General features: G+C 45.8%; 13 non-coding genes across 13 annotated transcripts; 5 read left to right on the forward strand and 8 right to left on the reverse strand.

Moving 5' to 3' along the window:
* Nucleotides 1-12,149: 12,149 nt before the first annotated feature.
* Nucleotides 12,150-12,221, reverse strand: Trnac-gca (transfer RNA cysteine (anticodon GCA)). Its single transcript has one exon. It is a non-coding gene; the product is annotated as a tRNA-Cys (tRNA).
* Nucleotides 12,222-18,850: 6,629 nt separating this feature from the next.
* On the forward strand, nucleotides 18,851-18,922 carry Trnaa-cgc (transfer RNA alanine (anticodon CGC)). The gene has a single exon. It is a non-coding gene; the product is annotated as a tRNA-Ala (tRNA).
* Nucleotides 18,923-25,387: 6,465 nt separating this feature from the next.
* On the reverse strand, nucleotides 25,388-25,459 carry Trnaw-cca (transfer RNA tryptophan (anticodon CCA)). Its single transcript has one exon. It is a non-coding gene; the product is annotated as a tRNA-Trp (tRNA).
* Nucleotides 25,460-25,577: 118 nt separating this feature from the next.
* Trnaa-cgc (transfer RNA alanine (anticodon CGC)) lies at nucleotides 25,578-25,649 on the forward strand. The gene has a single exon. It is a non-coding gene; the product is annotated as a tRNA-Ala (tRNA).
* Nucleotides 25,650-31,458: 5,809 nt separating this feature from the next.
* On the reverse strand, nucleotides 31,459-31,530 carry Trnaw-cca (transfer RNA tryptophan (anticodon CCA)). The gene has a single exon. It is a non-coding gene; the product is annotated as a tRNA-Trp (tRNA).
* A 26,031-nt stretch (nucleotides 31,531-57,561) lies between these two features.
* On the forward strand, nucleotides 57,562-57,633 carry Trnaa-cgc (transfer RNA alanine (anticodon CGC)). Its single transcript has one exon. It is a non-coding gene; the product is annotated as a tRNA-Ala (tRNA).
* A 275-nt stretch (nucleotides 57,634-57,908) lies between these two features.
* Nucleotides 57,909-57,980, reverse strand: Trnac-gca (transfer RNA cysteine (anticodon GCA)). Its single transcript has one exon. It is a non-coding gene; the product is annotated as a tRNA-Cys (tRNA).
* A 318-nt stretch (nucleotides 57,981-58,298) lies between these two features.
* Trnaw-cca (transfer RNA tryptophan (anticodon CCA)) lies at nucleotides 58,299-58,370 on the reverse strand. The gene has a single exon. It is a non-coding gene; the product is annotated as a tRNA-Trp (tRNA).
* Nucleotides 58,371-64,132: 5,762 nt separating this feature from the next.
* On the reverse strand, nucleotides 64,133-64,204 carry Trnay-gua (transfer RNA tyrosine (anticodon GUA)). Its single transcript has one exon. It is a non-coding gene; the product is annotated as a tRNA-Tyr (tRNA).
* Nucleotides 64,205-64,522: 318 nt separating this feature from the next.
* On the reverse strand, nucleotides 64,523-64,594 carry Trnaw-cca (transfer RNA tryptophan (anticodon CCA)). Its single transcript has one exon. It is a non-coding gene; the product is annotated as a tRNA-Trp (tRNA).
* Nucleotides 64,595-64,712: 118 nt separating this feature from the next.
* Nucleotides 64,713-64,784, forward strand: Trnaa-cgc (transfer RNA alanine (anticodon CGC)). Its single transcript has one exon. It is a non-coding gene; the product is annotated as a tRNA-Ala (tRNA).
* Nucleotides 64,785-68,362: 3,578 nt separating this feature from the next.
* Nucleotides 68,363-68,434, reverse strand: Trnaw-cca (transfer RNA tryptophan (anticodon CCA)). Its single transcript has one exon. It is a non-coding gene; the product is annotated as a tRNA-Trp (tRNA).
* A 118-nt stretch (nucleotides 68,435-68,552) lies between these two features.
* Trnaa-cgc (transfer RNA alanine (anticodon CGC)) lies at nucleotides 68,553-68,624 on the forward strand. The gene has a single exon. It is a non-coding gene; the product is annotated as a tRNA-Ala (tRNA).
* The last annotated feature ends 3,209 nt before the right edge of the window (nucleotides 68,625-71,833 follow it).

Genomic DNA, 71,833 nt, shown 5'->3' on the forward strand with positions numbered 1-71,833 from the left:
CCCCGCCTCCTCTCTGTGTTAACTGCGGAGAACACCATTCCCCCTGCTCGCCGGACTGTAGGATATTGCAGAAAGAACGGAAGATAATGGAATATAAGACCTTGGACCGGCTGACCTACCCCGAGGCTAGACGGAAATATGAGAGGCTCCATCCTGTGGCAATGCCGTCAACCTACGCCGCTGCTGCAACGACGGTTCTCCCGTCATCACGAATCGGCTCTAAGATCGGTCAGCATCCACCGGCCCCCTTGCTCGTGGGGGGCACTTCACCCCCTGTTGCTCCTGCTCCATCTTCTTCAGGAGCAACACCCTCCCAAACTTCGGGGACATCAGCTCCCCCTTCCCAGCCGGAGAAGCGTAAGACTTCTTCGGCTGCTCTCGCCAGGAAGGGATCCCTTGGGGCTCTCCCTTCACCAGTTCCGACCAGTGGAAAAGCGGACGCCCGCAAGTGGTTGAAACAACCGCCAGTCCCTGGTCGTCGGGCCTCGCGGTCGTCGTCTGTCCCTGAGACTGACCCAGTGAAGCCCATGCCGCCTGAACCGCCGAAGGCGCAGCGTGACAAGCCGACAAAGAAGAAAGTCCCCAAGACCAACGGTATTGCGGTGGCACCGATCCCACCACTTCCTACAAGCTCTGCCTCTGAGGACGAGGTGGAGATTCTGGCGTCCGCTGAGGACCTCGCTCTTGCCGGTCCCTCGGACGCAATGGATGGCATTTGTACGGATGCTCCATCGGAGGCAGCAGGTGACCCAGTGGCGTAATCTGCCTTCCCAGTCTCGTCACGCCTTTCCCAGCCATGGACAACACCATCCTCCAGTGGAACTGCAGCGGTTTCTTCCAACATCTCGCCGAGCTCCGTCACCTTATCAGCCTTCACCCTTTCTTCTGCATTGCTCTCCAGGAAACTTGGTTTCCAGCAATGCGAACCCCCGCCCTCCGTGGCTATCGGGGTTATTTTAAGAACCGAGCAGCTTATGAAAGGGTGTCTGGTGGCGTCTGCATATATGTCCTTCACACTCTGCACAGCGAGTCTGTTCCTCTCCAGACGCCTTTAGAGGATGTCGCTGTACGCGTGTGGACGCCACAGGCTGTTACCATCTGCAGTCTTTACATTCCACCGGATGGTGATGTCTCGCAGCATGTCCTGGCTGCACTGGTCGCCCAATTGCCGCCACCTTTCTTGCTATTGGGCGACTTCAACGCCCATAACCCTCTGTGGGGTGGGTCAGTGGCAACAGGTCGAGGCACCATCGTTGAGCATTTATTGTCGCAGCTCGATCTCTCGCTGTTAAATGATGGTGCCTTCACACACTTCAGTGTGGCGCATGGCACCTACTCCGCCATTGACCTTTCCATCTGTAGCCATAGCCTCTTACCGTCTGCCAATGGAGTGTGCATGACGACCTGTGTGGTAGTGACCATTTTCCGATCTTTTTGTCACTACCACAGCGCCACTCTTCTGGGCGCCCTAGCAGATGGGCTCTGAATAAGGCTGACTGGGACTTGTTCTCCTCCACTGCCGCTTTTGAGCCTCTCTCTACCGATGACATTGATGCGGTGGTTCAATCGGTCACCACCGGCATCGTTACTGCCGCCGAATCTGCCATTCCCCATTCCTGTGGGTCCCCTCGGCGGAAGGCTGTGCCTTGGTGGTCGCCTGAGATCGCTGAAGCGATTAAAGATCGCCGGCGGGCGCTCCAGCGTCACAACCGACATCCCTCCCTCGACCACCTTATTGCCTTCAAACGGCTGCGTGCGCGGGCCCGCCTCCTTATCCGCCAAGGCAAGAAGGAGTGCTGGGAGCGGTATGTGTCCACAATTGGCCTCCATGTCACTCCATCGCAGGTGTGGGCCAAGATTCGACGCGTCTACGGCTATCGGCCACCTGTCAGCGTCCCTGCGCTCTCACTGAATGGAGCAGTTTGTACTGCCTCCGACGTCATTGCAAATCGCTTAGCGGAGCATTTTGCTATGAGTTCCGCTTCTGCGAATTACCCCCAGGCCTTCCGCTCCATTAAAGAGCGGATGGAACGTCGGAGCCTTTCGTTTCGCACCACCCACCCGGAATCTTACAATGCTCCATTTAGTGAGTGGGAATTTCGCAGTGCCCTCGCTGCTTGCCCTGATACCGCTCCTGGGCCAGATGGCATCCACTGTCAGATGCTGAAACACCTTTCAGTGGACTGCCAGCGGCGCCTTCTCGATCTTTACAACCGTCTTTGGGTCGAGGGGGAGTTTCCGTCGCAATGGCGGGAAGGCATTGTCATCCCCGTTTTGAAGCCTGGAAAGAACCCTCTGGAGGTGGACAGCTACCGTCCCATTAGCCTCACCAACGTTCTTTGCAAGTTGCTTGAACGGATGGTGAGCCGGCGCTTGAATTGGGTACTGGAGTCTCGGGGCCTTCTGGCTCCATCTCAGGGTGGGTTCCGTAAAGGCCGCTCCGCCGCCGACAATCTGGTGAGCCTGGAGTCGGCCATCCGTACTGCCTTTTCCCGCCGTCAGCACCTGGTCGCTGTCTTTTTCGACATGCGGAAGGCGTACGATACGACGTGGCGTCATCACATTCTTTCTACGCTTCATGGATGGGGTCTTCGGGGTCCTCTGCCGATTTTTATCCGCAATTTTCTGTCGTGTCGTACCTTCCGCGTGCAAGTCGCGGCCTCGTATAGTTCCTCCCACGTCCAGGAGAACGGTGTGCCACAGGGCTCTGTTTTAAGTGTCTGTCTGTTTTTAATAGCCATTAACGGGCTTGCTGCGGCCGTGGGTAATTCTGTCTCTGCTTCCCTGTATGCTGACGACTTCTGCCTTTACTACAGCTCTACTGGCATTGCAGCTGTTGAACGTCAGCTACAGGGCGCTATCCGTAGGGCGCAGTCTTGGGCTGTAGCCCATGGGTTTCAGTTTTCGGCAGCCAAGACCCGCGTTATGCATTTCTGCCGGCGCCGAACAGTCCATCCTGAGCCGCGGCTTTATCTTGCCGACGAACTCCTTGCTGTGGTGGAGACCCACAGGTTTTTGGGGGTGGTTTTGGATGCCCGGTTGACTTGGCTGCCTCATATCCGGCAGCTCAAACAGACGTGTTGGCGGCATCTCAATGCACTCCGGTGTTTGAGCCACACCCGCTGGGGAGCCGACCGCTCTATCCTGCTACGGCTCTACCAGGCGTTAATCCAGTCCCGTCTGGATTATGGGTGCCTGGCATATGGTTCAGCATCCCCGTCTGCGTTGCGGGTGCTGGACCCAATTCTCCACAGCGGGATACGCCTTGCCACTGGTGCTTTCCGCACCAGTCCTGTGGACAGCTTACTCGTGGAGGCAGGTGTCCCTCCCCTGCGGTTCCGACGCCAACGTTTGCTGGCCGCTTATGCTGCCCATGTTCTCAGCTCGCCCGGGCATCCAAATTATCGTCTCCTGTTCCCGCGATCGGTCGTCCATCTGCCAGATGGTCGGCCCCGGTCTGGTTGTACAATAGCGGTCCGCGTCAAGGAGCTTCTCTCTGGGCTTCAGGTTTTCACTGTTCCACCTACTTTCCGGGCTACTTTGCATACACCCCCATGGTGTGTTCGTCGCCCTTGCCTTCGGCTGGACCTGGCACAGGGCCCGAAGGACTCAGTCCCTCCAGAGGCCTTCCGCCGCCGCTTTTATTCTCTCCTGGCCACGTATCAGGGCTCTGGTATTGTCTACACTGACGGTTCGATGGTTGCTGGTCGTGTCGGGTATGCGCTCACTCTAGGGGACCGTTCCGAACAACGTTCCTTGCAGGATGGCTGCAGCGTTTACACTGCTGAATTGGTCGCCATCTTTCGTGCCCTAGAGTATATCCGCTCCTGCTCAGGTGAGTCCTTCGTTATCTGTAGCGATTCCCTGAGCGGTTTACGAGCTCTCGACCAGTGTTTCCCTCGTTCTCGTCTGGTGATGGCTATCCACGAGTCTCTGCATACTCTTGCCTGTTGCGGCCGCTCTGTGGTCTTTGTGTGGACCCCCGGTCATGTCGGTATCCCGGGTAACGAACATGTTGACCGCCTGGCGAAAGAGGCCACCAGCAAGCCATCTCTGGACCTTGGCCTCCCAGAGACTGATTTGCGGGCAGTCTTCCGCCGCAAAATCTTGGCGCTATGGGACGAGGAATGGCGCGAACTGCCATTGTCCAATAAACTCCGTGCTGTCAAGGAGACGACGGCTGTGTGGCGGTCATCCCTGCGAGCCACTCGCAGGGAATCGGTAGTTCTTTGCCGGCTCCGCATTGGCCACTCCCGGCTGACACACAGTTATTTACTGCGCCGGGAGGACCCTCCTGTATGTCGCTGCGGGGCGGCTTTGACAGTGGCCCACATTCTGTTGGCCTGCCCCCTTTTAGCTGTGGTCAGGCAGACATTTGCGCTGCCTGATACGCTCCCTGCCCTTTTAACAGACGACTCCACTATGGCTGACTTAGTTTTACGTTTTATTCGGGCAGGGGGATTTTATCATTTAATCTGAGTGTTTCTGTTTTATTTTTGTTTTGTGTCGACTCTGGCCTTTGGCCTATGATTTTACACTGATTTTTTAATGTGTTTCTAAGTGGTTGGCTTTTCCTTTTTTATTTGTATGGTCGGCCAACCACCGTTTATCTCTATGTGGTTTTCGTTCGTTTCGTTTTGTCTTGTCTTTGTCTCAGTCTCTCCTGTTCTGTATCGTCTGTGATCTCTTCTGTTCCTCGTTTTTGTTCTCTGTGGGTGTTCTATGTTTTTGGAAAAAGGGACCGATGACCATGGCAGTCTGGTCCCTTTAATCCCCCAAACCAACCAACCAACCAACAAAACTAGAACGCTCAATCGGATACAGAGAGCTCTATTGATTAACAGCTATGCGCTAAGCAAAATATATCACATCGCAGCAGTGTTACCAGTACCCAAGGATACAGCGCAAAAGCTTTTAGCTGCAGCGAATTGGTTCATATGGAGCGGAAACATCTTTAAAGTCGCCATGCCAACCATAGTGTTAACCTGCAGCGCTGGTGGTTTGGGCGTCAAAGACATCAAGAACCGCCCCCAGGGGCTCAGCATTCATTTGCTGGGTACGGGCTTGGCGACCCCGGGGTTCCTGAGCTGGGGACTGGTAAGCGCCACCTGTCCCCCGTCACCGTAAGCTCTGAGTACACTTCAGCGACCACCGTGCGGCGCGGCGGTGGAATGTTGTGTGTCTCAGGGAATGGGGATCTTGGCTTGGCCGCCCGGATCGCGAGGATGGAACAAACCTCTATAAAAAACCCCTCAATCTTCCGGTGTGCTCCGCGCCTATGAGATGCATGGCTGTTGAGGTGGAACAGTCGCAAGCGGGCAACCTCTGGGGCACCTGCCGCACCCCAGTTGTATAGGGCTTACTCAGGCACGCGGGGCTCTGTCTGAGCGGACCTTTAGTTCCCTAGCTGCTCGTGGGATCGAGATGGAACCCTCGAACTTTTCTTTTCCTCCCAGCGGAAAGGGTGGGCCGCTGGTAGGTTCTAACACCCAATCTCACAAGAGGGCTCGTGTCGCCAGTCCTCCTGATTCAGGTAGTAGTAGTAGTAACAGAACGCATGCTGCTTCGCAGAATGTGTTTCTTATAATTAAAAGAAAAGATGGGAGTTTCGACAAAGTTTCGCCATTTTACATCCAGAAAGGCTTAGAAGGTATTGCTGGTACATTAAAATCTGTAAAGCGCTTGCGAAATGGCACCTTGTTGGTTGAAACATCTAGCTTCCAGCAAGTCCAGAACCTTCAGAAGGCACAATTTCTTGGGGAGTTTGCGATTGAGACTGAATTTCACCACACCTTGAACTACAGCAAGGGTGTTGTGACTTGCCGAGATCTCGTTGATATTCCCCTAGACGAACTGAAGGCTGAATGGTCCCGGGAAGGAATTGTCGACGTGCAACACGTTATGAAACGGGTGGATGGTGCTCTCCTGAAATCTGACTCGTTCATCCTTACGTTTAACAGCACCAAATTGCCCGAGCATGTGAAAGCAGGTTTCCTACGTCTCAGTGTACGGCCTTATTACCCCAACCCCATGCGGTGTTTTAAATGCCAACACTTTGGCCACACTACTCTCGGCTGTAAAGGGGAAGCCACTTGCGGGAACTGTGGTAACGCCGCCCATGAGGGAGTTGGTTGCTCCTCTCCTCCCAAGTGTGTCAACTGCTCTGGGGATCACCCTGTGTGGAGTAGGGAATGTAGAGTTTTCCTTGAGGAACGGAAGATCCAGGAACTTAAAACCACCAAACGCATCCCGTACGGTGAGGCAAAGAAAATTTACAAGTCCCTGCAGCCGCCCACGTTCGCTGCTTCCTTTTCTTCCGTTCTGAAACAGCCAGTCTTGAAAACTGATGCCGCTACACAAACGGAGGTTGCTACTGTCAGCACTAGCACCTGCGTTTGTCAATGCACGTGTGCTGCTGCTGTTCCTGTGAAGCCTGCTGCTCCTCCCCGGCCCTCTGACCAGGCCGTGGTAGCTGACGTCATGGAACTTCCTGCCCCTTCCCAGGTCCAGTCTTGTGCAATGCCCAGCGCTGCTACACCCCCTACTGCTTCTGAGGTTTTGGCTCCACTGCCACCTCTGGCCAGAAAATCGAAGCCCAAACCAAAGGTGAAGACTCGACCGCTCAAGGAGACTGAAGTTCTACAGTCTGCTGATGTTGATGTCATTCTTTCTGACGTCTCTCTCGACTCCTCTTCAGAGGCGATGGAGGTTGATGTCAGACTGGGGCAATCATCTCGCCCCAAAACTGAGCCTCCCCCTGTTGTGGGCTCTCCTCCCCGACAGAAAGTGAGACTGAAGGTCCTCCCACCCTGATCGATGGCTCCCATTATACAGTGGAACATGAATGGATTCCGGGCACATGTGGAGGAACTGCACCTCCTAGCACGGCAACGCCCCCTGTGCTTGTGTTTACAGGAAACACATCTCAAACCCTCTGATGCTCCTGTACTCAGGGGCTATACGTTGTATCGCAAAGATGACCTGACTGGAGACAGAGCCAAAGGCGGAGTCGCCGTGTTTGTCAATAATGACCACCACTCCTCTGCTCTCCCCCTGGATACTGACCTGCAAGCAGTTGCAGTTGCAATTCATTCCCGTCGAAGGCTTACTGTTTGCTCCCTTTATTTACCCCCTCTGGATGCAATGACCTTAGACGCTCTCACAGATCTTATCGACCAACTCCCCCGCCCCTTTCTCCTCCTGGGAGACTTCAATGCCCATCATGTCCTGTGGGGCTCCACTTCTCTTTGCACTCGCGGTCGCATTTTGGAGAGCCTCCTCACATCTCAAGTGTTGTGCATCCTTAACACAGGTACTCCAACTCATTTCTCTGCCGCTACTGGGTCATTCTCAGCCATTGACCTATCTTTCTGCTCTCCCGCCCTCACCGACTCTGTTCACTGGGAGGTCATTGACGACCTTCATTCCAGCGATCACTTCCCCATCCTCATTCATCTCCAGGATGGTGTATTGCTGGAGCAGAGGCCGCCATCGTGGATGGTTGGCAGGGCTAACTGGCCTCTGTTCACTCGATTGGCTGTCTTTGAACGCCACAACAGCGTACAGGAATGGGTGGATCACATCACACTTGTGATCCATCATGCTGCTGACCTGTCCATGCCACAGTCTTCTGGCCCTCCTAAGCGGCGCCTTGTGCCTTGGTGGACGGATGAGTGCCGTTCAGCCATCCGGGACAGGCGTGCGGCTCTTCGCCGATTTAAATGCCGCCCAACAGCAGTCAATCTTACCGCCTTTCGCATCGCGAGAGCCAGGGCACGCCGTGTCATTAAAGAGAGCAAGAAAAGGTCATGGCAGGAGTTCCTGGACTCCATCACCCGTTCCACTTGTTCCACAAAAGTATGGGAAGCCATCCGGAGGATTTCCGGTAAACGCAGCCGTCTACCAATAGCTGCAGTCCTGAACCAGGGATGCCTCCAAACAACACCCAGAGCCATTGCTCAGACGCTGGCAGAGCATTTTGCACAAAGTACTGCCACTGCAACCCAGGATCCAGCATTTCGTCGCTACCGTGCGACTGTCGAACGAGCGAAGCTGGACTTTCGGTCGAACAATTCTGAGGCCTACAACTCCCCTTTCTCCATGTGGGAACTTGAATCGGCACTTACTGCGGCTTCTGACACCGCACCAGGTTACGACCGCATCCGGTACTCCATGCTTCGCCATCTGCCAGCGGCGTCAAAGGAAATCCTCCTCGAATGTTTTAATCTCATATGGCACACGGGAGTGTTCCCAACCTCGTGGAGGGAGGCAATCCTCATCCCTCTCCTCAAACCAGGAAAGGACCGCACATGTCCCAGTAGTTATCGTAGTATCGCCTTGACAAGCTGTGTCGGAAAGACCCTGGAACGGATGGTTAACCGTCGTCTGGTCTGGCTGCTAGAGACCAAACAGCTCCTTAGCCGCTTTCAGTGTGGATTCCGAAAATTTCGATCCACAGTCGACAACCTGACCCTCCTCGAGGCGGCTATTCAGCAGGCTTTCCTCCGTCAGCATCACTGTATCGGTATCTTCTTTGATATCAGTAAGGCATATGATACTACTTGGAGACACTGTATTCTTGCACAACTGCATCAATGGGGCTTTCGTGGCCGCCTCCCTATTTTCATTCGGTCTTTCCTGTCTCAGCGGTTTTTTCGGACCCGCGTTGGTAACACACTGTCTGATCGCTTTGAGCAAGAGAACGGTGTCCCCCAGGGCAGTGTTTTAAGCGTTACCCTCTTTGCCATAGCAATCAACAGTATAACGTCAACAGTGCGGAGTCCAGTACAGTGCTCCTTGTTTGTGGACGACTTTGCTGTTTTCTGTTCCTCCTCTAGTGTTGCATCCGCGAGCCGTCAATTGCAACTAACGGTGCGGCGGTTAGAGGAGTGGGCTGCAAAGACGGGTTTTAGGTTTTCTGCCGATAAGTGTGTTTGTGTTCATTTTAATCGTTCTCGTCGTCTTTTTACGTTGCCTGCCTTGCATATGGGGGATACTGTCCTACAGTTTGGAGACACAGTGCGGTTTCTAGGCCTCATTTTTGACTCCAGGTTGTCCTGGTTGCCACACCTACGTGACTTGAAAGCCAGAACGCTGAAGGCACTGAACATCCTCAAGTGCCTCAGCCACAGGTCTTGGGGAGCGGACAGGGCGCGTCTCCTTCAGTTTTATCGAGCTTTCGTGCGCTCCCGGCTGGACTATGGCTGCACAGTATATGGGTCAGCAAGGCCGTCTTATTTGCGGATCCTTGACGCTGTTCACCATGCTGGGATTCGACTGGCTACGGGTGCTTATCGGACCAGTCCCGTACCCAGCCTCTGTGCTGAGGCTGGCGAACCGCCACTTACCATCCGGCGGCAGCTCCTGCTGGTGCGCCAAGCTTGTAAGTTTCTTGCAGCTCCCAGCTCGCCTGCTCACCATCTTGTTGCCCATCCACCTCTGGATCGCCTTTTTTCCCGCCGTCCCCGGGCTACGTTGCCGTTTGGGATCAGAGTGCACCGTGCGCTTGAGTCCCTCGGTGTGGAGTCTGTACAACCCCAAATCCTGGGTTTTAACCGCCTGCCACCCTGGTTACTGAAGAGGCCACGTGTGATTTTAGATTTATTGCAGTACAAGAGAGATTGCACTCCTGCCACCGTTTTTAATGCAGCATTTTCTGCTATTTTATCTGAGCACCACGACTATGTAGCTGTTTTTACGGATGGGTCGAAACAAGGGGATTCTGTTGGTTGCTCAGTTGTTTTTCCCGATCATGTCCTCAAGGTCCGACTGCCTCAGACTTTTACTGTCTTTGATGCAGAATTGTCTGCGATCTTGCGGGCACTGGAGCCGATGAGACTTTCTTCCTCTCTTAAATTTCTTGTCTGTTCCGATTCACTCAGTGCCCTTCAATCCTTGCACCGTTTGTATCCGGCAGATAAAGTAGTCCAGACCATCCAGGATGCTCTCCTCCGGCTACAGCGACTAGGGAAGGTTGTAGCTTTCTGCTGGGTTCCGGGGCATGTCGGCATTGCTGGGAATGAAAGGGCAGATCTCACAGCCAAGGAGGCGTGTCTCGCCCCACAAGTATCTCAGTGTGCTATCCCCTTGCACGCACTCACCTCGCTGTTGAGCTCACGGGTCATGCGTCGGTGGGAGGATGAGTGGCTGGAAGTGACTGACAATAAGCTCCGTCTAGTCAAGCCCACAACGCGTGTGTGGTGTACTTCCTTTCAGCCCCATCGACGGGACGAGGTTCTCCTCACTCGGCTTCGAATAGGCCACAGCCCTATGACGCACGGCTTCCTGCTCCGGCGAGAAGACCCTCCATTGTGTGGTGCTTGCGGCGTCCAGGTCACTGTGGCCCACATTTTACTGGATTGTGTTTTATTTTCTGACCAGCGGGCCTCGGCTGATTTGCCAGCGGACCTGCCAACTCTTTTAGGCAACACTCGGACGAATGTGGTTAAAGTTTTAAAGTTCTGTGCCTTGTCAAATGTTTTTACAAAGATTTTAGGGAGCGGATTTTAATTTGCTCACTGTGTGACAAGCTCGCCCATCTTTTCTGTAAGTGGCCAGCCAATGACACATTCCTGTGTCATTCTTGTTGCTATGTTTTCCCTTCCCTTCGGTTATACTTTCTTATGTAGTAATTTCCCTCTTTTCCTGTTTTCTTTGAATGTGTTTTTCAGTTTTATTAGGTCTCTCCACATTCGTTCCTTTTAATGTGTGTCAGGGCGCTGATGACCTCGATGTTGAGCGCCCATAAACCCCAACACACACACACACGACATCAAGAACCGATGCACTGCCGTATATATGGACCGAATCCGCAAAATACTGCAGTCACCCCATCCGACAATTACAAAAACGTTATTCAACAGGTTAGCCCCAACGAACAAAAAGGCCCCAGCCGATGTTGGTCGCATCAGCGCTCAACTCGATCACGTCCGGACTTATTACCTGGAAATGAGCTATATTCAAGATACTTCACAGCTGCTTAACACCAGAAGGACCTATTACCAACCCACGAGACACCATAGGCAAAACCCAATTGAAGCGAAATATCCAGCGGTCAACTGGAGTACGTCTGGAAAAACATTAACAATACCATCCTCCACTCCAAAGTAGTGTCCACGTGGTATGACATTGTGAACGAGAAGGTCCCCACAGGTGAAAAGTTGCACAATATCAAAATGATGCAGAGTCCGTACTGCGATCATTGCCATACTGTAGATACCTTGGCACACATTCTCATCTGCCACGACCAATACCACATATGGAACTGGACTAGAAAAAAACTCGCAATAATTACTAGAACCACAGACTCTGCTATAACACTTAAAGATGTACTTCAACCAGACTGGCATTTCTTTCCTGCAACAAAGCACAATAGCTATGCTTGGATTATCGGCCAGTTTGCATATTTTGCAGTTACGAATACACATGCGAGTATAGACGAGTACATACAGTATATAATGGAAGAGCACCACAACCTTAAAACGAGTCGGAAATACAAAGTTTTGTTTCAAAATTTCTTACTTCACACTTTGCCATAATGAAGCGGTTTTTTTTTTGGTTGGTGCACAACACTACAGCGAGTCGATACTAATTGTGCTTCTTTATAATTAAGTTGGAATTTATTTATTTATTTACTTTTATAGTACAGCAGGTGGAAGTGCCTCAGGAAAACTAATTTTGCCAGAAGCCGTAACATAAAACATATGAGAAGTGCTTGATTGATTTCGTGTTCTTCTGTTTCACGGGTATTGGACAGATTGTCACGGCAAGAAGATTTATTCAGTTCCTTTATATATTATTAAAAAAAAAAAAAAAAAGTGGTAGAGTGTCTGCTTCGCATGCAGAAAGTCCTGGGTTCAAGTCCTAGCTCCTCCAATTTTTGTTTCTCCGTGCAGCAGTGCATGAAAACTTTTGCCTATCACCATATTCTACAAAATTCAGTGGACAAGATTCTTCCCCCAAGCAAGTGGATTTCGTACAGTTCGACCTCATGGCGGGAGGACGATGACCTGCAAGACCCTGGGCTGCGATCCCCCCCATTGAAATGTTGCTCCAAAGCCTTCGGTATGGCGTGCAGGGTGCATCTCAAACATGCATTTGCAACTCACCGCGACAATCGTCATTTGTTTTTTCGAGATACTGAAAAATGAAGGGGGCACCCGGGATTGAACCGGGGACCTCTCGATCTGCAGTCGAATGCTCTACGACTGAGCTATACCCCCTTTCACGATCTTTCTGTTCCCATAACTTAAGGAAAAGTATTATACTCTGCCTGGCTAAAGACGTCTAATCGAGCAAAATATTGCGTAATCATTATCTCTCAGTTATATATTAGCGTTAAACGATATAAATATCAAAAATACTAGACACTTCGCGCCTGGAGAAAGTGCGTGTCGGCGCCTTCACCTTAATGTCAGAACGCGAAATTTGCACTAGTAGCTTTTTTCAAGCAAGTTCTGTTCGTCCGTTCTCCGTAATCGTTTGGCATCTGATTAAACTGACATACTCGCCTATGGCTTTCGTAAACGAAAATTTCACTGTGACCCCGACGTGATTTGAACACGCAACCTTCTGATCTGGAGTCGGACGCGCTACCGTTTTTTTTTTATTATTTTTATTTTTTTTTAGCGTCCCGATGCTTCCATAGTCAGCTGCTACGAAATAAAAGTATGTCCCAGGTGAGGCTCGAACACACAACCCCGCCATTGCTCACGGCTACTGCCTTATAAGTACCTTGCGCTAACCAATTGCGCCACTTTTTTTTGAAGTCCGACGCCTTATCCATTTTTTAATTTTTTTTTTGTTTTCTTTCTATGGTCGTCGTGTGTCTGCTTCCCTAGTCTATATTCTGCTGACGGTCACGAAACAGTAGCTATATTGCGAGCAGGACGGGAAACGGCCGCTCGCACAGCTCAAACATGTCACGATTCGTGTGGAAAAAATTCCGTTCCGGTACCGGGAATCGAACCCGGGCCTCCTGGGTGAAAGCCACGTATCCTAGCCACTTTTTTTTTTTTTTTGTTTTTTTACAGTGCCCGCGTGGCAGGCAAGCATTCTACAATTTCTTTTTTCAACGCCTTAACCACTTTTTTTTTTGTATAGCGGGAATCGAACCCGGGCCTCCTGGGTGAAAGCCAGGTATCCTAGCCACTTTTTTTTATTTTTTTATTTTTTTAGATTTCAGTGTCAGATAAGCGTCGGCAAGGAGGGCAGGGGTCAAAAAATGCTGAGGCCTGGCCTCAATGCCGCCTCTCATCTGTCACCCAGTGACGGTATTTCCATTTATTGCGTGCTTTGAATTTTGTATTATTAATTGTCGATCTTGGCTAGGCTTCATAATTGCAAAAATTGAATTGAATGGCTGGTTGAGGATAATCATAAAATAAATGACTTTCTTCTCTTAATAAATGCGTGAAATAAATTGCAGGACTCCCTTCATTTGTTCTACTTAAATATGATACTTAAAATTTAAGATGAGCTGAATCATATACGGTTCTTTGCTGCTCCAATTATTGTTGTATAAAACGGAGTCTTTTGTTTGCTCGTCTCTGTTATCCGATGCCCAGTCGCTCAAAGACAATTTTGAGCATGTTGCCGAACGTCTGTTTATGGCCTGGATATTTAACTATTCTATCATATTCATTTTTCAGGTGCATATGAAAATCAATGAGATTGTCGGTTCCTAAGTTATTAATGACATAGCTAACGTATGTTCCTATTAACCAATGAATTGAGTTGTTTTTGGTTGCAGGGAAATACTGTACCTGTGGCCGGAGAAGTATCAGAGGCTGAAAATTGTCCGTGGACAATCGTGTCAGAAAAGCCAATTGGTCTCTCAACCATTGCCAGTTCTTCATATGCCCAGCACACGTGAATCTGTGTACTGTTGTATCGACAAGATTACATTTGAGACAAAGGTTTGTTTGGCTAATCCCGATTGAGTGCTACCGTTCGTTGGTACTAACTATATTGTTGACCGATTTGTACCATGATGTTTTTGCGTCGGAGGAGAGAACACGCAGGTTAATATTCTTCCATATAGTTGTCCAATCGTAATGCGGATATTTTTCCTCTATTTTATTCTTCCCTTCATTTTTCTTTTTGAGACACAGAATTGCTCGGGCCGTTAACTGCCGCGAATTAGCTATTTCGCTATTAATATAACTCAGATCGATGAAAAATGTACGCACATGACGAAAGCGGGGATTGATTTTTTGCACATCAACTGGCGCGTGGAGACTTGCAGGTGTAAGAATTTCAAATAACTTAGTTGTAATGCTGGTAGCATTTTCGTTGAGAAGACTAGTGGTCCGTTTGAGGAAAAGAGCAGAGGCCTTATTCTTAATGTCCGTTAATCCCAGTCCTCCATTGCTGGGATCTAGGGTAGCTGTTCTCCCAGTCACTCTAAACACTTCACCTCGCCATAGGTAGTTAGTGACGATTGACATTATCTTTCCAGCGATCATGGTGGGGAGTGGAAAGAGTTGCGCCGTATAATAAGCTTTTGATAAAAGGCAATCATTAATTAAACGAATTCTTTGAAACTGATTTAAAGGTCGGAGCAGGTTTTCTCTGGTGGCTCCTTGAATGCACCCGGATGTTGTTTTCCAATTAATGGCCGCCATTTTGATTGGACACATAGTCAGAGTCGTCCCAAGTGATTTGCACTGAGTGACCTGTGTTGCCCAAGTGACAGTTACGTGTTGAAAACCCCGCAGGTTTAGCAATCTGCTCTTATTAGCATTGGTGGTAGCTCCCGACACGCTGCAGTACTTTTTAATGAGCAATTCTAATTTGGTAATGTCTCGACGTTCCGTAATACGACGCCTACATCATCAGCGTATGCATTTGTGACTGTTTTGTGACATGCTAACGTAATACCTGTTAGATTGACGTGAAGACTGCGGAGTAACGGCTCCAAGGAAAAGACGAATAGAAGCATGGAAAGCGGGCTGCCTTGAGGAACGCTACGCCGTATCGGGATCTGCTTAGTTCTTTGGCAGTTGACAGAGATACTTGCGCTGATTCCCAATGCAACGTTCGTGATCACACTGAGAACTCGTTCGTCAAAGCCTATTTTTCTCATTGTTGTAAGAAGGAACCTGTGATCCACACGGTCGAAGGCTTTGTGAAAATCGATAAAACAAATGGCACATTTGATGTTCGTCACAGAGGTGATGGCAATTAAATCCCTGTATTCCGCAATACTTTTGAAAATAGTTCTGCCAGGTACACATGACTGATGTGCACTTACTATTTTTTTGGCTAAAAGTGAAAGTCTGTTATTTAACAGTCTAGCTATGATTTTGTAGTCGGAGTTAAGCAACGAAATAGGGCGAAAGTTGTGTAGATTGCGCTTCGATGTAGTCTTAGGAACTAATACTATTGTGCATTCTTTCATAGGAGCAGGTAGTGGTTTTCCTTGGATAATCTCGTTTGCCATTTGAGTAAACTTTTCTCCGATGAGTGGCCAGTATCGTAGATAAAATTCAACGGGCAACCCATCCGGCCCCGGTGACTTGTTTAAAGGAGACTTGCGGACGGTTTCGTGGAGATCCTCTTCAGTGAAATCAGTAAGAAGTCCTTCATTTTCCTCTTCTGACAGCTGAGGAACTATGCCGCCAAGAAATTCTTCGAAGGATTCTTCGCATAACTGACTGGCTGAATAGAGATTGTGGTAATACTTGAAAACCTCGTTGACGATCTCTTTCTGAGAAGTAATGGTCAGACCGGTCGGAGTCTGGATCTCTTTAAGAAAGGTTCGTCTCCTATGTTTTGCGTGTCTCAATAGGTGATATAAGGAAGCAGTTTCGTCCTCTGATAATGTCTTGGCTTTTGACCTTACTTTTAGTCCTTCCAGCTGTTGTTGTTTAATGCGGAGTAATTTGGCCTTAGTTTTTTTAATGTCTTCCAAACGAATGCCGGAAGTGCTCGCCTGTTCATACAAGTTCCGTAACATTGCGTAATAAAATTCTACGGTGTTCTTGAGTTCTCGGGATCGTTGAAGACTGTACTGAATTAAAACGTTCCTCAGTTTTGGTTTGGCCCTGTTGCACCACCAGTCCGTAACAGTCACATAGCGACCTATCGAGCGCAAGCACATGTTCCACGTTTCGTTGACAACATCTGCTAACTCATTGTCCTGTAGCAAAGATACATTCAGCTTCCACTGACTTCTTAAACGGCGAGTTGGTTGTGCCCTTAAATTGATGGAAGCCAGCATACTGCAATGGTCGGAGAAATATACAGGATTTGTCTGGACTTTAACTAAGGATCTTTCCATACCTTGTGACACATATATCCTATCAATCCTGCTACAGGACTGTGTAGCTATATACGTATATGCAACAACAGTGGGATATTTAATTTCCCAAGCATCTCTGAGTTTTAGATCCGTTACTAACCGCTTGAATCCGTTACGGCAATTAAAATTGGGAGTCTGATCTTTTTTATTTAGTACACAGTTAAAATCGCCGCCAATTAAAAGTTCTGGCGGGTTTTTCCGTAATAAATATATTATTTCTTCTCTAAAAAAATTTGCCCTTTCCGGTCTATTGGAGGTCCCTGACGGGGCATACAGGTTAATAATAGTAACGTCAAAAACTTTAATTCCTATTGCTCTGCCCGAGTCCAGTCTCTCATCAGTTACAGGGATCCCTTCCCGGATTAAAATTGCTGTCCCCACCTTTGTTTCGAGTGAGATATTTAGTATTGCTACATAGCCGGCAACTTTAAGGTCGGGCATCGCGACTTCTTGCAGCAAAGCAATGTCAGTTCCTGAATCGTAAAGGAAATCCTTGAGAGCAGCAATCTTCGTTTCTGACTTAATCCTGTTAATGTTTATAGTTGTTATTGTGTATTCCTGGCACATGTAGGTTCCTCGTGAAAATAAGGAAAAAAATCCCTACTGTCAGAGAAAAGTAACAATTACTCCTGGAGGTAATAGAAAAAAAAGAAGAAAATGAAAAAAAAACTATATTAAAAACAGTCAACTACGAATTTGGCAGATTGGTAATTCCGTTGTCACCGAAATTGTGCAGGAACCTGGTGGCACTTAGCAGTATCATTTCTCGAATTAGACTTGGCTGTGTCAGTTCAATGATGGAGTCTTTACCGGGTCAGACTTATCTTTACAGTGGGGATTTGCACCATCAAGGTTCTGTGAGTTATTCTCAGGGGATACTGCAGTAATTATTTCATATGATACGTTTTTGGCTTTCACATCATCTTTTCCTAGTTTTTGTTTATCGGCGTGACGAGATGCTTTGAGGTTCGGTTGAACTTTTAGCCTGCGTCGTTGAACCTCTGCAGTGGCAGTGTGTGGCCGCGAGTGATCCGCATCTTGCGCCGATTGTTCGGAGGTGGCCTCTACACAGTCCTGTTTGCTAAGTCTAGTTCCAGTTTCCGTTCCTTCCGCGACTTCTATTTGTGCATCGGGGAGGGAGTGCTGTGTGTCTGTAGATTCGCAAGGCTGAGTCCGATCCATCACTTGCTGTTCCTCAGAACTCGATTTCCGTGTTACCGTGGTCGGAGCCAGTGTATTCGCGTCCATGTTTCCGAACACTGTGACAACAGCAGCTGACGGCGGGAGGGCCTCTGCTGCTGGCGTCACTGCCGCATGTTTACTGTCTACGTCCTCACCCGCACCCTCGCTGCATTGCTTCTGTTTACGGTTGGACTGTGATGTATCATCGTCTGAACAGTCTTCAGTTGTGTCTAAAGGTCTCTTTTTAGTTTGCAGATCGCATTCGTGGGTAGAAGAACTGCGATCGGTAATTACATGCAAGGGAGGGAAATCAGCGACATTTACGGCAGTTACTTCAGAAGTACTGGCTCCATCATTACCGGCTGGGGGAGGTTGATGATTGTTAGGCAGAACATCATTAAGCGTAAGTCGCTGACGCTGCGTAAGGCTATTTTTAAGGACATAGACACGGCGGGGACAGTCTTGACGGAAATGACCCGTTGCATTGCAAATATTACATGTCTGCACCTGCCCTGAATATACGATATGCGCTTTATGACCAGCAATAGAAATAAAAGATGGGATATTGGTTTTAACTTCCATTTCTACTGATCGTATGCCATTGAAACACTGCAATTTATACAATTTCGACCACCTTTCGTTGACAACGGACTGGATCTCCCCGTATTTCGAAAGCGCCTCTTTAATCAGCTGATTATCTAATTCAATAGGAACGTGATATCCGCTTTGCTAATTGAAACACTACTTTTAGACCCATCTCTGTGCACAAATTCAGCAACACTACCGCACCTCAATAACAGCTTCTCAACATCAACAGGATTAAAAAATTTTACAAAGACACAGTATTTGTCAGCATCTAACTGGGTGGTATGTACGGAATCAGAACATACTCCAATTACGTCGGTCAGCCAGTCATGGATTTCCAAAGCCGTAGGTTGCACTGCACGCGTTTCCTTCTCAAAAGAGAAAACCAGGGTATTCTTCCGTACAATTCCAGCCATTTTTCTTCAGTCGGGAGGAAATTCCGCTAATAAACCGAAATTCCACCAAAACACAACCGTTATAACGGACGAAAATACACAGAAACTTAGCACAATGACACCAGACACGTAGAAACACAGAAATTCACAAACAGCAACAAACTAAACTCAGGACGCGGCGTCACCACTAACGTACACGGAGCAGCAGCGGACACGTCCTAACGCGCTGACAGCTAGAGCCGGAATGCGCCGTTGCGCCACGGAGTCGACGCTGCTTAGGTCTTGTCATGAATAGATTCCTCGAACACTTACTGTACCGTTCAAACCTAAGAAATAATGACAGTAGGATCCACGAGACACTCGTCCCAGATGTACTTGCTCTGGCGGGGGTGTAACTCAGTGGTAGAGTCTCCGCTTCGCATGCAGAAAGTCCTGGGTTCAAATCCCAGCTCCTCCAATTTTTGTTTCTCCGTGCAGCAGTACATGAAAACTTTTGCCTATCACCATATTCTACAAAATTCAGTGTACAAGATTCTTCCCCCAAGCAAGTGGATTTCGTACAGTTCGACCTCATGGCGGGAGGACGATGACCTGCAAGACCCTGGGCTGCGATCCCCCCCATTGAAATGTTGCTCCAAAGCCTTCGGTATGGCGTGCAGGGTGCAAATCAAACATGTATTTGCAACTCACCGCGACAATCGTCATTTGTTTTTTCGAGATACTGAAAAATGAAGGGGGCACCCGGGATTGAACCGGGGACCTCTCGATCTGCAGTCGAATGCTCTACGACTTTTTTTTATTTTTTTTTGTTAACCACTTTTTTTTTCTTAGTCAGACTCCTTAACCCCTTTTTTTTCTACCAACTTTTTTTTGAGACGCCTTAACCACTTTTTTAATTTTTTTTATTTTTTTTTTAAATTGCTGTGGCCATGAATAAGAAAACGGGCCGTCCACGTCGAAAGCGAGCATTCTTCTACCCTTTTTTTATCATTATTATAATTTTTATTTTGTGTTTTATTGTATTTAGTTATTTAGTTATCTAGTTTTTTTATTTCTTTTATTTTTTTTTTAATTTGAAATGAAAGAAGGAAATTAATTTGAAGATCCACTTCGGGAGAAGCATGAACTGGGATTCTAAATGCAGCTGCTATTAGTGATACCGCCGTAAGCATAGCTGTTTCGGGGTTCTGATGAGGCCTTCACGGATACCGTAGCGGCCACGGGGCACACGAAGTCCCCAGCGTACTTCACCCTCACCAGCAGTCCCCTACTTTAGCTCGCTTCTTCCTGGGGATGATTGATACTGGGACATCTTAACCTACTCCCTGTTTGTGGAAAAGGATTCTTAACATATTTCCAAAATTCTTTTTGTGATCTTGTTTGTGGAGTATTTTGAAGTATTGCTCATGGAGATATGTCCGGTATTCCACGATATTATCGTCACCTTTCGAATTGACAATGTAACTTACGTAGTTCCGAAGAAGCCATAATATTGTATTATGTTTTGGTGTAGGAAAAAAGACCTTTTCTGGGAAGAAAATTAGATTCAAATTTAGCTCTCTCCCATCGGTGCGGGTCAGAAAGGCGACCTGCTGCTTTACCTCTTCCCAAATATCTTTACACCCTTTGCAGACAAAGCGGTGATCCAAAGTGTCAGTCTCGTTGGATTTCTGACAAGTGTTTGTGTCACTGAGACCTATGGAATGGAGTTTCTCGTTAGTACTAATGACGTTATTCACCACTCTGTACCATGCCACCTGAACTTCCGTTGGTAGTAACTTGTTGTTAATGTTGTTCCATATAGTTTTCCAGTCGCGGTTTGGGTTCTTGCCCTGTGTCTTATTGCAATTTGCCGCCGTTCGTAAACTATCGAATATATAGCGATAGTTTCTCTTGCGTTTATCCCGTACTATACAGCGCATGTAGCTTAATTCAAAGTAGAAGAACCTAATATGTTTTAATTTATAATTAATCAGACTTATATCTATCGGCGGTTGGAAGCTTTGTGGTTTGAAAAAGTTTAATAATTTAGCTGTCAGACCGTCTGGTTGACTTTCGATAACTTGCAAAGACCGCTTAAGGAATAAGGCAGTAGATCTTTTGTGGACATCTGTGAGACCGAGGCCTCCCTCTTCCGGTGGTAAAGTCAACGTGTCCACAGCAACTCGAAAGATATTCCCGTGCCAAATGTGTCTACATATGGTGGACATTATCGCTTTAGCTATTCCTTTGGGTATTGGCAAAATCTGTCCGATGTAAGTTGCTCTGGATAAAACTGCTAAGTTTATCAACTTAATTTTTTGCTTGATATTGAAGTCCCTCATATGATTTAAAATGAGCGCGCCACGGATCTTGTCGAGTACAGTTCTCCAGTTAGATGCTATTATCCGAAGAGGGCAGCTGTAGAGGGTAACTCCCAGGGCAGTATGCCGGTCCACACTCCTCGCCCCAAGTGATGGTGACGTCAGATAGTCCGTGCAGATTTAGAAAAACGCTCTTCGTGTCATTGATTCTCGCACCAGATGCGGTGCAGTACGACTGCAAGTTATCTGTTAACCTTGCGATGTCTGCGGCGCTGCGAATTATCACTCCTACGTCATCTGCGAATGCATTCGTCACCTGTTTCATGCCTGACACTAGCATGCCCTCTAATACGTCGTCTAACCTCCTTAAAAGTGGTTCCAAGGCAACTACGTATAACATCATTGATAATGGACTCCCCTGAGGTACTCCACTGGCTATGGGAATATCTTTAGTGCGATGACCATTAATAGTTACTTTCGTTGTGAAACCATTTAAGATGTTGGCTAAAACGTTCACATTACCATCATTAAAACCCATGTAGGTCATGGTTTTCAGAAGATAGTCATGATTGACCCTGTCAAATGCCTTGCTAAAGTCTATAAAAGCCAGACCACCATTTGCTGTTGTATTTGCAAAAATGGAAACTATGTCCCTGTACGCACTTACAGTTGTAAAGATACTGCACCCTGGAAGACAAGTCTAATGACTACCGATGATCTTTCCTAAAATCGGTTGCAGTCTTACTTTAAGAACCCTAGCTACGATTTTGTAGTCAGAATTCAATAGGCTTATGGGCCGTGTCTTTGTGATATCCTTTAAACCTGTGGTCCTGCCCTTTGGAAGTAACACTGTTATGCTCTGTTTGAAGGCCACTGGGACATCCACCCCATGAAGAATTTCGTAATCATGTCCGTGAATGCATTGCCTATAATGTGCCAATACGTTCGGTAAAACTCCAGTGGCAGCCCATCTGGACCTGGTGACTTCTTGGAAGGTGAGCACCTAATTACGTCAAAAACGTCATCCGTGGTGAGGTCAGCATAGAAGTTGCGGTTGTCCTCTTCCGTTATAGTGTTCTCTAGGCCTGTTGATGATAAAAGGTCTCGTAGAGCATTGTCGTCTATCTGATTGACACTATATAGGGTATTGTAAAATCGATACGCCTCGTCGATCATGTCCTTCTGGTTGGTGAGGACTCTCTGATCTTCGGCTCTGAGGGACCCTATAAAATTTCGTCGCCTTTGTTTGGCGTGTTGTATGAGGTGATATATTGAGGCATTTTCGTCGTCCACGATACTATGTGAGTGCGATCTGATTTTTAATCCTTCTAGCTGTGATCTCTTAATATTGAGTAGCGCTGCTTTTGTTTTGTTGATCTGTATTAAGATGTCCTGGGACATTGGCTCCTCGTAAAGATCGCGTAAGCAGGCGTAGTGGAACTCTGTTGTGTGTCTTATCCACCTCATCCTCTCCTTGCTAAACGCTATCAGAGTCGCCCTTAATTTTTTCTTCGCCACAGCGGTCCACCATTCAACGTTGGACCGATGTTTGTGGCGCACTCGTAAGGCGGCCCGCCAAGTCTCTTGTATTTCTGCAGCTAAGGCGTCCTCCAATAACATGCCTATATTCAGTTTCCATAAGGGCCTGCCCCAGTAAGCCGACTGTTTTCTTAACCGTATGCTGCACTTTACGCCTAGGTGGTCGGAAATAAAGGTAGGTATTACTTCAACGCCAGCAACATCATTTTCTAAAGTAGATGAGACATAGAATCGGTCAATCCTACTTTGCGACCTGCTACTAAAGTAAGTAAATTGGACCAATGTAGGAAATTTCAGTTCCCAAGCATCTGACCATTTCATGTGCGACACCAGAGACTGTAACTCCTCGGACTTATTAAAATTTGGCCGTTGGTCCTTGTCATTGAGTACGCAATTCCAGTCACCTCCAAGCAAAACATCAGCAGGATTGTCCTGAAGTAAAATTAAGATATCACGTTTGTAAAACGTGGCCCTTTCTTCTCGTGCATTGTTGCCTGATGGTGCATAAACATTTATAATAGCTGTATTATGGATGTTACACCGAATGCCCCTCCCAGAGTCTAATTTACAAATGTCTGTCATTTCGATGCCCTCTCTGGCAAGAATAGCCGTCCCACAACTATGTTCAAGAGCCACATTTATAATAGCATTGAATCCTGGGATAAGAAGGTCTCGAATGAGCACTTCCTGTAAAAGGGCAATATCGGTGTCCGACTGATAGAGAAAATCTTGAAGTGCGGCTATTTTAGTGGCATTTCGAATTTTGTTAATATTTAATGTGGTCACTTTATAAGTTTGGAGCATGTGCCAGATAGTTCAGGTAAGTTTATTGACTGCATAATACTTGCATATGGAATCTGTCTGTCGTCATCAGTCCCTCGTTTAGTCTCAAGGCGATCTTGCCAACTCTATTAATAAAAAAGGTCTTCTTCTTGACTTGGGTCACCGTCCATGTTATCGACACCCTGTTCTGCGTCATCGTCCGCCCAATTGACTGGTGCTGCTGGTGCGAGGTGACCTGGTAATGAACCACATCCTGGAACTTTGGTCGTGATCCCAGTTTGCGATGGGTGATGTTCACCCCCCCGGGTCTTCTTGCCTTTCCTTTCTGTTTGGGTGCCCAGTAGTCCCTGCTGGCTCCAGATCTTCTGCCTTCTGATCCTTGTTCTGTAGATGTTTCAGCTTTTCCCTGAGAGCTGGGGCCAAAGACTCTGCCGCTTGGTGTGCCAAACGACGCTTTTTTGACTTCTTCCTCCTCCGCAGGGATCCCGTAGGAGACAAGTCAGCCGAATGATCTGGTGGTTCGGTGGAAGAAGACAGTGGTGAGAGCGGTGCTGTCGTTGTCTCAGAGTTCCTCGCGTTAATTTCTCTAAGAGCCTCAGTTGGGGGTTCCTTCACTTCCGCATCTGTCGGTTGGGGTTCCGGAGTTTGGCCTCCTTGGATTTCCGGGTGGTGTACGGCTGGGTTACGGACACCAGCGTCGCCATCTACATCTACATCTACATTGATACTCCGCAAGCCACCCAACGGTGTGTGGCGGAGGGCACTTTACATCACTTTACATCACGCGACAGCCTTTCAGCTCGTTCGCCCTGTGCGTCTGGCGGGAGGTCGAGTTGTTTGTCGACTTCCGTCGGTGACTTGGTATATTCTTGGGGCACTTCGTGCCGCTGCGAGTCCGAAGACGGCTGTTCAGTACCTACGTCGTTGCATGACTGTATCCTCTCCCGCAGTTCTGTTTGTCTGCCTTCCGTATCACATATCGCAGTTGTGACGGCGTAAGAGGGCCAAACAGCAGCTGCTCGGTCATCCACAGAGGCGGCCAACTCCGTGGCGGTTGTGGCGGCCGCCAGTGCTTCGACTTGTTCCACGTGCTCAACTGTTGACGTTTCTGCAGATTTGCGACCGTACGTGGCAGCCGCGTACGTTAACTGAAGGCTGACAGCAGCGCCAGGAACCGCAACCTCCCCGGTCGGTAGCTGTGGGACACGCCGTTTGCTACATTCACTGCGTATGTGCTCTGGTGAGTTGCACAATGCACATGTCTTGGGTTGACCGTCGTAGATAACTATGGCGCGGTGTCCACATACATTTACATATGACGGTATGTGCCTTTGAAGATCTATCTTAACTTGGCGGACTCCATTCAGGACAGGAAACATATGTGGCTCCGACCATTTTTCAGCAATATTCGAAATAACACGGCCATACGGTCGAAGGATTGTATTAACTTCCTCTGCAGGAACCTCAAATGGCAACTCAAAGACCCTAATTGTACGTATGCCTAATCCGGCGTGTGAGACGGAAACATCACTCACTGTACCGTCGGAATGTTTAAACTTCAGTACTCCGCCACACTTGTCCTTAATAGAGACACACAAATATGGGTTGGTCAGCTTCACAAAAGCCGCATTTGAAACGAACGATAAATGCACACCTATTATGTCATTGCCAGTTAACTTAACAGCATCGAGTAACCACTGTTTTACTTCATATGCCTTAGGCCTCAAGAAATTTCGGTCGAAAGTAAATTTAATCGTGTCTTTCCTCATGACAGTAATCGCGTTCATCCTATCTTGAAATCAGGAAACATAACCTAACTCGCAAAGGTAACGAAGTGACTAACCTCGTGACACCAAACAGCCGTTGTTTACTTCAAGACGCCAAGCCAGCCGCCACACGTCCGTCCCGCACCGCGGCTGCGACTCGAATGCGACCTCTCGATCTGCAGTCGAATGCTCTACGACTGAGCTATACCCCCTTTCACGATCTTTCTGTTCCCATAACTTAAGGAAAAATATTATACTCTGCCTGGCTAAAGACGTCTAATCGAGCAAAATATTGTGTAATCATTATCTCTCAGTTATATATTAGCGTTAAACGATATAAATATCAAAAATACTAGACACTTCGCGCCTGGAGAACGTGCGTGTCGGCGCCTTCACCTTAATGTCAGAACGCGAAAATTGCACTAGTAGCTTTTTTTCAAGCAAGTTCTGTTCGTCCGTTCTCCGTAATCGTTTGGTATCTGATTAAACTGACATACTCGCCTATGGCTTTCGTAAATGAAAATTTCATTGTGACCCCGACGTGATTTGAACACGCAACCTTCTGATCTGGAGTCAGACGCGCTACCGTTGCGCCACGGAGTCGACGCTGCTTAGGTCTTGTCATGAATAGGTTCCTCGAACACTTACTGTACCGTTCAAACCTAAGAAATAATGACAGTAGGATCCACGAGACACTCGTCCGAGATGTACTTGCTCTGGCGGGTGTGTAACTCAGTGGTAGAGTGTCTGCTTCGCATGCAGAAAGTCCTGGGTTCAAATCCCAGCTCCTCCAATTTTTGTTTCTCCGTGCAGCAGTACATGAAAACTTTTGCCTATCACCATATTCTACAAAATTCAGTGTACAAGATTCTTCCCCCAAGCAAGTGGATTTCGTACAGTTCGACCTCATGGCGGGAGGACGATGACCTGCAAGACCCTGGGCTGCGATCCCCCCCATTGAAATGTTGCTCCAAAGCCTTCGGTATGGCGTGCAGGGTGCATCTCAAACATGTATTTGCAACTCACCGCGACCATCATCATTTGTTTTTCGAGGTACTATCCCCTACTATCTCGGTTCTTGCTCTCTCGGTTGTTGTTCGTGTGCGCCCTGAAGGTCCACGAAAACTTCAGTCCTGGTGTAGAGAAGAAACATACATAAAGGCGGGAAATCCAGAAACAGTATAAAAGAAAATGGCTCACACAGGTGACCTTAGCCAACACCCTCTCTTTCAAATGTCAGGCTAAGCATATTGGCAAAATCATCTCGGAGGCCTGGCAATCGCAAGCGCTGCCAGTAAGCAGTAAGCATGTACTGCCGAAACGCTAGGTGTCCATCCTCTTCATGACAACTGTTGACAAAATGTACGAAATGGCCAATCAACCACATGACGGTATGGAGCTTCGTTCGCGGAAAAAAGGAAGAATCGGGCCGGACGATGATGTCAATAGTATAAGCGGCTTCAGCAGACCTAGTGACAAAAGCAAGTTGTATCCTGAGCCAACGCCAATTAGCAAGGTACCCACAGCAGGTGAATCGATGTTCAAGGGTATCCAGGAGACCACACCGAGTACAGGTGTCCGTGTCAGAAAGACCAATACGGTGCAGTCGTACATTGGTGGAAACCAAATTATTTATTACCCTATACCACGTGGACGCCACGGCCATAGAGTGGATCGGCAGACTAACATTCTTCCAGACGTTCCTCCAGGACACGGATGGAGACGCCAGTTCTATTGGACTGGGACCGGCCAGCCCCTCCCAGCGGGCAATCAAGCCCTTGGTCGTTGGCACCGGTCGCCGCAAGAAGACTTCACCGAGGTAACTCACCGCAATGTAAAATTCCCGAATGTGTTTCAACTTAAAATTTAGGCGTCCGACATCGACAGGTGGAGCAAGGCTCGCCGGACGCACAACAGTAAAAAGCCTGGATGTAATCGAAGTCACTTCTTGCGTAACAATTAGAGTCGTTCGGCGGACGTACAAAGCAGACGCCTTGCGAGTAATGTCAGAGAGGCCCAAGCCTCCGGAGATACGCGGTTTCGTCATTACCTCGTAACGTAACTTGAATAGATGGCCCTTCGATATAAACCTGCTAGACAATTGGCGCAACCTTTTCGCCACCATCATGGGAAGTGGGAACAGCTGAGCAACATAATAAGCTTTACATAGAACGTAGGTGTCTAAAATTCTGACTTTTTGCAAAATGGTAGCAGAGCGCTGCTCATGGACCATCAGAGCCCCCTGTATCTTCTCGGTGACAGATTTCCAATTGAGAGCCGCCATTTTTAGAGGACACCGATCAATGATAATCCCCAAGGACGTATGGCGATCGACAAAAGTGGCCCAAGGGACGTCAGCATCGCGAAATCCTCGAATATCAAGGAACTTACATTTACCCTGATCGAGACGCGCTCCAGAGACACGACAGTATGCATCAACTGCCCCTTTCAACAACGGAATATCATCACGTTGACGGAGGAGAACAACGACATCATCCGCATATGCCTTAACAGAGAGCTTCCCACCAGAGAGGGACATACCCTGAAGCTTGAGAGCAATAGTCCGAAGCAGCGGTTCCAGGGACAATACGAATAAAGACATAGAGAGCGGACTACCCTGAGGCACCCCGCGGCGGATAGCAATGGGCGGCGTCAGCTGCCCATTGCTTGACACCCGAGCTGTTATTCCCCTATACAAATTGCCAAGAACACCACGTGATGAAGCGTTAAAACCTATTGTACCTAAAACACGATCTAAAAACACATGACTGACGTGATCAAAAGCCTTAGAAAAATCAAGGAAAGCAAAAGCACAATGTACGTTTGTAACCGCCGCAACCGAGACAACATCCCGATATTCGGCTACTGGTGTCAGAATAGATCTATCATGAAAACAACATTGATGTGCACCAATCACACCCCGAAGCAGAGAAGACAACCGGCTATTGAGCGCTCTAGCAGCTGTCTTATAGTCAAAATTCAGCAATGTGAGCGGACGAAGATTGGCAGCAGATAAACGACCAGAGGACTTTGGAATTAAAACAATTTTCCCTACTTTAAAATCGGCAGGCACATCCATCCCCCTGACAATCTCATTTAAAATCTGCGTAAAAATGCCACGCAAAAGAGGCCAAAAACGGAGATAAAATTCTTTAGGCAGGCCGTCTGGACCCGGCGATTTACTGGACGGAGAGCGAGCAATAAAATCGAAAACCTCATCTACCTGGAACTCCCGGAGAAATTCGCCGTTCGCGTCAGGCGCGATCGTCGCAGTTAGATCCCCAAAGACATCTTCCGAAAGAGACTCACCAGAATCATCGGCAGAATAGAGACTAGTGTAATATTGGTGAAGAGCACGAATCACTTCCTCCTGTGCAATAAGCTGTCGTCCATCATCCACCGTAAGAGAAGAGATGAAGGAGCGACGACGACGAGTCTGATGCCGTAGCAGGTGGTACAAGGATGTCAGCTCACCTTCAACAAGAGAGTGAGGTTTCGACTTAACTCGCAGACCATCCATCTGTCGTCGTTTAAGGCTCAAGAGCTTGGCTTTAATACGACGAAAATCATGGATCCGCAGGGGAGAGGTACCCGCCGCGTCATATAGTTCACGCAGGACAGAGTAGTAAAATTCATACGTGTTCTTAAAATCACGCGCCCTTGCAGCACAGTAAAAAATCAAAGTCTGACGAATCTTGGGCTTGGCAAACGCAGTCCACCACACCAGCAAGGAGGGGTATCGCGGGACAGAGCGAAGACATCGCTCCCACACGCCACTTATAACATCATCCATAGCACTGTCGGCAAGGTGGGAAGCATTTAACATCCACTGGGAACGATAAAGTTTTGCAGGTTGGTGACTAAGATTTACAGTTGCAGTAAAAGCACAATGGTCAGAAAAACTAGTAGGAATAACATCGACAGAAAGAATTTTATCACATAAAAAATCAGATAAATAGAATCTGTCGAGTCTACTGCATGAGGACGCGGTAAAAAACGTATATTTCACCAGGGTTGGATATTTGTGTTCCCAAACATCACGCAGATGCATCGTACGAACTAAGTCATGTAAATCACGGCAATAATTAAAATTGGGGGACTGGTCTTCAGGGCGTAAAACACAATTAAAATCGCCTCCGAGCAGGAGACTCCGAGGACTCTGGCGCAAAAGATAAATAAGCTCTTCTTTATAAAAGCGCGACCGAGCCACAGTGTGACCCGAACCAGAGGGGGCATACAAAACAACGAGGCGGAGATCAAAAAGACGACAACCAATCCCACGGCCAGAGTCAAGGAATTCAATGTCAGTAATAGGAATGCCCTCTCGAAAGAAAAGAGCAGTTCCTGTTGAATATTCCGGCGCGACATTAAAAACAATTTGAAATCCAGGTAGAGAGAGATCAGAAAACAACACTTCTTGCAAAAACACTACGTCCGCACAGGCGTCGTAAATAAACTGCCGCAAAGAGGCAATGCGAACGTCGGACTCAATACGGTTAACATTTAAGGTAAGAAAGGTGTATGCTTGAACCATAGAGAGAAAAGCGAGAAAACAAATCACCTACACCGACGCACCAGCGTCACAGTCCATGGCAGGGGTGACGGAGGCATCCGAGGGAGGGGGCTGCTACCCCGTTCCGCGGATCCTTTACGTTTCGGTTTTTTACGAACAGCATTAACGTTCGGCTGAACGCGTAACTTGCGTCGGCTGACGGGCAAGGAAGCTTCAGCCGCCGGTGACGTAGGAGGGTCAAATTCTGTATCCGACACCACCCGCGCCGGTCCACATGCGGGATCCGGGGTCGCGGGGGAAACATCCGACAAAACGGAATGGTCAACACCTGCACTAGCTTCCGGCAAACATGGACTGCACGGAGGCGAAACATGAGCAGGAAGGTCCGAGGCCGCAGAGTTGGAAGGAAGCGGAGCAGCTCCGCTGGCAGAGGTATGGGGTAGCGAAGCAGGAAGTTGTCGCGGCTCCACTTGTTGTGACATCGAAGTCGGTTCGGAAGACGGCGACAACAGGCCCGACCGACGACCCGACTCGAGAGAAGCTGCGTCGGAGGCCGGAGGGGCGCCAGCAGCCGCCACCGGAACCGCTACCTCAGGAGGGCAGAGAGCAGCTACAGTACACAGTGGCTCGGAGGATGCCGGTCGCTCGGACTGGGGCATCTCAGGGAGATCCTCATCCGTACTATTTCCATCGTGTGGGCGACGCCTCTTATTATTCAAAAGTGGCACACCCACCTGAGGGACAGACGGAACAACATCAGATTTAGCACGCAAAGGAGGAAATTCTGTGTCAGGGGTGCGCAAAACCTGTGGCGGGGCGCTACTACCACTGGACTGTGCTACACCAAGAGCAGAACCACCTGCAACGAGGTCAGCGACCGTTAACTTGCGACGCTGTTCGAGAGAATTTTTTAAAACAAAAACTCTCCGCGGACAGTCGGTACGTACGTGACCACTTTCATTGCACAAAAAACAGGTGCCAACCTGACCACTATATGTTACATGGACACGATATCCACCGATCTGCAGGTGAGATGGAATATTCTGCTTAACGTGCATTTCGACTGAACGAATACCACTGTAACATTGCAGGCGATGTTGGCTTGACCAGCGTTCAAGGCGAATGCTCTTTACATCACCATACTTCTGTAGACCCTCCTTAAGATAGACATTATCCACCTCCGGTGGAAGGTTGTAAACACGAACACTGGTGTACGTAATGGAAGCATTGGAAAGCAGCACGGTACTTACAGAATCATCCCGATGCCGAAAGAGAACTTGATGACCGTATTTAGAAAGAATTTTATCAACCTGAAAGGGTCCATAAACTTAACAAAGAAAACATACAGTTCGGTATCAAAATAAGCAGTGTGCACCTGATCCGAATGAACACCAAAGGTATCTACCAACCAATCATGAATCTCAAGAGAACTAGGTTGCACATGGCGGGTTGACTTGTCAAAAGCAAAACTAACTGTAGCCTGACGAGGAATAACCTGGGACGACATTTTCAAAATATGCGGTCGAAACCGCTACACAAAAAAACTGAAATAAGCACAGAAAGTAACACAAGGTACGAAACAACGACGGAGAAACACTCACAGAAGTTGCAACACAACACGTAAACAAAAACGATAGTCCACTATACATAACGCTACGGCGGAGCGGAAGACTAGGCACGTCCACACTGCACGGCGTCTAAAGCGGAACTGGTTTTGAACCGGGGACCTCTCGATCTGCAGTCGAATGCTCTACGACTGAGCTATACCCCCTTTCACGATCTTTCTGTTCCCATAACTTAACGAAAAATATTATACTCTGCCTGGCTAAAGACGTCTAATCGAGCAAAATATTGTGTAATCATTATCTCTCAGTTATATATTAGCGTTAAACGATATAAATATCAAAAATACTAGACACTTCGCGCCTGGAGAAAGTGCGAGTCGGCGCCTTCACCTTAATGTCAGAACGCGAAAATTGCACTAGTAGCTTTTTTCAAGCGAGTTCTGTTCGTCCGTTCTCCGTAATCGTTCGGTATCTGTTTAAACTGACATACTCGCCTATGGCTTTCGTAAACGAAAACTTCATTGTGACCCCGACGTGATTTGAACACGCAACCTTCTGATCTGGAGTCAGACGCGCTACCGTTGCGCCACGGAGTCGACGCTGCTTAAGTCTTGTCATGAATAGGTTCCTCGAACACGTACTGTACCGTTCAAACCTAAGAAATAATGACAGTAGGATCCACGAGACACTCGTCCCAGATGTACACACTTTGACATAAAACTTGACCGGCGGCCGGCCGCTTCAGAGGCTAAGTCCGCGCCGATCGCGACATGGGACAAAAAAACTGTCCAACTCGCTAATTCTCTAAGTCCGGTTATCTGCACAACCTGGCAACACTGTAGACTGCGGCATTTCCTGGAGGAAAACTTGTCCCATGATAGAGAAACTCTACGCTGATTACGCCTGTGGTCTAGCGGTAGTGTGCGTTGTTGCTGTTCATAATGTCAGTGTATCGAAAGCAGCTGGCATAAAATATTTTTATAGCCTCTTCTGTCTGAATGCTGAAGACGTGAATGTAATGGTAGCGCAGATTCAATCTATTTCGCTTTATGACACACCGATATCAAAATTTTATCCAGTAACGATTTTGCGGCAGATTTCCTGCAGACTGTCCTCCTCTGGACGCCGTATGCGGCAAAGCTCCGGGATCCATTTGCTGGCTACTGGCAGCGGCCGTGGCGACAGCAGCGGCGCTGCACTCCCCCGTTCTTTATCGAAAGCGCCTGCTACCGCTCATCGCTTTTGATGATTTAAAACGCTTTATTATTAAATGTTGCTCCACAGAAAATTTCTACAATTTCCATTCACGCTCAAAAGCAACGGAGACAGACGCCCTTATTAGTAGGCGGGTATTATATTACATTAATCGGCAAGAGCTGAGTATGGCCCGAAATTAATTTTATAGACTGGGACGAAATGAAACCACCTCACTACATTCGATAAATTTATAAATGCTTCATACCTCGTTTCTTTTCCTTTCAAACTCAATTATTTGTGCAACTTTTGGTCAATGTTTGGATGTTTTCGTCAAGCCAGAGTGAGCGTCTGTGGTGTAAAGTGTATTACAGTTCTTGTTTCATTCCTTATGGTAAGTCTATGCGATAAACTGTGTGAATACCTTGCAATGCATGCTCTGTAGCAGTGCAGGAACACTGCACATTTGGAGTTCATGAAGTATTTATTGTTGATCGGAAGTGATAGTTAAGGTCATCAGATTTAAACCAGAAAAATTTGTCGTTTTCAAGGTTTCAGAGAACGGAAAGGAATTGCTAACGCCGGTGTTAGAAAACGTCTACAGTTAAATGCTATTGCAAAAATTTAGAAGAAGGGAACTATATTAATGAACATGTGCACTTCATAAACAACCTTCTGACATGTTAGACCTATATGACGAACAAAGCTCAAATTTATATCGTTGACAGTCGGTTTGAATCTTTTCAGGGTCTATTTTACAGTGAAGCACCTTGGAATTTGCAAAGCAGAAATCCATGATATTAACTTAATTTACTAAGTCGAAACCGGACGAAGATTGATGTTTAAAGGCATTCTTCAGATTTCGCATAAGAAATTTTTACTAGCAGTTTGCAACTCCATTAATTAAAATGGAAAATAAAAGGTTGTAGTCAGCGGCTTCTACCGTGATTCGAACTGCTGTGTCTTATAGTACAAGCACTGCAACGCACAAGGGAACCTCTGAGCTAACGACACACTGGCTGCCAGAGGCGGAATATAGTCACTGCGATGTTGCCTGAGCCTCAAAACGCAACCTTAAACACACGAACAGAGGAGGTGGAGATTACTGTTTTAACGTCCCGTCGACAACGATGTCATTAGAGACGGAGCACAAGCTCGGATTAGGGAAGGATGGGGAAGGAAATCGGCCGTGCCCTTCCTAAGGAACCATCCCGGCATTTGCCTGAAGCGATTTAGGGAAATCATTGAAAACCTAAATCAGGATGGCCGGGCGCGAGATTGCACCGTCGTCCTCCCGAATGCACACACAAACAGGTGTTACTTATGTAAAGAACGCCGTTCTTGGAGTCCAGAAATTAAATATACTTTCTAATTGTGTCATCTTGCAGTGGATTATATCGTACGAGTCTTCGATGTGGAAAACGAATGTCAAGTGAATTTAGCGAGGTAACGCCGACCTACACCCGGAAGTAAATGCACTATGAGAGTGTTGACAAATACTTGCTACGACGCTGCCATTTCTAGGTTCTCTGACGAGGCAGCTCTTCAGCGAAATGCTTGCCGTGATTCTCCGATACGGTTCTTCAGAGTGGAGACGCACGCGCACGTTTGGTTTTTATGCGGCGTTCTCCCCTGATGGTTTCTGACGTCGCCTTGTGGGCTATGTATACATATGAGACATTCAATTATCATTAATCCAGAATCATACAAGTTTCAGCTTCCGGCGTGGAAGAAGGCTGTTGACGCCGACATTATATCATTTCAACGTAGGGAAAGCAAAACGGATCATTCAATGTTTCTCATTCAACATAAAGCATGTGAGATAATTTTCCGTAACGTTCATAATCATCTGAAAATACAAACGAAGTAAAAATACACCGGAAGCTTATTCGAATTGAATATAACGCTTTGCACCTCGATGTCGAATTTGTCCACTTGCAATCTTTTGCAGCATACACATAGAATGTCATGATTACCACGAGAATGAAGAAATATGTTGGTAAGGATGGAAGCAAGAAGAGACGCAGTCAACAAATATTCTATTCCTCATGGCATTCATTTCATTTGACACGTAAGAAGAGGTAAAGCGGGAATTTACTTTCGTTAACACGAAAGATATGCCGCACATATTGATAACGAGGAAGTCTGCGTCTTCATACGTTTCCTCCTTGAAATGTGTATGCTCTATTATATACTAAGTAGCCCGATCATTGTTTCAGTAATGTTACCCTCTTGTTTGACCCCGTAACGATGAACAGATTCCAAATGCATGTCTCCCTTCCTGGGTTGTTTTTTGTGTTTTATTGCTTGGAATTCCTGAAGCAGACCACTGTGCCTTCCCCCCTCGTGGGGGGCATAATTTATTCAGACAGCATCAGCATAAGACTATCAAACAAGGCCTTCCATTTACAGTTGCAGCTCTCTAACCAGCACTGACCAAAGTGTAATCCACGGTCATGGTCCTAAATTATCAGCTGTCTGCTACTGTGGCAAAGTCCGTACTACACTTTCGATTCCGCAGCACCATTTTATCTGGTAACACTGTGTAGTTGCACAGTTGTGCTACCAGGTCTGTCCTCACACTGTCAACTTTATGTATCTCACTTCTCCTGTAGCGTAGATCACGAGGAGCCGAAGTAAATGAGTGTATTCTGCATGACGTAACATTCAGTATTCCCTTCTTTCATAGCCACTCTTCATGTGCATCGATACCAAATAGGAATGCGAAAACTCTTGCGAGTGAGAGAATGACAATAACAATCGTAATGAATGATGTTTATTCCAACGCAGAACGAGAATGGCTTTAAATATAAAAATCTGTATCTATATCTATATCCATATCTATTGATCTTTGAGTTGGCACAATGCAAATATATTCTTAGCATTTAGTTACTGAATTTAGTTCTGGATGTTTGCAGAGAAAAGGAAAAGTCGGTACTTCTCGCTAGTGTAATATAATGTGAACCAGCAACTACCCTTTCCTTAGAACACGACTCAAGCAGGTCCTCAAGTAGGTAGCAAGGCACTGCTGCATTCTGTTCCCTGACATTGCTCTGATGACGGTTAATGCAGATAGTTCCGATTATGAAATACAAAACGTATTGCAGGTTAGTTCCTAGGATAGTAACATTAAATTTGCGTTGTAGACGGCACATGAACGTGACGACTATCCATATTACTCATCAATATAAAAAGACAATATTTTGGGAATTTAGCAGGATTACTCAAAATGAATTCTGAAATTGGGTGACTGACTGCACAGGTGCTAAACGTCGTCAAGAGTATACGATGTCCTAATCGCATTAGGAATATGAAGATCGTCTTCGACAGCTCGCAACTTTCACATTGCTATCTCCACCCTACTCCAGACAGCCCTCGGTGGAGTTGCACTACGTTGCCGATGTTATGGAAGGCCTTCAAACCGACAACAGACCACATATTGAAAAATACAAGCGAATTGTCTTGCAGCGTAAGCTTATTGTAACTAATCTAAAAATTATTGGAGAGGAACATTGTCCTATTCAAAAAAAGTAAAATGTTACACACTGTTGACGTCAAACGGACATTATTTCTGTCCTGTCTTGTGTCCTACTCATCTATAATATCAAGTGTACTATGAAAATGATTATATGTAATGGATGATAGGGTAATGCATTGATACCAGATGGTGGGGGCCGGCCGGTGTGGCCGTGCGGTTCTAGGCGCTTCAGTCTGGAACCGCGTGACCGCTACGGTCGCAGGTTCGAATCCTGCCTCGGGCATGGATGTGAGTGATGTCCTTAGGTTAGTTAGGTTTAAGTAGTTCTAAGTTCTAGGGGACTGATGACCTTAGAAGTTAAGTCCCATAGTGCTCAGAGCCATTTGAACCATTTGAACTATTTAACACAAAATGACATTAAAAATTAAAGTTATTCACGAGCAGCTAGTTGAGAATATGTATGAACATTAAATGACACGACGAACTGAAATAATATGACGAAGAGTTCAGCGCTCACTGGGAATAGAGCCCCACACATATCGTTGTTGACTACACACAAAGAGACGTCAGCTACCGAATTTTTCTCCACCAGCTGCTCAGAATAGCATCTTGAACTTACAGTCATCTCGCAAATAGTTCTGTGTCTCACTGGGAGTTAAAAACGTCAGATATCGTTAGTGTTGACAACGAATGAAAATACATTAAAAATCAAAATTATTATCCACCAGCAGATAGGTGTTCTCCTGATAGAGCTTGATAATACATAATTAAATCTTTAGTGCCGGGCCAGGATTCGATCCCATTCACGCGTAATATGTGAAGGTGTTGAGGAATCTGCAGTTTTGAACAAACAACAAATTGTAGCCGAACTGTATTGCCACGAAGGGATCAAATTACGTGTTAAGGGCGATCTGAGTTGCATTCCCAGTTTAGAACCAATTTTATCGACATACAGAAGCTCAAATAAAAGATGGAATAAGTGTCCTGTGACCATACATAGCGTTTGTGTCGTCACTTGAAATAAATAACTAGTATAAGAAAGGTTACTGGTGATAGAGTTTCTACATGTCGCCACTCCAGACTTTATTGTGGTTCAACCTACCGTCTACGTGGTAAAGAAGGAATATCATCTTTAATGTGAATTTTCAGACCACGCAGCCATTATATCTCCTTCACTTGGTGTAGCCAGGAGAGAATGGAATCTGTCTCTCCCTATCTAAAATCATTGACGGAAGTGGGAATCGATCCCAGACCATAGGTATAACAACCTACCATCCGTCCAACAGACCACGAAATCCTCTTCTCTGCGAGTCATTTTTCTATCGTAACGCAGTTGCGCCACACTGGATGAGAATTCTGACACACAGGCTCCCTGTAGTAATTTGCAGCATGTTCAGTAAATTCATTTACTTGGTTGACCGAATCACCATGAACTAGCTGCCTCGGCTACCCAGTGCATACATTCGACTATTTTGTAATCACAGAAATAAAATCACGTAACTGCCACCTACACACAACTGCCAACAGTGTAGGATGCAGAAGTTTAAATAGGAAGTGTTCCTTTCCACTTGAGATATTCTATTGCGCTATCTGTTACTAGAAAACGTCGTTCAGTCCAAAAGAAAAGCTGTAACTGTTTGTCTCTCAGAAGTCAAGACCTGGCCATATGCATAATCTCACAGTGCTGTGGAATCCAAAAGTTCTGGAGGAATAGTTGCCGAGCTCTGGAGCTTATGTAGCTACGTGTCAGCTTGTAGCATAGATAAAATGTCGCGAGTTCGAATACATTCAGTGCTACATTTTTTAAAACGCAATTCTGCTCTCTGCTGAAGGTATCAATCTAATGGAACTTTGAACATAATTCCCTTCACTTCTCAACCCAAAGTAGTCGCATGTGGAAAAAGGGCTAACTACTGTGACATTATGTTCTATTCAGGTTTAATAGACAGCAGGCAGCAGATGCATCTCGAAGATGTGCAGGGAGAGCGCATCGTGCCATAATATGTCAGAAAAGTATTTTCTACATTAGCCGTCGTGTGGTAGTGATATTTTATTCTTCTTCAAACTTTGTTTGACAGCTTTAACTCAGAACAAGTTTTCTACATGCATGTAATCAATAAACTGCATGTGCATTGTCAGACTGTCATAGGTAACATCAGAGAATTCGCATATATCGTTGATGATTAATTTCTCTCTCATGTTTACTATTGTTTTAACAACACTAAAGGAAACCTTACGAAAATTGTGCACTGTATTATAAGAAATGAAATAAAACTAACCATGATAACCTTACGACGAAAGTATCTGTACACAAGCATGCCTCTATCGACACGAATTAGTAAAATACTACTCACTTAGATTTTGATTGGGTCTGTGTTTAATTGGTATGCTGTGTCATACTCAAGAGGTATGCAAATGTGGCAATTCATAAATATAGTTACGTATTCCTAGAAACCCAAAATTCGCTTGGCAGCAGCGGAAAGAGGCCTTACCTGTTGTGCAGCATTGTAAGTTTTTCAACATTGCACTATGAGCTGAAAGCATTTTCTTGCGATTTCCTTATTGATGTTTGATCTGACTGCTTGTAGCTCTTTCACAGAAGGGATAAAAACGTTACAGCCAGTGAGACTGGAACTGCGAAACGTAACAGACGCTTTTTCACAGGTCAGCACGTTACCACAGAGCTGGCGAGGAGGTATGGGTCTCTGCATCCTATTACGAGGGCAATAGGAACTCGACCTCGTAAACCGCTATTTGAAGGTCGAGATTAGTTGCGGTTTCCACCTGCAACGACTTTCCTGGGCTGAAAACCGTAAATTTTCAATCTTTTGTTACCCTTCAAGCGATAATAACTCAGATTATTCAATGGAAATGACAGGTAAAATCAAGTGAACTTTGTGATCGACGAGTTACTTCCTGGTGTGCACGGAATTAAGCCTCAGAGTTGCCAAACATACGTTGCCTTGTTGCCAAATCTCAGTTACAGTACCAGCAGGAAGAAGACGAACCGATGTGATCCTACAGCGGTCTGGGAAGTGACCATAGCTGGTGTCTCCAAGTCGCGGCTGCTACGGCCTGGAGTCTGGAACCGCAAGACCGCTCCGGTCGCAGGTTCGAATCCTGCCTCGGGCATGGATGTTTGTGATGTCCTTAGGTTAGTTAGGTTTAACTAGTTCTAAGTTCTAGGGGACTAATGACCTCAGCAGTTGAGTCCCATAGTGCTCAGAGCCATTTGAACCATTTTTTTGCTACGGCCTGGAATACGTAATGCGTCTGATTCGCTTTCTGTAACTAGGTTTAGGGACTGGAGCGTAGTTACTAATAATACTCAGAACTGACTGCAAACTGAGCATCATAAATCAGTAACTCTCATTGTTGTTGTTTTTATATTTCTTTCGTAAGTGTACTCAAAACTAAGAAAGTCATTCGCAGGCGTTTTCGTGCCTCGCCGATAGTCGAGCACAACATACAAATAAAAATAAAAAAGAATGTGTGTGTGTGTGTGTGTGTGTGCGTGTGTGTGTGTGTGTGTGTGTGTGTTTGTGAGAGAGAGAGAGAGAGAGAGAGAGAGAGAGAGAGAGAGAGAGAGATAAACAAAAAGCAATGAGAGAGAGTGTAAAAAATTGTTGTAAAGAAATTGAATCATGGTATTTAAAGAAATCTTTCATTAAAATGACATTTTCCACATCATTACGAAATGTCGTATTCATGATCTATGGAACAAGAGTTAATCTAATGTAATCTAATCTAATCTAATCACATCATATTGATGATTAGCCATGAAGAGTCGTGAATTACCGAAATTTTGGCCCATACCAGTAACCAAATCTAAACTTGAAAATAAAAGACGACAATTTTTGTAATAAACCGTGACTCCTATCAAGACCCTTTCGTCCCTGTTATCTAACCACGAAAAATGTCTGATATACCTCCATCCTGAAGTAACAAAGTGTGCATGCATTTAAAGATGAAGTGCATGATGTGAAGTTCTGTGACGGAGATACGAACCCAACACGTAATCCGGTTGTTAACTAAGAAAAATCAAATGTTACGTATCGGTTTTTCTTACGAGCCGCTAGGCGTCTGAATCTAAAATAAGGATACAAACTTTTGTGCCTAAGGGACAATCGAACTGCACACCTACCGTGCATCCACGAATATAGCTTAAGTATCAGTTGCTTACTCATGAACAGTAAGATGTGCGCGTGTTTGACCAGAAATAACGACACCTGTTGCGATTGTTGGAAACACATGAACAGACATTGTAATTGCGCGTTAATTTTCACTAGCAGGTGGGTGTGCACTTGATAAAGCTAGAAATGAAATTATGAATATTTTTGTACTGGATCAGGTTTCAGACCCACATACTTACCTTTGGAGGAGACCTAGAGAAGATTGCAGTCTTGGGAAAAGGAACGGAATGACTGAACTATACTGTTCCGAGAGATTCAGATCCTCGAAAGAGGAGATACGAATTCGAATCACAGTCCAGCACCAAATTTTTAAACGTCTCTAGTTCAATCAAGTACAAGTAAAATAAGAGCCCTGTCCCTTTAAATGGCTATCGGTTCATCAAATAAAATAAAATTTTCTAATGTAAGTAAGCTTACTGACGACTGTATTTCTGTTTACCATGACTTCCGCTGTGTCATTTCCCAACGTAAACCGGTTCTGCCCAGTTGGTAATGAAGGAACATGATGTTTAAATCGGATTCTGGATTATAACGTCTTTCTCTTGAGGTTACCACAGGTAAAATAAATCTGTTTGTGCCTCTTAAAAGTAAATGCCTGAATCCACGCATTGCACCTGTGATAGCTCGTTCCACCATACTATTGTGGCCACATTACCCAGCCCCAAGAGTGTGCTGTAACGGATGATGTGCTTAGCTTACAAAATTAGTCACGGTGGAAAAAATGCGAGTCTATTAAATGGTCAAGTAGAAGCAAGCTTCTGACGCAGAGATTATGCTATTCTCATGTCAGCAGGATGTATGGACTCTTCTAGGCATCATAGGCTGGATGTGAAGCCATTTTGATTTTTCACAAATTCAGCAAATTTCTTAGTTCGAGAAAATCCACTGTGAAGTGTGAAGTTGCCGGATAATTCGATTATTACTGTTATTATTAATATCATTTTATTCATACCGCTGCTGTAACACAAGTGCTTGAACATCATTTAATGCCTTTTGGTCACTATAGATGTAGTTTCCCAAGAACAGGTTCTTTCCCTGTCTACGGAATCCTTTTCATGTTAATATCAAACACCAGAAATTACTCGCAGATTACTTTAAAACTAAAGTAATTGACGAAGACGTTACTTGGTAACAAAAACGCACTGCCTTTCTTCATTTACTTTCGCCTAGAAATGGCTATCGAGTACTGACAAACCAAAAGGCAAGAGATCTTACTGCCTTCCGATATACGTTGCTGTTAGTTCTTCCACATGATTTGGTCGACATGACCTGTTTCAAGTTGTGTATGACAGACAGTGTTTTAGAAAGTCTATTGTTTCCCTTTGAAATAAACAGAAGTATTTTCATTCTAAGCTGTCCAAGTACAAAATTTTCGCAATATTAGTTCAAATTTAATATTCGCTTCTATAATGTAGGAAAGTATTTCTCAGTCGCAAAACTCGCATCCGAAACGTTGACCTTACACTTAGTCGCTGCCCATAAATTCTAGCTCAGAGTGACACCAGTTTAAATAACCTAATGTAGCGAAGACTGTTTACCAGTGCTCTTTCTCACCGGAAAATACGCAATTCACTCATTTGGCTCCATAAGTAAACTGTAACAGTAATTTCTGTGTGAAATTTGTCAGTAAGCTTTTGCCTTCCAACCGGCAAAATACGGCAGAGTACGGCCGGTAAACAATTCACAAACCACAATTTAGTGCCAATAAGACGATTTCTTTAAACATTGTCGAAGCTGAGGGAATTTAGTTTCTGCTTAAAACGTCTTAAGTAGCAACGTTCACAGATATCTCAAATAGGAAAAAGCTGAATATCCAGGTACGAAGGTTGTAAAACAAACTTCCCACAGTTTGTGTCAGGTTGATCTTTTCGTCTGATAACACTGCTTAAGTATTTTGTCTAAGAGGTATCACAAGTAGTATCCCTGTAGCTGTGGGAATCATTGGTTGAAAACGAGTTTAATACCAATGGGTACAGTGCTGCTAAATTTTCGCAATTATTATCAACCTAACTCTGAGTTCATCCACAAACTGAGGCGTATTTATAATATTGGAGCTAGACTGTGTATCCTTGTCTTTCTTGAGTGGTCATTGGAAGGCGTTTACACACACGTAGCCGGCCGAAGTGGCCGTGCGGTTAAAGGCGCTGCCGTCTGGAACCGCAAGACCGCTACGGTCGCAGGTTCGAATCCTGCCTCGGGCATGGATGTTTGTGATGTCCTTAGGTTAGTTAGGTTTAACTAGTTCTAAGTTCTAGGGGACTGATGACCTCCGCAGTTGAGTCCCATAGTGCTCAGAGCCATTTGAACCATTTGAACACACACGTATACAATACTATGAATACTTCAAACGCTATGGTTAACGTTGCTCTCATAAACTACTTTTTTTTTTAATTCTTCTGGGTCTTCAGCGTGCAATATGTGTTGTAGATACAGTCTCAGACCAAAAAATTGACCGCCGAGTCGTTCACGTAAGGTGGACAATACAATCGTGCTCCTCTCAGAATTCTATGTCTGGCAATATGCTCGATCTAGCAACATGTAGACTGCGGCACTTCCCAGAGGAAGTCTTGACTCCAGTCTTAGTACATTACTCTTGACTACGACCGTAGTCTTGAGGTAAAACGCGAGACCAGCTAATATGATATTGTAGATTCGCTTGAATTACACTCATAACTTCAGCACCGAGAGGAAAGGGGCCATAAAAATTTTGTCGATATGTGCTTTCGGTCGCCAGACGTCATATTAGCTGGTCTCGCGTTTTACCTGAAGACTACGGTCGTGTTCCGGCAGCGGTATGAATAAAATGATAGTAATAATAACAGTAATAATCGAATTATCCGGCAACTTCACACTTCACAGTGGATTTTCTCGAACTAAGAAATTTGCTGAATTTGTGAAAAATCAAAATGGCTTCACATCCAGCCTATGATGCCTAGAAGAGTCTTTACATCCTGCTGACATGAGAATAGCATAATCTCTGCGTCAGAAGCTTGCTTCTACTTGACCATTTAATAGACTCGCATTTTTTCCACCGTGACTAATTTTGTAAGCTAAGCACATCATCCGTTACAGCACACTCTTGGGGCTGGGTAATGTGGCCACAATAGTATGGTGGAACGAGCTATCACAGGTGCAATGCGTGGATTCAGGCATTTACTTTTAAGAGGCACAAACAGATTTATTTTACCTGTGGTAACCTCAAGAGAAAGACGTTATAATCCAGAATCCGATTTAAACATCATGTTCCTTCATTACCAACTGGGCAGAACCGGTTTACGTTGGGAAAGCGGAAGTCATGGTAAACAGAAATACAGTCGTCAGTAAGCTTACTTACATTAGAAAATTTTATTTTATTTGATGAACCGACGATAGCCATTTAAAGGGACAGGGCTCTTATTTTACTTGTACTTGATTGAACTAGAGACGTTTAAAAATTTGGTGCTGGACTGTGATTCGAATTCGTATCTCCTCTTTCGAGGATCTGAATCTCTCGGAACAGTATAGTTCAGTCATTCCGTTCCTTTTCCCAAGACTGCAATCTTCTCTAGGTCTCCTCCAAAGGTAAGTATGTGGGTCTGAAACCTGATCCAGTACAAAAATATTCATAATTTCATTTCTAGCTTTATCAAGTGCACACCCACCTGCTAGTGAAAATTAACGCGCAATTACAATGTCTGTGCATGTGTTTCCAACAATCGCAACAGGTGTCGTTATTTCTGGTCAAACACGCGCACATCTTACTGTTCATGAGTAAGCAACTGATACTTAAGCTATATTCGTGGATGCACGGTAGGTGTGCAGTTCGATTGTCCCTTAGGCACAAAAGTTTGTATCCTTATTTTAGATTCAGACGCCTAGCGGCTCGTAAGAAAAACCGATACGTAACATTTGATTTTTCTTAGTTAACAACCGGATTACGTGTTGGGTTCGTATCTCCGTCACAGAACTTCACATCATGCACTTCATCTTTAAATGCATGCACACTTTGTTACTTCAGGATGGAGGTATATCAGACATTTTTCGTGGTTAGATAACAGGGACGAAAGGGTCTTGATAGGAGTCACGGTTTATTACAAAAATTGTCGTCTTTTATTTTCAAGTTTAGATTTGGTTACTGGTATGGGCCAAAATTTCGGTAATTCATGACTCTTCATGGCTAATCATCAATATGATGTGATTAGATTAGATTAGATTACATTAGATTAACTCTTGTTCCATAGATCATGAATACGACATTTCGTAATGATGTGGAAAATGTCATTTTAATGAAAGATTTCTTTAAATACCATGATTCAATTTCTTTACAACAATTTTTTACACTCTCTCTCATTGCCTTTTGTTTATCTCTCTCTCTCTCTCTCTCTGCCCCCAGGGGCTCAGCATTCGTTTGCTGGGTACGGGCTTGGCGACCCCGGGGTTCCTGAGCTGGGGACTGGTAAGCGCCGCCAGTCCCCTGTCACCGTAACCTCTACGCATACTTCAACGACCACCGTGCGGCGCGGCGGTGGAATGTTGTGTGTCTCAGGGAATGGGGATCTTGGCTTGACCGCCCGGATCGCGAGGATGGAATAAACCTCTATAAAAAAACCCTCAATCTCAAGGTGTGCTGCGCGCTGATGAGATGCATGGCTGTTGAGGTGGAACAGTCGGTAGCGGGCAACCTCTGGGGAACCTGCCGCACCTCAGTTGTATAAGGCTTACCTAGGCACGCGGGGCACTGTCTAGGTGGACTTCTAGTTCCCTAGCTGCTCGTGGGACCGAGATGGATCCTTCGAAATTCTCTTTTCTTCCTCCCAGCGGAAAGGGTGGGCCGCTGGAAGGTTCTAACACCCAGTCTCTTAAGAGGGCCCGTGCAGTCAGTCCCCGTGACTCCGGCGCTTCTTTAAAAAGTCCAGTCTTAGGTAACAGAATGCATTCTGGTAATCCAAATGTGTTTCTCATTGTGAAACGGAAGGAGGGTAGTTTCGAGAAGGTTTCGCCCTTCTATATACAAAAGGGATTGGAGGGAATCTGTGGCTCCTTAAAATCGGTGAAGCGCTCACGTAATGGGACCTAGCTAGTGGAAACTTCCACTTCCCAGCAAGCAATTAACCTCCACTCTGCTAAATGCCTTGGAGAGTATGCCATAGACACCGAACTGCACAGCACCTTGAACTATAGCAAAGGTGTTGTGACATGCCGGGATCTAGCTGATATTCCCAAGGAAGAACTGCAACGTGAGTGGGCTCCGGAAGGTATCGTTGATGTCCAACACATCATGAAGAGGGTTGATGGCACTCTTGTCAAATCCGACTCCTTTATTCTGACCTTCAGTAGCACAACACTTCCTGAACATGTTAAAGCTGGCTTCCTTCGCCTTAGTGTGAGGCCTTATTTCCCGGCCCCAATGCGCTGTTTCAAATGCCAGCGTTTTGGGCATACGACCTTAGGCTGTAAAGGCGAAGCGACTTGTGGAAACTGTGGTCAGGCTGCTCATGAAGGAGTTGGTTGCTCGTCTCCGGCTAAATGTATTAATTGCTCTGGGAACCACCCTGTTTGGAGTAGGGACTGCCGCATATTTTTAGAGGAACGCAAGGTCCAGGAAATCAAAACAACCAAGCGTATCCCCTATGGTGAGGCCAAGAAGATTTATAAGTCGATGCAACCTCCCACATTTGCTACATCTTTTGCTTCCCTGGTACAGAAGCCTACTCCAAAGGTCGATGCCTCAACGCAGACTGAGGTGGTGAGTGTTGGCACTAACACCTGTAGCTGTCAGTGCACTTGCAACGCAGCCAGTGTTCCAGAGCCAGTAGCCCCTACTCGAACGACAGACAAAAGTACAGTGGCGGACTTGGTCCAGCCCCTCGCGCCTCCAACAGCTGAGGTTGTCCCCAAGCCCAGTGCGCCACTTACCACTCCCACATCCGCTCCCCCAAAGTCCACCAAGCCACAGAAAGCTACTGTGCAGCAGCAACAGCGCGTCAAATCCCGTGGTAAACCATCTGACCATGCGGATGTTGTTTTACGCGAGGCTTCATCTGACTCTTCCCCAGAGTTGATGGAGTACGATGTATGTGTGGGGCAATCATCTCGTCCCACGCCTGCCCCTCCACCTGCTGCGGTCTCCCCGCCCCGTCGGAGAGACAGGATGAAGGTGCTACCCCCAACATAGATGGCTCCCATACTCCAGTGGAACTTGCAAGGGTTCAGGACGCATGTGGAGGAACTTCGTCTACTTTCTCAGGGTCGACCATTGTGTCTCTGTCTCCAGGAGACGTATTTCCATCCCTCATACTCCCCTGAGATACGAGGCTATACACTCCACAAAAAGGACGACCTGCGTGGAGAGAGAGCTAGAGGAGGCGTAGGTATTTTCGTCAGGACGGACTCCCATTCCTCGCCTCTCTCACTTACGACGACTCTACAGGCCGTCGCTGTGTCCGTGCACGTGCGTCATCCATTGACTGTCTGTTCACTTTACTTGCCCCCACATGATGCTCTTGATGAAGCGGCCCTCACCGACCTTCTTACACAGCTCCCCCAGCCATTCATTATTTGTGGTGATTTTAATGCCCACAATGTGCTTTGGGGCTCTGCAATTACCTGTCCCAGGGGTAGAGCAATTGAGAGGCTTCTCCTGTCATCCTGTGCCTACTTGCTCAATGGAGGACAGAGTACTCATTTCTGCACGGCGACTGGGTCGTTCTCTGCCATTGATCTCTCGCTTTGCTCTCCAGCTCTTGCCGCTAGTGCTCACTGGGAAGTGGTCGCTGACTTGCACGGCAGTGATCATTTCCCAATCTGGATTCACCTGCCAGATGGCGTGGGCCCCGAAAGGAGACCACCACGATGGGTAATCAGTGGAGCTGACTGGACACTTTATGGCCAGTTGGCCCAATTCGAACACTGTGCGAATGTTGAGGTGTGGGTGGATCATATTACCAAAACGGTCCACCATGCCGCTGCGGCATCCATTCCACAGTCCACAGGCCACCGCAAACGGCCACCTGTGCCTTGGTGGAGTGCCGAATGCCGCTCTGCAATCAGGACCAGGCGTGCGGCTCTGCGGCGGTTCAAGTGTCGGCCGACTGCTGACAATCTTGCAGCCTTTCGGGTGGCGAGGGCGAGATGTCGCCGCATTATTCGTGAGAGCAAGAAGAGGTCATGGCAAAAGTTTCTGAACACCATTAATCGTTCCACCAAAAGTTCCACTGTGTGGGAGACCATTAGGAGAATTTCTGGCAGGGGAGGGAGGTGCCCCATAGCTGCTGTAATGAATAACGGCACTCTCCACACAGATCCGCGAGATATTGCCCAGACTATGGCAGCATATTTTGCGACAGTTACTGCCACAACCAGTCAGGATCCAGGTTTCCAGCGCCATAAAGCGGTTGCTGAGAGGTGTAGTCTGAACTTCCAGCCCACCTCTCATGAAGTTTACAACTGCCCTTTTTCTATGTGGGAGCTGGATTCTGCATTGTCTGGAGCTCGTGACACTTCCCCTGGTCACGACAGGATCCATTACAGTATGCTATGCACCTCACAATGCGCAACAAAGAAATCCTCCTCGCACTTTTTAATGCCATTTGGGCGTCGGGTCACTTTCCTGACGCGTGGCGTGAGGCAGTTTTAATCCCTTTTTTAAAACCTGGGAAAGACCGCTCGAGCCCAAGTAGCTACCGTAGTATTGCCCTCACTAGTTGCATAGGGAAGACCTTGGAGTGGATGGTCAACCGCCGCCTTGTCTGGATGTTAGAATCCCGGCAACTACTTAGTCGCTTTCAGTGTGGGTTCAGGAGGTTTCGTTCCACCTTCGATAACCTTGCCCTCCTGGAGGCGGCTATCCAACAAGCTTTCCTACGCCGTCATCACCTTATAGGTGTATTTTTCGACATCGAGAAGGCCTACGATACCACTTGGCGGCGTCTCATCCTGGAGCAGCTTCACGAATGGGGTTTTCGTGGTTGTCTTCCTCTTTTTATTCAGTCTTTCCTCTCGCCACGATATTTTAGATACCGAATTGGTGACGTCCTGTCTGATCGCTTTGAGCAGGAGAATGGTGTCCCTCAGGGTAGCGTTTTAAGTGTGACTCTGTTTGCCATCGCTATTAATAGCATTACGTCCATGGTGAAAAGTCCTGTCCAGTGTTCTTTGTTTGTGGATGATTTCTCTTTGTTCTGCTCTTCTTCAAGCCTTGCAACGACAACTCGTCAGTTGCAACTTACGATTAGGCGTTTGGATGACTGGGCGCTGAAGAGTGGATTTAAGTTTTCCACCGAGAAGTCTGTATGTGTTCTTTTTAACCGTTCTCGTTCGATTTTACCCTTTCCTGAGTTGCGCTTGAGGGACACTATTCTTTCTTTTAAAGACACGGTGAGATTTCTGGGTCTCATTTTTGACTCGAGGCTCACGTGGTTACCTCATCTTAAAGACCTGAAACGACGGTCGCTTCAGGCTTTAAGCATTTTAAAATGTCTTAGCCACAGTACATGGGGAGCTGACAGGACTTGTCTGCTCCAGTTTTACAGGGCGTTTGTGCGATCTCGGCTCCATTATGGGTGCACGGTGTCTGGGTCTGCGAGGCCTTCGTACTTAAAGATTTTGGACGTTGTCCACCATGAAGGGCTGCGGTTGGCCACTGGGGCATTCCGAACTAGCCCCATACCAAGCCTCTGTGCAGAGGCTGGTGAACCGCCACTTCATATGCGACGACGGCTACTTACGGTACGCCAGGCGTATAAAACTTTGTCCACACCGTACACACCTGCATACCATACCGTTGCTAAGCCTCCTCTGGTACGGTTATTTCATAACCGGCAACGTGCGACGCAGCCCTATGGGATTCGCGCACAGGATTGCCTCGCTGCGATGTCTGTGGCTGGTCTTCGTGTTTTACGTCGCGGTTGGAGCAGATCTCCACCTTGGCTCCTCCGGCGTCCCAAATTTATTTTAGATTTGACTCGTTTTAAGAAAGATGGCACGCCAGATTTTACGTTCCGATCTCTGTTTTTTAACATTTTAGACGTGCATCACGGTTTCACTGTCGTTTATACTGATGGCTCGAAACAGGAGACTTCCCTAGGCTGTTCTGTGGTGTTCCCTGATCGTGTCACCCGGATTCGCCTCCCTGCTGAATATACCGTTTTCGCAGCGGAGCTCCACGCGATCCTGAAGGCACTGGAGCAGATGCATCGTGTTCGGGGCGATCGATTTCTTCTCTGCTCCGATTCTCTTAGTGCCTTACAATCGCTGCAGAGCCTATACCCGACTGAGGAGATGGTCCAGTTGATACATGACCAACTGTCCTTGCTCCAACAGCGGGGTAAAGAGGTATCCTTCTGCTGGGTGCCTGGTCATGTCGGCATATGGGGCAATGAACAGGCTGATCGGGCTGCCAAGGAGGCCTGCAGAGAGCAGGATGTGGTCCAGTGTCCTATCCCCTTGCAGTCAGTCATCGCTGCACTCCATAGGAAGTGCATGGAGTTGTGGGAGGACGAATGGCTGGCGGTGTCGGCCAATAAACTGCGGTCGGTAAAGTCAACCACTCGGCCGTGGCGTTCCTCCTGCCGGTTGCTCAGGCGGGAAGAGGTGGCCCTCACACGTCTGCGGATTGGGCACTGTCCTCTGACGCATAGCTATTTATTACGGCGGGAGGATCCTTCGTTTTGTGCCACTTGTAGTGTGCACATCTCTGTCCGGCACGTTTTAATCGACTGTATTTTATACCGTGATGCAAGGGCAGAAGCACAAGTTGTTGGGGATCTCCCTTGTATTTTAGCTGACGATGAGACGTGTGTGGCAAGGGTTTTTAAGTTTTGTGATGTGTCTGGACTCTGGCCTAAACTTTTAGGCTGGAGGTTTTAGTATGTTGCAGAGTGGCTCACTCCTCCCTTTTTTCCTTGTGGTCAGCCAGCCACTTCCATCTGCTCCATTGTTTTAGCTCCCTCTACCATTTTCTTCCTGTGTTGTCCACGTTTTACTGCTGACGCCCTGCATCATCCCACGCTTCAGTGTGGGTGTGCCCATTTTTTCAATGATTGTTCCCCGTGTTCTCTGTTCTGTTTTATGTCCCTGTTCTGAGGTTTTCTTTTTTCTTGACACCCATCTCACTATGATGCTGCACGGGCGCTGAAGACCTTGCTGTCGTGCGCCCACAACCACCTCTACTACTTCTACTACTCTCTCTCTCTCTCTCTCTCTCTCTCTCTCTCTCACAAACACACACACACGCGCACACACACACACACACACACACACACACACACACACACACACACACACACACACACACACACACACACACACACACACATTCTTTTTTATTTTTATTTGTATGTTGTGCTCGACTATCGGCGAGGCACGAAAACGCCTGTGAATGACTTTCTCAGTTTTGAGTACACTTACGAAAGAAATATAAAAACAACAATGAGAGTTACTGATTTATGATGCTCAGTTTGCAGTCAGTTCTGAGTATTATTAGTAACTACGCTCCAGTCCCTAAACCTAGTTACAGAAAGCGAATCAGACGCATTACGTATTCCAGGCCGTAGCAAAAAAATGGTTCAAATGGCTCTGAGCACTATGGGACTCAACTGCTGAGGTCATTAGTCCCCTAGAACTTAGAACTAATTAAACCTAACTAACCTAAGGACATCACAAACATCCATGCCCGAGGCAGGATTCGAACCTGCGACCGGAGCGGTCTTGCGGTTCCAGACTCCAGGCCGTAGCAGCCGCGACTTGGAGACACCAGCTATGGTCACTTCCCAGACCGCTGTAGGATCACATCGGTTCGTCTTCTTCCTGCTGGTACTGTAACTGAGATTTGGCAACAAGGCAACGTATGTTTGGCAACTCTGAGGCTTAATTCCGTGCACACCAGGAAGTAACTCGTCGATCACAAAGTTCACTTGATTTTACCTGTCATTTCCATTGAATAATCTGAGTTATTATCGCTTGAAGGGTAACAAAAGATTGAAAATTTACGGTTTTCAGCCCAGGAAAGTCGTTGCAGGTGGAAACCGCAACTAATCTCGACCTTCAAATAGCGGTTTACGAGGTCGAGTTCCTATTGCCCTCGTAATAGGATGCAGAGACCCATACCTCCTCGCCAGCTCTGTGGTAACGTGCTGACCTGTGAAAAAGCGTCTGTTACGTTTCGCAGTTCCAGTCTCACTTGCTGTAACGTTTTTATCCCTTCTGTGAAAGAGCTACAAGCAGTCAGATCAAACATCAATAAGGAAATCGCAAGAAAATGCTTTCAGCTCATAGTGCAATGTTGAAAAACTTACAATGCTGCACAACAGGTAAGGCCTCTTTCCGCTGCTGCCAAGCGAATTTTGGGTTTCTAGGAATACGTAACTATATTTATGAATTGCCACATTTGCATACCTCTTGAGTATGACACAGCATACCAATTAAACACAGACCCAATCAAAATCTAAGTGAGTAGTATTTTACTAATTCGTGTCGATAGAGGCATGCTTGTGTACAGATACTTTCGTCGTAAGGTTATCATGGTTAGTTTTATTTCATTTCTTATAATACAGTGCACAATTTTCGTAAGGTTTCCTTTAGTGTTGTTAAAACAATAGTAAACATGAGAGAGAAATTAATCATCAACGATATATGCGAATTCTCTGATGTTACCTATGACAGTCTGACAATGCACATGCAGTTTATTGATTACATGCATGTAGAAAACTTGTTCTGAGTTAAAGCTGTCAAACAAAGTTTGAAGAAGAATAAAATATCACTACCACACGACGGCTAATGTAGAAAATACTTTTCTGACATATTATGGCACGATGCGCTCTCCCTGCACATCTTCGAGATGCATCTGCTGCCTGCTGTCTATTAAACCTGAATAGAACATAATGTCACAGTAGTTAGCCCTTTTTCCACATGCGACTACTTTGGGTTGAGAAGTGAAGGGAATTATGTTCAAAGTTCCATTAGATTGATACCTTCAGCAGAGAGCAGAATTGCGTTTTAAAAAATGTAGCACTGAATGTATTCGAACTCGCGACATTTTATCTATGCTACAAGCTGACACGTAGCTACATAAGCTCCAGAGCTCGGCAACTATTCCTCCAGAACTTTTGGATTCCACAGCACTGTGAGATTATGCATATGGCCAGGTCTTGACTTCTGAGAGACAAACAGTTACAGCTTTTCTTTTGGACTGAACGACGTTTTCTAGTAACAGATAGCGCAATAGAATATCTCAAGTGGAAAGGAACACTTCCTATTTAAACTTCTGCATCCTACACTGTTGGCAGTTGTGTGTAGGTGGCAGTTACGTGATTTTATTTCTGTGATTACAAAATAGTCGAATGTATGCACTGGGTAGCCGAGGCAGCTAGTTCATGGTGATTCGGTCAACCAAGTAAATGAATTTACTGAACATGCTGCAAATTACTACAGGGAGCCTGTGTGTCAGAATTCTCATCCAGTGTGGCGCAACTGCGTTACGATAGAAAAATGACTCGCAGAGAAGAGGATTTCGTGGTCTGTTGGACGGATGGTAGGTTGTTATACCTATGGTCTGGGATCGATTCCCACTTCCGTCAATGATTTTAGATAGGGAGAGACAGATTCCATTCTCTCCTGGCTACACCAAGTGAAGGAGATATAATGGCTGCGTGGTCTGAAAATTCACATTAAAGATGATATTCCTTCTTTACCACGTAGACGGTAGGTTGAACCACAATAAAGTCTGGAGTGGCGACATGTAGAAACTCTATCACCAGTAACCTTTCTTATACTAGTTATTTATTTCAAGTGACGACACAAACGCTATGTATGGTCACAGGACACTTATTCCATCTTTTATTTGAGCTTCTGTATGTCGATAAAATTGGTTCTAAACTGGGAATGCAACTCAGATCGCCCTTAACACGTAATTTGATCCCTTCGTGGCAATACAGTTCGGCTACAATTTGTTGTTTGTTCAAAACTGCAGATTCCTCAACACCTTCACATATTACGCGTGAATGGGATCGAATCCTGGCCCGGCACTAAAGATTTAATTATGTATTATCAAGCTCTATCAGGAGAACACCTATCTGCTGGTGGATAATAATTTTGATTTTTAATGTATTTTCATTCGTTGTCAACACTAACGATATCTGACGTTTTTAACTCCCAGTGAGACACAGAACTATTTGCGAGATGACTGTAAGTTCAAGATGCTATTCTGAGCAGCTGGTGGAGAAAAATTCGGTAGCTGACGTCTCTTTGTGTGTAGTCAACAACGATATGTGTGGGGCTCTATTCCCAGTGAGCGCTGAACTCTTCGTCATATTATTTCAGTTCGTCGTGTCATTTAATGTTCATACATATTCTCAACTAGCTGCTCGTGAATAACTTTAATTTTTAATGTCATTTTGTGTTAAATAGTTCAAATGGTTCAAATGGCTCTGAGCACTATGGGACTTAACTTCTAAGGTCATCAGTCCCCTAGAACTTAGAACTACTTAAACCTAACTAACCTAAGGACATCACTCACATCCATGCCCGAGGCAGGATTCGAACCTGCGACCGTAGCGGTCACGCGGTTCCAGACTGAAGCGCCTAGAACCGCACGGCCACACCGGCCGGCCCCCACCATCTGGTATCAATGCATTACCCTATCATCCATTACATATAATCATTTTCATAGTACACTTGATATTATAGATGAGTAGGACACAAGACAGGACAGAAATAATGTCCGTTTGACGTCAACAGTGTGTAACATTTTACTTTTTTTGAATAGGACAATGTTCCTCTCCAATAATTTTTAGATTAGTTACAATAAGCTTACGCTGCAAGACAATTCGCTTGTATTTTTCAATATGTGGTCTGTTGTCGGTTTGAAGGCCTTCCATAACATCGGCAACGTAGTGCAACTCCACCGAGGGCTGTCTGGAGTAGGGTGGAGATAGCAATGTGAAAGTTGCGAGCTGTCGAAGACGATCTTCATATTCCTAATGCGATTAGGACATCGTATACTCTTGACGACGTTTAGCACCTGTGCAGTCAGTCACCCAATTTCAGAATTCATTTTGAGTAATCCTGCTAAATTCCCAAAATATTGTCTTTTTATATTGATGAGTAATATGGATAGTCGTCACGTTCATGTGCCGTCTACAACGCAAATTTAATGTTACTATCCTAGGAACTAACCTGCAATACGTTTTGTATTTCATAATCGGAACTATCTGCATTAACCGTCATCAGAGCAATGTCAGGGAACAGAATGCAGCAGTGCCTTGCTACCTACTTGAGGACCTGCTTGAGTCGTGTTCTAAGGAAAGGGTAGTTGCTGGTTCACATTATATTACACTAGCGAGAAGTACCGACTTTTCCTTTTCTCTGCAAACATCCAGAACTAAATTCAGTAACTAAATGCTAAGAATATATTTGCATTGTGCCAACTCAAAGATCAATAGATATGGATATAGATATAGATACAGATTTTTATATTTAAAGCCATTCTCGTTCTGCGTTGGAATAAACATCATTCATTACGATTGTTATTGTCATTCTCTCACTCGCAAGAGTTTTCGCATTCCTATTTGGTATCGATGCACATGAAGAGTGGCTATGAAAGAAGGGAATACTGAATGTTACGTCATGCAGAATACACTCATTTACTTCGGCTCCTCGTGATCTACGCTACAGGAGAAGTGAGATACATAAAGTTGACAGTGTGAGGACAGACCTGGTAGCACAACTGTGCAACTACACAGTGTTACCAGATAAAATGGTGCTGCGGAATCGAAAGTGTAGTACGGACTTTGCCACAGTAGCAGACAGCTGATAATTTAGGACCATGACCGTGGATTACACTTTGGTCAGTGCTGGTTAGAGAGCTGCAACTGTAAATGGAAGGCCTTGTTTGATAGTCTTATGCTGATGCTGTCTGAATAAATTATGCCCCCCACGAGGGGGGAAGGCACAGTGGTCTGCTTCAGGAATTCCAAGCAATAAAACACAAAAAACAACCCAGGAAGGGAGACATGCATTTGGAATCTGTTCATCGTTACGGGGTCAAACAAGAGGGTAACATTACTGAAACAATGATCGGGCTACTTAGTATATAATAGAGCATACACATTTCAAGGAGGAAACGTATGAAGACGCAGACTTCCTCGTTATCAATATGTGCGGCATATCTTTCGTGTTAACGAAAGTAAATTCCCGCTTTACCTCTTCTTACGTGTCAAATGAAATGAATGCCATGAGGAATAGAATATTTGTTGACTGCGTCTCTTCTTGCTTCCATCCTTACCAACATATTTCTTCATTCTCGTGGTAATCATGACATTCTATGTGTATGCTGCAAAAGATTGCAAGTGGACAAATTCGACATCGAGGTGCAAAGCGTTATATTCAATTCGAATAAGCTTCCGGTGTATTTTTACTTCGTTTGTATTTTCAGATGATTATGAACGTTACGGAAAATTATCTCACATGCTTTATGTTGAATGAGAAACATTGAATGATCCGTTTTGCTTTCCCTACGTTGAAATGATATAATGTCGGCGTCAACAGCCTTCTTCCACGCCGGAAGCTGAAACTTGTATGATTCTGGATTAATGATAATTGAATGTCTCATATGTATACATAGCCCACAAGGCGACGTCAGAAACCATCAGGGGAGAACGCCGCATAAAAACCAAACGTGCGCGTGCGTCTCCACTCTGAAGAACCGTATCGGAGAATCACGGCAAGCATTTCGCTGAAGAGCTGCCTCGTCAGAGAACCTAGAAATGGCAGCGTCGTAGCAAGTATTTGTCAACACTCTCATAGTGCATTTACTTCCGGGTGTAGGTCGGCGTTACCTCGCTAAATTCACTTGACATTCGTTTTCCACATCGAAGACTCGTACGATATAATCCACTGCAAGATGACACAATTAGAAAGTATATTTAATTTCTGGACTCCAAGAACGGCGTTCTTTACATAAGTAACACCTGTTTGTGTGTGCATTCGGGAGGACGACGGTGCAATCTCGCGCCCGGCCATCCTGATTTAGGTTTTCAATGATTTCCCTAAATCGCTTCAGGCAAATGCCGGGATGGTTCCTTAGGAAGGGCACGGCCGATTTCCTTCCCCATCCTTCCCTAATCCGAGCTTGTGCTCCGTCTCTAATGACATCGTTGTCGACGGGACGTTAAAACAGTAATCTCCACCTCCTCTGTTCGTGTGTTTAAGGTTGCGTTTTGAGGCTCAGGCAACATCGCAGTGACTATATTCCGCCTCTGGCAGCCAGTGTGTCGTTAGCTCAGAGGTTCCCTTGTGCGTTGCAGTGCTTGTACTATAAGACATAGCAGTTCGAATCACGGTAGAAGCCGCTGACTACAACCTTTTATTTTCCATTTTAATTAATGGAGTTGCAAACTGCTAGTAAAAATTTCTTATGCGAAATCTGAAGAATGCCTTTAAACATCAATCTTCGTCCGGTTTCGACTTAGTAAATTAAGTTAATATCATGGATTTCTGCTTTGCAAATTCCAAGGTGCTTCACTGTAAAATAGACCCTGAAAAGATTCAAACCGACTGTCAACGATATAAATTTGAGCTTTGTTCGTCATATAGGTCTAACATGTCAGAAGGTTGTTTATGAAGTGCACATGTTCATTAATATAGTTCCCTTCTTCTAAATTTTTGCAATAGCATTTAACTGTAGACGTTTTCTAACACCGGCGTTAGCAATTCCTTTCCGTTCTCTGAAACCTTGAAAACGACAAATTTTTCTGGTTTAAATCTGATGACCTTAACTATCACTTCCGATCAACAATAAATACTTCATGAACTCCAAATGTGCAGTGTTCCTGCACTGCTACAGAGCATGCATTGCAAGGTATTCACACAGTTTATCGCATAGACTTACCATAAGGAATGAAACAAGAACTGTAATACACTTTACACCACAGACGCTCACTCTGGCTTGACGAAAACATCCAAACATTGACCAAAAGTTGCACAAATAATTGAGTTTGAAAGGAAAAGAAACGAGGTATGAAGCATTTATAAATTTATCGAATGTAGTGAGGTGGTTTCATTTCGTCCCAGTCTATAAAATTAATTTCGGGCCATACTCAGCTCTTGCCGATTAATGTAATATAATACCCGCCTACTAATAAGGGCGTCTGTCTCCGTTGCTTTTGAGCGTGAATGGAAATTGTAGAAATTTTCTGTGGAGCAACATTTAATAATAAAGCGTTTTAAATCATCAAAAGCGATGAGCGGTAGCAGGCGCTTTCGATAAAGAACGGGGGAGTGCAGCGCCGCTGCTGTCGCCACGGCCGCTGCCAGTAGCCAGCAAATGGATCCCGGAGCTTTGCCGCATACGGCGTCCAGAGGAGGACAGTCTGCAGGAAATCTGCCGCAAAATCGTTACTGGATAAAATTTTGATATCGGTGTGTCATAAAGCGAAATAGATTGAATCTGCGCTACCATTACATTCACGTCTTCAGCATTCAGACAGAAGAGGCTATAAAAATATTTTATGCCAGCTGCTTTCGATACACTGACATTATGAACAGCAACAACGCACACTACCGCTAGACCACAGGCGTAATCAGCGTAGAGTTTCTCTATCATGGGACAAGTTTTCCTCCAGGAAATGCCGCAGTCTACAGTGTTGCCAGGTTGTGCAGATAACCGGACTTAGAGAATTAGCGAGTTGGACAGTTTTTTTGTCCCATGTCGCGATCGGCGCGGACTTAGCCTCTGAAGCGGCCGGCCGCCGGTCAAGTTTTATGTCAAAGAGTGTACTTGCTCTGGCGGGGGTGTAACTCAGTGGTAGAGTGTCTGCTTCGCATGCAGAAAGTCATGGGTTCAAATCCCAGCTCCTCCAATTTTTGTTTCTCCGTGCAGCAGTACATGAAACCTTTTGCCTATCACCATATTCTACAAAATTCAGTGTACAAGATTCTTCCCCCAAGCAAGTGGATTTCGTACAGGTCGACCTCATGGCGGGAGGACGATGACCTGCTAGACCCTGGGCTGCGAACCCCCCCATTGAAATGTTGCTCCAAAGCCTTCGGTCTGGCGTGCAGGGTGCATCTCAAACATGTATTTGCAACTCACCGCGACAATCGTCATTTGTTTTTTCGAGATACTGAAAGATGAAGGGGGCACCCGGGATTGAACCGGGGACCTCTCGATCTGCAGTCGAATGCTCTACGACTGAGCTATACCCCCTTTTACGATCTTTCTGTTCCCATAACTTAACGAAAAATATTATACTCTGCCTGGCTAAAGACGTCTAATCGAGCAAAATATTGTGTAATCATTATCTCTCAGTTATATATTAGCGTTAAACGATATAAATATCAAAAATATTAGACACTTCGCGCCTGGAGAAAGTGCGAGTCGGCGCCTTCACCTTAATGCCAGAACGCGAAAATTGCACTAGTAGCTTTTTTCAAGCAAGTTCTTTTCGTCCGTTCTCCGTAATCGTTTGGTATCTGATTAAGCTGACATACACGCCTATGGCTTTCGTAAACGAAAATTTCGTTGTGACCCCGACGTGATTTGAACACGCAACCTTCTGATCTGGAGTCAGACGCGCTACCGTTGCGCCACGGAGTCAACGCTGCTTATGTCTTGTCATGAATAGGTTCCTCGAACACTTACTGTACCGTTCAAACCTAAGAAATAATGACAGTAGGATCCACGAGACACTCGTCCCAGATGTACTTGCTCAGGCGGGAGTGTAACTCAGTGGTCAGTCGCGCTTGCGACACCGTGCTGGTCGGACGTATCAGTGCTCCGCTCCGCCGCGTGTTCACAAGGCGTGTTTTCCACTCATATTTCTGTTTGCAAGTGTTGTGTTATTCTGCAGTTTATATCGTTTTCCATTTGTATTTTTGTTGCGGTCTTATTGTAGCGGGTTAACCGCTCGCTATCTGCTGCAATGTCCAGGTTATTTCCGCGAAAGTGTACACTGCGTTTTGATTTCGACAAGTCCACCCGATCTGTGCAACCGAGTTCACTGGAGATACATGACTGGATCGTTGATGTTATTGGGATTACATCTGACCAAGTGCACACCGCCTATTATGATACCGAGCAGTATTGTTTCTTTGTTAAATTACTGAATCCTGTATTACTGGAGAAGATCATGACGAAGCACGGAGGAAGTGCTATTTTCCGACACCGGGACGACTCTGTAAGTACAGTGCTCATTTCCAATGCCGATGTAGACTACACGAACGTGCGTATTTTTAACTTACCCCCTGAAGTAGAAAATTGTTATCTAAAGGAGGTACTGTCCAAATTCGGTGACGTTAAACAGATTCGACATGAACGGTGGTCAAGTCAACATAGGTTGCAATGTTACAGTGGCGTTCGATCTGTGGAAATGCATGTCAAGCAGAATATTCCATCCCATATACTTGTTTGTGACTATAAGGCTCACGTTACTTACATTGGCCAAACACCGACCTGTCATATCTGTAATGAGAGTCGTCACTTGCGTCAAGACTGCCCCAGGCGCATGTTTGTGTTAAAGAATTCCCTCCAGCAGCGTAAAAGGCTTACCTTGGCGGATGTAGTGGCAGCCAAGCCGATGACAGAGATTGGGCTCCCTAATTCTGAAATGCCTTCGGAACAGCAACAAGAAATTCGCCCTGATGAGTTTCCGGTTCTGGTTCGGAGAGAAAAAGGTGCGTTGCCCCCTGCAAAACTCGATGCCGCGACCAATAAGAGGCGCAGAACTTGTGACAGCAGTGGCTCTGATAACGACACCTCTAGTGCGCATGAGACCGCGAAAAAGGACGATCGGGAATCCGGCTCGGAAGCGAAAGCTCCAATCGGTGAGGCTATTGTGGACGCTTCTCCTCCCACAATTTCAAGTGCCGATACTTCCGTGGAAGTTAAGCAGTTGCCGCTGGCTAGTGCCTTAGAACTTCCGCGACAGCCAACTCCGGCCGACCAACCTGTACGTGTGGCTCACATTCCTGCAGGAAGTACACACACAGAGGCCTGTGATGGTGGTATACAAACATCTCTGAGCGCCGACGGTACACATCACGTGGCAGCCGCTTCGGTTCAGGACTCACAACAAGGGGAATGTCAACAACTCCAGGAAATAATACAAACACAGCTGTCCGGGTCTGTCGGTGACAACAAACAGCTGCGGGCAGAGAATGTTGCCAAACAGGCTGATAGTGCGAGTGATAGTTCAGCTGCTCGCTCGCCGGCGGTGTCGCCGCGTGCGATCCCTTCGCGGGATGTGCCGGGAGAGCAGCTTGACATCACCCACGACCCTCCCACGCCGCCAGCTGCAGAGGTGCTCCACAGTGTCCGCCCCAGGATCTGGGTGCAACCTAATGTCAATGCTGTACGTAAAAAGAGTAAGAACAAAGACGCAAGAATACAACTCAGTGACGTCACAGACACGAATTTCCCGGCCACAAATATGGAATGGCATGAAGATGTTGCCCTTTAAAGATATTTGCTCCTTCCGCCTCTCCAACGTACTGTCAATATGTCGCAGGCCTATACGATCACGACATTAAATATTAATAAAATCCGGTCGGAGGTGAAACTGAGTGCCTTAAAACAATATCTCTATGAGTCGGGAACAGATATCGCTCTTTTGCAGGAGGTGACCATGCCACACTTAACTCTTCCTGGTTTTGTTGCTATTACAAATTTTTCCCCCGACTCGAACGTGGGGACTGCCATCTTACTTAGAGAAGGCATTCCCGCCACTCAGGTTGACAAATTAGATTCCGGTAGAGGTGTGGGTGTCACCGTTTTTGGCGTCACCATCATTAACTTGTACGCGCCTTCTGGCAGTACCTATAGAGCGGAACGAGCAAACTTTTTTAAGGAACAAATCATCTATTTGTTACGGAAAAATCCCGAACGTGTTATCATTGGAGGTGATTTTAATTGTGTTTTATCCCAGAAAGATCAGTCCCCGAATTTTAATTATTCGCCTGAAATAAAGCGTCTCGCGACCGACCTCAAACTGAAAGACGCGTGGGAAATTAGGTACCCGACCTTGGTACGATTCACACACATCGTCGCGAATTCCTGCAGCAGAATTGACAGGATTTATGTTTCCGACGTTTTAGAGAAAGTCTTGTTACAAATTGAAACAATACCCTCCAGCTTCTCTGATCACAGTGGTGTCGTTGCGTGCCTGAATTTGCTGCCACAACCAACGCGTTGGTATAAAAATCAATGGAACTTGAACGTCTCCTTATTAACGGATGCTGACCTAGAGGCGGCGGTGCGACGCGCTTGGGAGCAGTGCTTGCGCACTACCACAAACTTTCGTAGCACCATAGCGTGGTGGACTCAGCATGCAAAACCCAAACTGCGAAAAGTTGTTATATTCTTCGGTATTGAAAGAGCAGCCGCGATAAAGAAGACGATGGAGTTCTACTACACTATCTTACGCGACCTCTGTGATGGAGCCGACGCCGCGAACACCAGAATAGAAGACATTCGAAAAATATAGGCGAAATTAATCAATCTTAAGAGGATGCAACTGGAAGGTCTTAAGATCAAATCTAAAGTGAAGTCGGTCAGGGACGATGAAACAGCCGCTCTATACCACCTTGTCAAACATGCTCAGAACAGAAGGAGGACTTTTATTGAGGCCCTGAAACTCGGTGATGGCACGACTGTCGACACCCAGCGAGAGATTATCAAGGCACTACACGACTATTTTGTTGACACCTACACGTCAGCGGCTACTCATGACGACTGCTATGACGAACTGTTTAGTGCCATTTCCTCTACTATAACTAGAGAAGACAATGACACCATTTCTTTGGAATTTAGTAATAAAGATGTTTTGGAGATTGTCTGCCACTCGCCGATCAGGATGTCCCCTGGTCCTGACGGATTACCCATTGAATTTTACAGGAGGTATTGGCACATCATCGGGGACAAATTCACCCAATTAGTGAACGAAGTTTTTCAAGGGAAGCCTATACCACTTGCCTTTAAGGAATGCACAATTGTGCTTATCCCTAAAAGCAGAGGTACCAAAAATATCGCCAACTTCCGCCCCATTTCATTGTTAAACTCCGATTATAAAATAGTCGCCCGTGCAATCAACACGCGAATGATGCCCCTCACTGCAAAATTCATTGGACGTCAGCAGACATGTGCCTTCGGGAGAACTGTATTGCAAACGGCAGCCATTTATCGGGATATCATTGCTTTAACGAACGCCAGTAACGTGAAGTGTGGGCTGATCTTTCTGGACTTTTTTAAAGCCTTTGACCTCGTCGCTCACGAGTACCTCCTTGAAACCATGAAAAGATTCGGTTTCTTGCAGAACGCGATTGACATGATCACAAACATGGCACTGGGGATCACCGCAAGACTTTCTGTCAACTCGCAACTAACCCAACCGATTCAAATCAACAGAGGGATTCCACAAGGCAGCCCTTTGTCCATGTTACTTTTTGTTCTTTCACTCGAACCTCTGTTACTCCAACTGCAGGCGAAACTCACAGGGCTAACACTTTCAGGAGAAAAAACTGTCGTAGGCGCCTATGCCGACGATGTGGGTGTGGTTGTCCGCAATGAGAATGACGTCACCACTTTAGCGGCTCACCTCCAGCAATACTGTTTGGCGTCGGGGGCTAAATTGAATGACAAGAAAAGTAAATTTATTAACCTCTGTGGCCTCCAGCATTTGCGAGTTGGCTACGCTCAGGAAGTCAGCGTCCATAAGGCTCTCGGCATCATATTGACGGCGTCCTCTTTAAAGATGGCGGCGGCAAACTGGAGGGAAATAGTGCGTAAACTTACCGGTGCTCTCATTGACAATTCCCACAGAAGCCTCAATCAATTTGATCGGATTCATCTAGTCAACTCCTGTATTTTATCCAAAGCCTTCTACACAGCGCAGCTCCTCCCACTGCCTGCAGTCATTGCTAAGCAAATTATGTCGAAGGTAACCAATTTTATTTGGAGAGGGGAAATTTTTCGCGTGTCTGCCAAAACTGTGACACTCCACCCCCAGAATGGAGGGATGGGATTAGTAGATATCAAGGTGAAAGCGATGGCTCTCTATGTTACAAGGACGGCCGATATAATTAACAATGATCCTTCCGGCATTACAGCGCAATTATTCACTGCCGTCAGGCCTCAAAGTCTTGACCCACCGCTGAATATTCAGCCCATCAGTTATCGGCTAAAACATATCAAAGATTATTACCTTTCACGGAGCTACATCAGTAAAGAGGTCATAAACTCTCAACGTTTAACTGCACAAGCCATAATAGCGGACTGGAGACAACACGAAGGAACGAATCCATTGGCAACGAAGCTCGGTGGCATGAACTGGGATATCGTATGGCGCAATGTCAGTTCCCGTGTCCTCAGTTCCGATGCTCGCACTGCCTGGTACAAAGCCATCAATGATGTGGTTAGCACAAACGAGAGGTTACACAAAATCGGGCTCAGTGACACCCCTCTCTGTCGTCGCTGCCAACTGACGGATACAGTTATCCACCGTTACACCTGCGGGGAACGTCTCCAGAACTGGGTTTGGCTTCGAGAAAAAATAGCTCATATTACCATGACAACAACCGCCAATGTTTCGTCAGCACTACTGTCTCGTCCCGATGTGCATTTTTATCCGCAGACGAAAAACAATGCAGTTTTGTGGTTGCTGGGTACCTATTCCAGCTACGTCTTTAATAATTTTGGCGGAGACAATTATTTGGAATTCAAGATGTTTATGGCTATCGAATTCGGCAAAACCTGCACGTACCCGAATCATGGGAAACTCTTCGGCAATATGCATAAAATAGCGTTTCATCGCATGGGTATCGGATAGGTCAACTGAGTGTGACGGGGTGAGGCCGGGCCGCGGCACACCAGTAGTGCCGCGAGGAGGCCCCATTGCTTCTGTGTCGCGTCCGGACTATCCCTCACACTGCGGCCTTCACTGACTCGCTGGACACTGGCTACAGGAACTTTCATTGAGTGAGATAAGAAGCTGTGTTTAAGTTACGTTTAAAAAAAATAAAAAAGAAAAAAAAGTGGTAGAGTGTCTGCTTCGCATGCAGAAAGTCCTGGGTTCAAATCCCAGCTCCTCCAATTTTTGTTTCTCCGTGCAGCAGTACATGAAAACTTTTGCCTATCACCATATTCTACAAAATTCAGTGTACAAGATTCTTCCCCCAAGCAAGTGGATTTCGTACAGTTTGACCTCATGGCGGAAGGACGATGACCTGCAAGACCCTGGGCTGCGAACCCCTCCATTGAAATGTTGCTCCAAAGCCTTCGGTCTGGCGTGCAGGGTGCATCTCAAGCATGTATTTGCAACTCACCGCGACAATCGTCATTTGTTTTTTCGAGATACTGAAAAATGAAGGGGGCACCCGGGATTGAACCGGGGACCTCTCGATCTACAGTCGAATGCTCTACGACTGAGCTATACCCCCTTTCACGATCTTTCTGTTCCCATAACTTAACGAAAAATATCATACTCTGCCTGGCTAAAGACGTCTAATCGAGCAAAATATTGTGTAATCATTATCTCTCAGTTATATATTAGCGATAAACGATATAAATATCAAAAATACTAGACACTTCGCGCCTGGAGAAAGTGCGAGTCGGCGCCTTCACCTTAATGCCAGAACGCGAAAATTGCACTAGTAGCTTTTTTCAAGCAAGTTCTGTTCGTCCGTTCTCCGTAATCGTTTGGTATCTGATTAAACTGACATACACGCCTATGGCTTTCGTAAACGAAAATTTCATTGTGACCCCTACGTGATTTGAACACGCAACCTTCTGATCTGGAGTCAGACACGCTACCGTTGCGCCACGGAGTCAACGCTGCTTAGGTCTTGTCATGAATAGCTTCCTCGAACACTTACTGTACCGTTCAAACCTAAGAAATAATGACAGTAGGATCCACGAGACACTCGTCCCAGATGTACTTGCTCTGGCGGGGGTGTAACTCAGTGGTAGAGTGTCTGCTTCGCATGCAGAAAGTCCTGGGTTCAAATCCCAGCTCCTCCAATTTTTGTTTCTCCGTGCAGCAGTACATGAAAACTTTTGCCTATCACCATATTCTACAAAATTCAGTGTACAAGATTCTTCCCCCAAGCAAGTGGATTTCGTACAGTTCGACCTCATGGCGGGAGGACGATGACCTGCAAGACCCTGGGCTGCGAACCCCCCCATTGGAATGTTGCTCCAAAGCCTTCGGTCTGGCGTGCAGGGTGCATCTCAAACATGTATTTGCAACTCACCGCGACAATCGTCATTTGTTTTTTCGAGATACTGAAAAATGAAGGGGGCACCCGGGATTGAACCGGGGACCTCTCGATCTGCAGTCGAATGCTCTACGACTTTTTTTTTAACGCTCTACGACTTTTTTTTTTTTTTTTTTTTCCTCCTATGTGAAAGCCAAGTATCCTAGTCACTTTTTCTTTTCTTTTTTTTTTTGTTTTTTTTTTTTTCACGTTGTCGGGCCAAGCGAAGTACTCGTAACTTGTCATGGACGCTTACCCTACACCAGTCTTCTCAAAAACAATATCTAGCATGTTCCCAAAGAGGCTTTTGTAATGGCGTAATGCTTTCGTTCTCCAGTAGGCCGTTTCCATGTACAATTTGTAGTCTATTATGTTGTCAGGTCCCTTTACGTTTATTACATAGTTTGCGAAATGGCCTAAGAGCCACATCACACAGTTGTGTTTGGTTGCAGGGTAGTATTTTTCCTGTGGGCGTAAAAGCATCTCTGTTGTGTGATTTCGTCCACCACGGCGGGTGAGGATTCCAACTTTGGTCTTAGTCCAACCCGAGTTTCGCAGATGCCCGGCACACGTAAAGCGATGGAGGAGAGTGTCGACTAGTCCACATTGACGACAGTAATGCGTGTCACTAAGCCCAATCCTTTGGAGTTTTTCGTTGGTGGCCACTATGTCATTGACGACTCTGTACCACGTGGACGTCACCTCAGAAGAAGGGATAGGGAGGTTACTATTGGTCCATACATTGTGCCATAAAATGGCCGGATATTGTACTTCGATTTTACTTGGGATGTCAGATGTGTCCCAGTGTTCTAATAGTTTCTTGGAAGTTATGTTGGTCGCGCGGAGAATGTCATCATCTAAGTAGCTGATGTCTACGTAAAATTCTCGTATATGCTTTAACTTATAGTTTAGGTTTCCCACGTTGATCGGTGGTTTCATGCATTCTGGCCGGACTACCTGGAATAGTTGAGAAGTGACGTTACTGTGGGCAAGATTAATCATAAATAAGGTTCTTTTTAGGTACAACGCTCTCGCTTTCCTCGCAATGTTAGTGAGTTCTAAACCCCCTGCTGCCCTCGATTGGGTCAGGGTGACGAGTCGCACTTTAAAAAGATTCCCTTTCCAGACTTGTCTATTAGCCAGTCTCATGATAAGTTTGGCTTGCAATTTAGGTACTGGAAAGATCTGTGCAATGTAATACGCTTTAGAGAAAACATAGGTGTTTATGATTCGAATTGTCTGCAGGAGATTCGTAGAGCGCCATCTAAGTTCACGCAGCGCTCCCCGTATGTTGTTGGTTGTCTCTCTCCAGTTGGTTGCTGTCATCTTCATGGGGCACTTGTTGAAGCTTACGCCTAACGTCTTGTGATGGTCCACCAGAGTGGCCCAAGAGATGTGTACGTTCTCGAAGCCTCGAAGATTCAACAACTTACTCTTTTGTGCGTTAATCTTCGCACCTGATGCTCTATTGTAGTTATCAATCTCTGCTTTGAGGATGGCTATTTCACCGCCGTGTCGTATGACAACTGTTACGTCTTCGGCGTAAGCTCTGGCGGATATGGTGGCCCCAGAAACAGTCACTCCAGGCAATCGTCCATTGATCTGTCGTAGAAAAGGTTCCAACGAGAGAACATATAACAACATTGACAGCGGGCTGCCCTGCGGAACGCCCCTCCGAACATGAATAACTTTCGTCGACTGTCCATTTACAATGATTTTCGCCGTAATTCCAGTCATCAGTTGATGAATAATACGCACCGCACGATCCGAAAACCCCAGCTGCTGCAAAACAAGTTCCACGTATCGATGACTGACATGGTCAAAGGCCTTGCAGAAGTCTAGGAATAATATCGCGCATTTAATATTTGTAACTGCAGCAACAGAAATCAAATCACGAAATTCAGAGATGGTAGTCATTATTGTCCGTCCAGGAAAACAGGCTTGATGGGTGTGTATAACTTTCCGGTGTAGGGGAGTCATCCGTTCTTTAACCGCCCTTGCTAATGTTTTATAGTCATAATTCATGAGCATGAGAGGACGAAAGTTATCGATTTTCTTGTGGCCCGTGCTTTTCGGTATCAAGACAAGTTTGCCCTCTTTGAGTTCTGATGGAATTGCACCTCCTCTCACGAGTTCATTAATGACCTCAGTAAACACTGTTCCAATGATATGCCAATACCGTTGATAAAACTCTTTAGGAATACCGTCTGGACCCGCCGATTTATTTGGAAGAGATGTATTTACCAGGTCGAACACCTCGTCGACTGTGAAGTCAACAAACAAGGAATTATTGTCATCTATAGTGATTAAATTACGTAATGAGTTGATGACTTCAAAGCCATCACAGTTATCAGACTGGTCCTCGTTGTAGAGCAATTCGTAATGCCGATGGAGTGCACGGACAATGTCACCTTGGTCTGTGAGTACCCTACCGTCTTCTAGTTTGAGATCCTCAAGAAAAGTACGTCGCCGATTAGACTGATGTTTCATCAAATGGTACATTGAGGTTGTTTCATCCTCCAAGAGAGATTTTGCTTTTGATTTGATTTTCAATCCGTCTAACCGTTTCCGTGTGATGCTTAAAAGTTTGGCTTTTACTCGTTTGATCCGTGCTAGGTGAGTGTCTGACCCATGTGACTGTTCATGGAGTTCTCGTAAAACCGTGTAGTAGAATTCAATAGTCCTTTTTTCTGCCATACTTTTGTGAAAACTGTAATTTTTTAATGTTTGTCTCAACTTCACCTTAGCAAGTGTGACCCACCACTCGGTTTTGGTTCCGTAATTCTGAATTGATCTTAAACATTTCGTCCACGTGTCGAGAACGCAATCTTCAAGATCGTCATCTTTTAAATGCGCGATATTGAGGGTCCATTGGTTGCGGTATGCGCGAGTGGACTGCTTGACCAATGTTATGGAAACGGAGAGAGCGCAATGGTCGGAAAAATACGTGGGGATGACGTCCGCATTTAGTACGTGAGTGCTAATATTCTCAGAGACATATATTCGTGACTGAGCTATACCCCCTTTCACGATCTTTCTGTTCCCATAACTTAACGAAAAATATTATACTCTGCCTGGCTAAAGACGTCTAATCGAGCAAAATATTGTGTAATCATTATCTCTCAGTTATATATTAGCGTTAAACGATATAAATATCAAAAATACTAGACACTTCGCGCCTGGAGAACGTGCGAGTCGGCGCTTTCACCTTAATGTCAGAACGCGAAAATTGCACTAGTAGCTTTTTTCAAGCAAGTTCTGTTCGTCCGTTCTCCGTAATCGTTTGGTATCTGATTAAACTGACATACTCGCCTATGGCTTTCGTAAACGAAAATTTCATTGTGACCCCGACGTGATTTGAACACGCAACCTTCTGATCTGGAGTCAGACGCGCTACCGTTGCGCCACGGAGTCGACGCTGCTTAGGTCTTTTCATGAATAGGTTCCTCCAACACTTACTGTACCGTTCAAACCTAAGAAATAATGGTAGTAGGATCCACGAGACACTCGTCCCAGATGTACTTGCTCTGGCGGGGGCGTAACTCAGTGGTAGAGTGTCTGCTTCGCATGCAGAAAGTCCTGGGTTCAAATCCCAGCTCCTCCAATTTTTGTTTCTCCATGCAGCAGTACATGAAAACTTTTGCCTATCACCATATTCTACAAAATTCAGTGTACAAGATTCTTCCCCCAAGCAAGTGGATTTCGTACAGTTCGACCTCATGGCGGGAGGACGATGACCTGCAAGACCCTGGGCTGCGAACCCCCCCATTGAAATGTTGCTCCAAAGCCTTCGGTCTGGCGTGCAGGGTGCATCTCAAACATGTTCTTGCAACTCACCGCGACAATCGTCATTTGTTTTTTCGAGATACTGAAAAATGAAGGGGGCACCCGGGATTGAACCGGGGACCTCTCGATCTGCAGTCGAATGCTCTACGATTTTTTTTTTTTTTTTTTGCCTCCCTTCTCCCCTCACAGCCCTTCCAAACGCTCACCTTGCTTTGCCTTCTTCGGCTAGCCTCTTTGCTTTTGTCGTTTTTATTATTATTATCATTGTTATTATGAGTCCAGCCTTCTACCAACCTTTTTTTTACTTTTTTTATTGTATGTACTTTTTTATGTTTTTGATGCCAAGTCCTCATTTTTCTTACTTTTTGCGAGTGCTCGGCCACTTTTTCTTGTTTTGTATTTTTTGTTTTATTTTATTTTTTTATTTTATTTTTATTTTTTTTTATTTTTTTTTATTTCGGCTTCTTAATTTTCTTTTTCTGTAAGCTGGATGTCTAAATTACCTTAGCTAACAGAAATGAGAAATAAATGTTTCTTCTTAATATTAATTAAAGGTAATGAATCTTCCTCTTGCTAATGGAAAGATAAGTATATTAAAATAAACTGATACGTGAAGTCTCTCATCTTCATAAGGAAAACATAAAATCTTGCAACCCCTTGAAGAACGTTTTATTTAGAACTTAAAACTTCTCCGCGTATGGCATAAGATAATTAAAAAAAAAAATACAATACATAAAACTTGATGTCTAATTTCTTCATGAGGATATAGTCCTGTGCGTCTTGCCACGGACTTGATTTCTTTTCTGCTGTGTCTCGTGAAAGGGTCGAAGACATTCCGGTTCCAGGTATCTGTAATCGTGCAAGGCTGACATCTCTGAATTCCGTACTAATCTTAATCTGTTATTGTTCTCTGTATAATTTTATTCCATGATTCTATATAGGAAGCATGCGTAATTTTTTTTGTAGTCTTTCGTCCGCATGAGATGATGGTGCTGAGTCGTTAGATACACCCAGTAATCTTCTTTGCTTTTATTTTCTGCCTTCAAGATATAGTGCACAGTGTGCCCTTTTAGCCAGTTAACAGCATTTCTTTTCGTATCAGGATATGGGACTGCGTCTGGAGTCAGAAAATCTGCGGCGGTGAAAACGGTTGGAGATGTTCTGTTAACGGTCGCTAATTTCTGCTTAACTATATCCCATATGTCTCTTACTCTTTCACACACGAATCGGTGTTCTTCAGTGTCAAGAAGGTTGCATGACGCACACAAGGGCGAATTCGTGAGATGTATAGCATGCAATTTGGAATTAGTTGATATTTTCCTGTTGACTGCATTATACCAAGTTGCTTTCACCTTAGAGGGTAAGTTCCGATCGTGGATATTTTTCCAAATTGCAGACCAATCGTTGTTGGGGTATTTTCTTTCAATAATATTTCCTCCCTTAGCTTCCATCAAATATGTATAGATGTCCGTTACTCTCGTCAACTGCTGTTCTGAGAGCCTCGAGGAGATATAACTGTACTCAACGAGAAAAGTTTTCAGGTGACAAAGACCAGCTGGTATATGCTTCACATCTATTGGCGGCTGCATGCTTGTTGGAGCAATTTCATTTAGCAAGTGGGCCGTTAAGCTGTCGGGCATCTGTTTCCATTGCTTGCACATTCGACACACATATAACGCTCGTGACCTGTAAATGACATCAACAAGGTTTAAACCTCCTTTCCTTGTTGGGAGTGTTAGTGTATTGAACTTCACTTTGAAAATGTTGCCTTGGCATACAAAACTTCCTATCGCGGATAAAATTCTTCTGGCTGTTTCTAATGGCATCGGAAAAGCTTGGACAACATAGTTAAGTTTGGATGTTATATACACATTTACTAGTTTGATTTTCTGTATCTCGTCCAGTTGCCTCATACTGTTTCCTTGTACAGATGCTCGTATGCTTGCAAGTAGTTTTTTATAATTGACGACAATAGTGTGTTGGATGTTGCTCCTAAATTCAATACCCAAACATTTCAATGTGGATACTTCCGTCAATTGTCCCCGATTTTGCATGGATATTCCTCTGCCTAGGTTCATGATGCCTGACTTCCTTTTATTTAGTTTGGCGCCAGAAGCAAGTTCATATGTGTGTACAATCTGAAGAGCTTTCGCCACTTCATCTTCATTTATAACCAGGACGCCCACATCATCTGCGTAGGCGTTGCACACTATTTTCTTGCCGTTTATACAGAATCCTTGCAGGTGATGCGTGAGTGTCGCGAGGAGAGGTTCTATTGCTATTGCGAAAAGGGCCATTGACATTGGGCAATCTTGACGTACGGATTCAGTCAATTCAATCTCTCTACTTAGTTGTCCGTTTATCATTATTCGTGCTACACTGTTTTTCAGAATTTGTTGAATAATCCTCACGAATCGTGGTGGGAATCCCATTACTTCCATGATACCAAGAAGATACTTATGATCGACCCTGTCAAACGCCTTCTCGAAGTCTAATGACACTAAAGCACATTTTATTCGGCATACATTTGCGGTTGATATTATATCCCTATATTCGCATATATTCTGATAGATGTTTCTGTCTTTGCCTACACATGTTTGGTACGTGCCAGTTACAGAGTTAATAACCATTTTTATTCTTCTTCTAATACGCGGGCCATAATTTTGTAATCACTGTTGAGTAATGTTACTGGGCGAAGGTTTTCAATCGCTTTGCTAAGTGAGTTTTTAGGAATTAGAACTATGATCCCTTCAGGAAATTCTTTGGGAGCGGCAACAGTGCCACTCATGATTTCGTTGTACATACATAGCAACTTGCTTTTCATTTGTGGCCAGAACACTTGGTAGAATTCCACGGGGATACCGTCAGGTCCTGGAGACTTATTTTTAGGACTCTGTGCTATTGCGTCTTTCAATTCGTCCTCTTCTATTTCGGCCATGAGATTTTCTACTTGCTCTGTACTAATTCGTCCTGATACGTTTCTAACAAGATCACGCCGCGCCTCGGCGACGGTAGGTTTGGTGGATA

This window comes from Schistocerca serialis, chromosome 4, assembly GCF_023864345.2.
Source record: "Schistocerca serialis cubense isolate TAMUIC-IGC-003099 chromosome 4, iqSchSeri2.2, whole genome shotgun sequence".
NCBI classification, from domain to species: domain Eukaryota; kingdom Metazoa; phylum Arthropoda; class Insecta; order Orthoptera; family Acrididae; genus Schistocerca; species Schistocerca serialis.